This window comes from Carettochelys insculpta, chromosome 17 (assembly GCF_033958435.1).
Source record: "Carettochelys insculpta isolate YL-2023 chromosome 17, ASM3395843v1, whole genome shotgun sequence".
Classification (NCBI taxonomy): domain Eukaryota; kingdom Metazoa; phylum Chordata; order Testudines; family Carettochelyidae; genus Carettochelys; species Carettochelys insculpta.
In genome coordinates, this window is record NC_134153.1 from 27,820,968 (window position 1) to 27,884,446 (window position 63,479).

Consider the following 63,479-nt stretch of genomic DNA (forward strand, 5'->3'; position numbering starts at 1 on the left):
TTGGCTGGTGCTCAAGCTTGGGCAGGAGTTTTGGGAAGCTGCAGTGTACACAGTGGTACCTCTTGGGCATCATGTCTTCCTGTGACCCATCAACTGCCCTGTCAATTGTTTTCAAATTGGAGCCCCTAGGTCTGAGTTTAGCATGTAACCATGAACATCCATCCATCCATCCACGCACCCACCCACAAATAATTTACAATGATTTCCACAGACTGTGGCCCATGCAACAGACACACATGGGAGGGGAGCATGGATTGCTCAGTGGGTTGGGGTGGGGGGCGGGTTAATAGAGATAATCCAAGTCAATTTCTTTCTACCACTGAGGGTAGGAAAGTTCTGGGGGATTTTTATGTGGCTCAATGGTAAAAATAGTTTAGGGAACAAAAAGTTGAGTTTGTTCCCCTCCCCTCCTCCCCTGGCTTAGAAATCCTCTAGTAAAGCATCTCCCTGGCACTTCCCTATTGCATGCACATTTTTATATTAGTCTGGCATGAGGTGTTACATATTAGATCTGTCTCAGCACTTCAGGCCTGATTCTACTATTATTAACATAAGACCAGAATGGAAGTCAGAGTCACCCCAACATAAGGACAATGAGGCTCTTCCGTACTGTTTCATTTATGTTGTGGTAGTGTCCATGGGCTCCAAGCACAATCACTGCACTAGGTGCTGTATGAACACTAAAGATGTGCCCACTGCTATGAAGAGCTCACATGTAGTAAAGGATGTGCCACACCCTTCATCAGACACTGTGCTGGGCAAGTTGTGGCCACAAGAGCAATAGCTATAATTTCTGCATTCTGATATTTTTCAATTCCAAGATCTAAATCATACCCTCCTAGCCCTCTGTGTGTCAGACCAAGGGAGGGACATTCCACTAAAGTATTTAAAAGGAAAGGGTCATAGGACATGTGTTTTAGCACACATTCCAGTCCATCCCAGCTCAATGTCTATGTCTACACAAACACCAGACACTCAGTCACTCCTGTCCCTGGCTTCCCAACCTGCCTTGGAGCAGAAGGGTCTAAGGACAAATCAAAAAAGTGAAATACAAAATTTCAACATGCTGTTTTTGCAGCATTTCCTCCCTTCCCCGATCTCCTTTCAGGCTACAACTTAAGGTCTGGAAACATTCTCAAACCAAACTGCTAGGGATTCTGTTCAGCATAATTAGCATCACATTCTAAGCCAAAAACAAGAGAAGTTGTTGTTGCTACAGCAGATCAGAATGATTTTGGGACTGCCACATTATACATTGCACAATGTTACTGTACCATTCAAAGCTGGGAGAACTCCATTACATCGAATAGGGTGGGTCACACTCAGCAGATATTTTAATACCATCCTTGACCTTCTTCTATGCTGAGGGTTGGGTAGGCTCCTGATACACGTAAGGTTCTTAAGCTGTATCTGGCTCCAGACTAGGGACTGTTATGGAAACCAGAAGCCCAGCCACCCACAGTCTCCAAACATACTCCCAGAGCTTGGGCTAGCATACAACAAACTCTGTAGTGACTGTGGTACTTCCCTGTGCCAGAATCATCCGATCACTTTATAGCTCCTTTACTTTGGCAAAAAGGAGATGGAACACAAAGGAATTTGAGCCCCAAGACTCATTAATTAAAGGAATCAACAGTCACCTCTCTCTCCTGCTAGTTGCCTCTGGAAAAACAGAGCCGTAACCATTCCGTCCTTGTTTTTAAACACTCTTGTGAAGAAACTGGAAAGAGTCCAGAGATTATTGAGTTTCAGCCAAGCAGCTGCGTTTCAGATCAGCTGCAGGGATGTATACACAATAATCTCAAACTTACCTTCCGCCACCAGGCAGGCAAGGATTTCCTTCCACTTGTGCTAGCTGTTTTCAAACCTTAACATGGTCCAAGCTTTACCTTGGCAGAGAAAAACAAACTTCACTAGTGTATTTGTTTACCTGTTTCCCAAAAAGGATATCCTTCCAATTCCATTATACATGGGCCACCTATTACCAAGCTAGTAGCACTTGGAATAAACTGATCCTTATTCACTAGGCAGCACTACAAATAAGCTTCTCCCCATTCTAGACAAGATCCCGATTAGCTAATAAGGGCAGACACCTTCTTCACAGCTTTATGTATAGTGATCTATCCTCCTCATCTCATAAAATTAACATGTACTAGTGGCACAATGCCATTTGTAGACTTTTTCAACGCAGAAATTATATCCCAGGTTTGCTGAGACACTAGCACCTTGATTTTTTTTTAAGACAGTATTTTTACTAAAATTAGGTTACCATGTGCAGTTGCATGCATAACTAATGTTCCACGGGCACATGTACCACATTTGTTCCTAAAAATGTCTCTGGTAGCTAAATTCCATTAATTCAATACAGATATTACTCAACCATCTACCCCAATCTCATGGCTAGAATCAGTGCACACTACACCAGGCATTTGAACTAGGAACCTTATGGCCAGCACATAACAGTTTTTCCAACAGAGGTGGAAGACATTGTCCGCCGAATTCTGCGTCCAGTTGTCCTGTTGGTCTCTCCTTCGACAATCTCAGGGATTATGACTGAACACTGAATATGTGATGAGGCAGGTTGGAAGTAAGTAGAATTCTCGTCTCTCTCTCTGCCACTAACTTCTCCATGACTTAACGCCTGTCTCTTAGGATCTACCTTCACTGCAAAAGATCCAGAATATGGCTGCAGCTGGGCTTGGACAATTTACTCACAATTCATGGGGCTGATGCTACAAGACTAAAAATTGCAGTACAGACATTTGGGCTAGAGCTGGTACCTAGTCTACAAAACCCCACAAAGTGGGAGTTTTTCAGAGCCCAGGCCCAAGTCCTAGCCTAAATGTCTGTACTGATTTTTTTTTTTTTTTTTTTTTTTTTTTTTAAGAACCAAAGCCCAAGTCCTGCAAGACAAGCCAACTGACCTAGGCCCCGATACTTGGGGTTTTCTGAAGCAGGGTAGACACATCCTTCAGGCCTGGTTTTCAGAGACTGGGGTGGGGATAGAGAGCTGGAAGATGCTCTAGATGAGTGGTTAATCACATGCACAGGGTTATCACATTCCACTGGTTAGGTCCACACGGGATTTTTTTTCCCTACCAGTATTATTGACATGATGCTACTGTTACAGCCCTATGCAGATATAAAAATTTTAGCCACACCTGCAAAAACGATCTGCAGATACTGCGTCCACATCACTGCATTTGCTACTTAGATGTGCTAGCTATAGTTCAGTTAGCACACTGCAAATCTAGGTAATCAAGTGCAGTTAGCAAAACTATGCTATCCTGGGAGACCATGTTGGTTAGGACAGTGTTGAAGCCCACTGTGATGCAAAGCCATTCATGCAGCTCCTTCTCTAGCCTAAGTTGACCATTGTTGCTTCAGATTTTCACAGACAACAGGCCCTGCGAGAGACTACTGCAGCCCCCAGAAGAGAAGGTCAGCCAGGCAATGCCATCTTTGGGGGGGGGGGGGGGGCCTGGGACAACCTCCCCACCTGCCCCAGACCTCACCCCTCCCCTGCTCTACACCCCCCACCTACTACACTCCTTCCCCCAAAACTCCCTCTCTGCCCACCTCCATCCCATACTCATTGTACTCCCTCCCCCAAACTCCCACCCTGGAGGGACAGTGGCAGCAGGGGATCAGGACCCCTGCACCCCACAGTCACCAGTGGTAGAAAGCGGAGCAACCCAGCACACTGAGCTCTGAGCCCAGCTCTGCATTGCTGGGTGGGGGGCAGGAAGAGCAAGCTGAGGCCAGGGCACTCTGCTTCCCACATCTGCAGTGAAGTTGAGTGACCCAGCTGGGAGATGATGGAGCCGAGCATGCTGGCAGTGGGTTGCTCCACCTCCTGTGGTTCCCCCCACCACTGGTAAATGCAGGTCTGACTGCTGCTGACTCCAGGCCCTGCCCCCACCAGTAATCCCCAAGGTGGCTGCCCTGAACTATCTCGTGGAGTGGACAGCTTGTGTCCTGGATGCACAGCTAAGACAAAAAACCTCCCGGTTACCTTACACAATAAGGACCTGATCCGACAGCCATTTGAGGCAGTTCATTACTTCAGGGACCACCACAACAGGGAACAAACACTGGACTCTTCAGTCAAGTGTAGAAAGGAGTAATACAATACCCAAGCTAGAAGTTGAAACTAGACATATTTACTCTGGAAATAAGAGTAAGCCTTTCAACTGGGGGCGGGGGGGGCGTGTTTCACCATTGGAGCTCTGTAAAAAGAATTCTATCCCTGACAATTTTTACATCAAGATTGACTGTTCTAAAAAGATGCCATTAGGAATTATTTTGGGAGAACTGTCTGGCCTGGATTTTGCAGGGAGTCAGACTATAGGATTGCAGCAGTCCCTTCTGGTTTAGGAATGCATTAATTTAGATCACGAGTCTTGGGTCTAACTCAGTTTTAGTATGCCAGCAACGGAAGGACATGTTTGGTAAGTCATGCAGCACCTGAAACAAACGTTACTATTTCAGACAGCTCACATCCCCATTCTTAGAAGATTTACATTTATTTCATAAAGATGAAGAGATGCCAAAAATAAGTTCTGTGTCAGAAAGAATTTGTTCCCCATACCAAGGCCTCTCAGTGGGATGGTTCCGATTTCACTATCAGGCTGAGCCAAACTGGTATCTGGAATGTTATGTCAGCCTACGGAAACCGCAGACAACCAGAACACCACACATCAGATAGGACCCATCTCACATGGATTCATTTATTTGAACACCTCCCCCCTTCATTCTCACTCCTCCAGCCCACTGCCCTCAGCTGTTTTGTGGCACTTGGGGGGAGGAAGGAGAACAGCATGCTTGGGGGATGTGGTGAAATGGGGGTAGGAAATGGGAAAGTAGTGAGGCAGGGTGGAGCAGGGCCAGGAAGAGCCAGGGAAGGGGACAGGACTAGGCAGAGCCAGGTATGGAGTTCCCCCGCCCCCTCACATGAAAGTCAGCATCTATGCCCATAGACTCGTTCAGATCACAAACTTCACATCCAGGCATGGGTGGTTATGTTGCAGCTTTCCTTTGCAAGTGTCTGACAGCTTGTTTCACTTCCAATGAAATAAGCACTTATAAAAGCAGAGAGCAGCAGTTCGACAGAAACCTGTAGAAACCTCCGAATGAAACAATGCAGCTTAGATCAGAATGGGAAACCTTTTTTCTATCAGAGACCACTGACTCCTGGGGAAAAAAAAAAAAAAAACACACAAAAACAAACAGTCATGTGCCACAGGCAGCCTGGGGGTGTGGGGCATGGAAGCGTGGGGCTTTAACTAGGCTCCAGATTGGGGCCAAGAAGAGGAGGTTCAGAGTGGGGGAAGAGGGCTCCCCACTGGACCAAGTTGCAGGGGGTGAGGGCTCCAACTGAGGGTTAAAGCTCTGGGGTGGAACTCAGGATAAGGGGTTTGGTATGTAAGAAGGAGCTCTGGACTGGGGCCAAGGCATCTGGAGCAGGCTCAGGACAGGGAAGTGATGTGCAAAGTTTGGGTGGGAGTTTAGGAGCAGAAAGAGGTTCCAGCTTGGGCTGGGATTTGTGGTGTGGGCTCTGGGATGCAGGAGGCGACACATGGCTGAGCAAGGGGCTGGGGTGCAGATTGCTTACCTCAGGTGGCTCTTGGTCGGTGGTGCAATGGGGCTAAGGTGGGCTCCCTACCTGCCCTGGCCCCTTCACAGCTCCTAACGGCAAACAGCATGTCCCTCAGGCACCTAGGAGGGAGCAGGTGGCTCCACATGCTGGCCTCACCTGCAGGTACCGCCTCCACAGCTCCCATTGGCCATGGTTTCTGGGCAATAGGAACTGCAGGGTGGCATCCACAGGTGAAGCTTCCCTGATCACCACAAGCTGATGCTTACAGCATGGAGATTTGCCACAGGCCAGAAAGAAAGAATTAACTAGCAGGCCTGATCCAGCAAAGGGTCCAAAGGCTCCCCATTCCTGATTTAAATCCACTGGCACCGACTTGTCCTTCTGACTCTGAGGGTCCTCAATGCAGCTGGTTCAAATAGTTCCATCAAAACACGGGTTTTCAGCTAAATTAAGTGGTTTGCAAAGAGCTTCTGCTTTTCACAGAAGATTGTTTTTCATGAAAAAATGGAAATGTTCAAAAATTGAAATATTTCAATTAGGAAATACCACTGCAATGTCTTGTGGGAGTTGTAGTTTCAGTGCCTCATGCACCTTTTCCTCCTCTATAGGCTGGGCTCCCTGATTGGGCTACACCTTCATGAGGCACTGTGATCATCCAAAATATCTGTTAGTCTATAAAGTGCCACAGGACTTTTTGTTGTTCTCTGTGATCATCCAGTAGCCATCATACACCACCTCCTGTGACAGACACTGGTGCATCTTGGGACACATAGTCCAACCAGGAAGCCCAGATTATAGAGGTGAAATGGAGTACAAGCCACCAAAACTACAACTTCTGAGTGGCATTTACATATGCCTAATTGGGATTATTTTTCCAGTACACACTTCTTTGCTTTCACAAATGTTGAATTTCAGTTGCCATTTTATTGCCCACTGACCCTCTAACTCTACACAGTTGGCTTAGGACTTAACTCTTTTGACTGATTTTCTAACATCTGAACTCTTTGCCACTTCTTCCCGATCGTTTATGAACATGTTGAAAAATAAGTCCTCATATAGATCACCAAAATGCCCTGCTGTTTACTTCACTCCATTGTTAAAACTGACTGTTTATTCCTGCCCTTTGTTTCCTGTCTTAACTGACCCATAAGAGGACCTTCCCTTGACTGCTGTATAATTCTATATATGCCCTCCATTTACAGAAAGATAACACCATTAAATTTCAGGGTTTTATAGAAATTACTCCATCATTAGTTTCTGTAGGACTTCCGCATCTGAATACGCAGACAGCAAGTGAAGGATAAACTGAGGAATCGAGAGCAAGAGGGGAAGTGAAAATAACCATTGCTAGCTCATTAAATAATACCTCAAATTTTATTTCCTCTGTCTCGGTGCTAAGTTCACACAGATCAGGAACAGTTCCCACCTCTGAAGAAGAAAAATATCCATCGTGTTAGCCATTCACAGAACAGCATGGGGAAAAAGTAGAAAAATTCTTCTGACATAGGGCAAGAAGAGTTGTTTTCATTGCAACTAAAATTCCTTTGATTAGGGGCATTTGGCATAGATTTTTGTCAAGAGGGAGCAGTAAGAGATTGTTGAATACTGTGGTTGACAACCATCTTGTTGCACAAATGTTTCTGATGGAACTATGATGTTCCAGCAACAATCAAAAACACTGGCCTTTTCAGCTAGAGCTGAAACAGTAAGGCACTAACTAGCACCTGCAGGGCTAGTACACATTCTCTCTGAACCAGCCAGAAACAGTGAGGTATAACATGCTTCCCAGGTGTGATACACCTACTTCTCCCACGAATGTGCTGTTGGCAGTATTCTCCACTACCATGTTCCTTGATTACTAAGTTTCAAGTACTAGATAATGGATAAAGATGCTATTCAAATGCAACCAATTACCTCCAAGGGAAACGAACTCCAACACCGAGAAAAACCAAGTTGAAAACCACTCCATAATCATAATCTATGCAGGGGAACAAACTTTATCACAAATTATGCTAGATTTTTCATTGCCTTTGAATTTCTTTTGTCACCACAGGCATCTATCATAATAAACCTGTCAGTCTGAAAGTCAATGTAATGAAAGAAAGATTTTCTATAGACAATAACAACTATGCGGAAGAAGTATTATTAGATTTGCCAACAGATCCCAGGTTCAGATGTTAAGCACATGTTGCCTGGAATAGCATTACTACAGATCAGCTCATGCCCAAGGGAATACGGCAGTAGTTCACAGCTGCAGTCAGTCATGTATACAGTAATTTGTGTTTAGCCACGTAGAGTTCAATTCAAAAGCCAAGCACGCAGATGATTTCAGGAATAAACTGTAAGGGAAGTATATGACCAATACATATTAATCATTTCCAGACTTCATATTGCTCAGGTTTAATTAGCTCTGTGCTACATAATGGTTCTGCAAAGTTTAAAAAAAACACACACGCTTGAGATCAAAATGTACTCTTTTCTGTGAGCTATACTGGTGACACAAGAGGACTGTCAGGAACACAGACAAAAAAGAAGCATGCATCATGTATCAATAACTGCCTCTGTAAAATCCCCCAGATCCACTGGCCATATACCATCAACAACTAAGACCCATGGCAACTGACTCACCAACTGCCTGCAGAAGAAGAAATCAGGAAGAGAAGATGGTGATGGATTGGACATACCCTCAGAAAAATCAACCACCAATATCACAAAACAAGCCTTAAGTTGGAACCCACAAAGAAAAACTAAAAGAGGATGCCCAAGAAACAGCCGGCATAGAGACCTGAAGGCAGACACTAAAAAGACAGGCTATGCCTGATCAGAAGTGGAATAGATTACCCAGGCCAGGGGGATGCTGACAAATGGTCACCAACGGCGTATGCTCCATGATATAGGAGTGGAAGAGGCTTACTACTACTACATTGGTGACACAAAAGGAGAACTAAATTAACGTAACAAGGGCTATTACAGAAAATAAACCTTTTATGTTCCTGCCAGATTAGAACAACTCAAGATGTTGTTAATTTGGATATAAAATCCCTACCAAAAAGAGTAAACAAGAAAGATCTATTTTATGTAGTACAATGTGAAAAATTATCTTAGGCAGATGTCACTTTAAAAATATCCACTTAAAATCTCAGCTCTTTTCTGAAAGATATCCATTTAGAAGTATTCTATAACTTCTTCAAGTAACATTCAAAACCAAACAACACAGTGAGTAAGACAGCTAAAAAGCAATGTCATATTGATTTATTAGGGGGGTTTCTGGTAACATGGCTGACACATGATATCATTACTAAAAACACATTTTGGACTTCAACGCTAACCATAAGCATATGTTTGAACTAAAAAACACATGGATAACCTCATCCCTATTAAATATATGCTCTGGTGAGTAAGAGACTTGAGTTTCATTTAGAATCGTAATACACTGAATTTATGATCATGCACTGGGCTCTTCCAATCTCAAAAATTAAAAAGAATGTCTCTAGGTAACTGGTTTTGTATGCTTGCATTCTTTTGTTCCGAGTTATATCTGCACTATCCAGAAAAGCCACAGTACTCTTTACAGTAAAAATCTAACAATCATTTATGATTTTAGGTTAGCCAAAATAAGGACTGCTCCCCACTTGACTTCATTTCTAATGTTTCAAGCTGCTGCAATTTTCTCCAGAGAGTCCTAGCTTTGAAAATAATCTGGACAATAAGACAAAGTGTAGTAGCGCCAAAAATCTTCCTGAACTAAGTGTAAATTGCTGTTGCTGTCACTACACCTCCTGGGGGCAAAGTGAGTAATTCCCAAGTCTTGAAAATATTAAACACGTGGTTTGAACCAGGATAGGAATGTAGGTCATTATAGGGACTTTTTTGCCTACTTGGTTTAACCTAATTCTGGACTCCCCCCCGCTCTACTCTCTAATTTGCTCACCTTGATGATCGTTTTTCTGATTTGTTAACCTTGATTACTATTTTTGTTCTCTGTACCTTAAATATTGAGTCTGTTCTGGTATGGCTATGATCTGAAGAAGTGAGTCTGTCCCACAAAAGCTCATCACCTAATAAATTATCCTGTTAGTCTTTAAAGTGCTATTGGACCGCTTTTTTGTTTTGATAGTATGTAGACTAGCACAGCTTTCTCTGTTACTTCCCAAGTCTTGAGTGTAATTTTTCTACTTACAGCTGAAAAACAGACTGATCCAAAGAGCCTTAAGATAAAATATATATTTTTTTTTATTAAGCACAGGTGTTATCATGAGCATTCACAATTCCTTCAGCATAATTATCCAAACAAATGTGTTAAGTCACCACCCTGCCACTAGCATCAGGAATAGAGATGGTTGACAAGTTACACAGAAGAGAGACCCTCAGTCACAGTATTTAGCCATATACTGAGTAGGCTACACCTACCTCCAACAGATATCAGATAGCTGAGAGGTTGGAGAATTTATTTTTTCCCTAAATGACACACTTTTAGAAACACTTGTCATTTGCACAGCTTGTCATACCAATGAAGTCTTGTAGATGTGAAAAGTGAACTTATGAACAAGAGATGAAAACTCATCTTGCATTTCATAATACTGCTGAGCAAAGAAATATTTTTTCTATTGGACTCTACCTCAGCCCCACATTTTAGGAAAGGTGTGGAAAAACTGGAAAGGGCACTGAGAAGAGCAACTACTAAAGATCTAGAAAATATGACCTATGAGAGTAAATTAAAAGAACTGGATTTGTTTAGTTTGGAAAAGAGAAGGCTGAGAGAGGACATGACAGCAGCTTTCAAGTACCTGAAAGTGTGTTGTTACAAGTAGGAGGGAGAAAAAGTACTCTCTCTAGCTTATGAAAACAGGACAAGAAGCAATGGGCTCAAATTGCTGCAAGGAACAGACTGGACATTAGAAAAGTTTCCCAACTGTCAGGGTGATCAATGACTGGAATAAATTGCTCAGTGTGGTCACAGAATCTCCATAATTGGAGATATTAAAAGTTAAGTAAGTATCTAACAGAATGATACAGGTGGTGGTTGTTCCTGCCATGAGGGCAGGAGACTGGACTTGAGTTCTTGAGGTCCCTTCCAGTTCTAGTGTTCTATGATTCTGTGACTTACTGGCTAAACTACCACAGCTCTCAAATGGTGCAAGACTGAGCTTGAACATGTAAAAAGCTGAGCTGCACCCTCCTTCCACAATGGTGACTTTGGATAGTGCAACAATCCTCAGTAGACCATTCATACTTGATGGTGACAACGATGCACCCCATTACAGTCTGAGCTGAGGGCACTAAGTGTCTCAGCATGTAAATAAGTTAAAGATTTCATTCCAAGCCTAAAATAAGTTAGGACAAAGTTGCCCTCCATGGATACTAAATTTGCGTTCTCTCTGCATAATATGCATACTTTATATATCATACACATACTGACACATGCACAGCACGCTGTCAATTAGGACATAATGCAAACAGATTATCTCATTCCATTAAAAAACAGAATTTGTCAGCACCTGGGGTGTTCTTGAGGACTATACCATGTGAAAAAGCCAATTAAATGAATAGTGATGTTCTCCACTTGTACAAATGAAGGAAGATAGAATTGGCAATGGAATATGCATCTAACAGCAACTTGTGCTGCAGATACAAGAGCATCAGAGAGTTTTTCGAAAGTCAGCCACAAAAATAACTGCATGCTCTTGTTGTAGAAGGCTGAGAAACATGTAAAGATACCACTGAAGATTTTCCAAGTGGCCAGTGATTTGGTTGTCAGACAACTTAGAAGGAGCTGGTTCTCACAAAGCAGATGTTCTAAGTCTGAGAGCCAAGTTCCTTACAAGTATTAAGTGAGCTAAATTACAAATTACTTTTGAAAAATCATAATAAATCAGATTTACCAGTGTTCTGCTCTGTCACACATATATAAAAGCATCTGATGTGCTAAGGCAATAAAATTTTCAGATCACAATATTCCCATACAAAATACTGTTTTAGCTTTTGTAAGAACAAACAGAAAATACTTGTTTACAATCTATACACATTCCTCCTCCCCATCCACGCCCTGTATATTAAGGCATTTAATTTATTCCTTAATAGACAGAAGTAGGGTGGCCCCAGAGATCATTTTCACATTAACCTGAGCTCCAAAGACAGCTTTAAAGATCTGTTTGTCTCAAAACAATAGCACTTTCTAGAAGAGAATTCCCAAAACACTTTCATACACAAGCTAAGACTCATAATATGCCTGCGAAGTGGCAGTTTTGCAGATAAGAAAACTAAGGCACAGAGATCTTAAGTCACTTGTCCACCATCACACTGAGATAATCCAGGTCTCCCAATTTCTAGTCCTGTGCTTGAGCCTGAAGAGCATCCTTCATCTCATACGCCACCATTTACTTTACTCCCACAGCGTCCAGTATCAAAACAAAAAGCAGTCAAGTAGCACTTTAAAGACTAGCAAAATGGTTTATTAGGTGAGCTTTCGTGGGACAGACCCACTTCTTCAGACCAGCGCCAGACCAGAACAGACTCAATATTTAAGACACAGAGAACCAAAAACAGTAAGCAAGGAGGACAACTCAGAACAACATAATCAAGGTGAGCAAATCAGAGAGTGGAGGGGTGGCAGGGGAGGTCAAGAATTAGATTGAGCCAAGTATGCAGACAAGCCCCTATAGTGACTCAAAGTTCCCATCACGATTTAAACCATGTGTTAATGTGCCAAATTTGAATATAAAAGCCAGCTCGGCTGCTTCCCCTTCCAGACCGGTGAGATAATTCCTCTTTAGTAACACACATACCTTTAGGTCATTGACAGAATGCCCCATTCCATTAAAATGTTGACTAACTGGTTTGTGGATCTGGAGTGTTTTGATGTCTGTTTTGTGCCCGTTGACCCTTTGTCTAAGGGAGTTAGAAGTCTGTCCAATATACAAAGCATCTGGGCATTGTTGGCACATGATGGCATATATGATGTTAGTAGAGGAGCATGAGAAAGTGCCCGTGATCCTGTGAGTAACCTGGTTAGGTCCAGTGATGGTATTTCCAGGGAAGATATGTGGACAAAGTTTGCCACATGTGGTGAATAGGACAGCAGTGTGGTGAATGTAACTTTCAAGCCACACGTGGCTCTTGGAGACTTTAAATGCAGCTCCTCCCAAGAGCTGCACACAGGGAGTGCTGTATGCCCGCCCTGCACAAGCGCCCCTCTGCTTGGTGGAAGAAATGCATGGCGGTAGTGGTGGCAGCCCCAGCAACAGCTTCACCAGCAGATCCAGCAGCAGCTATGGTGAGTCGCTGGCTTTAAATTAGAACAGTGGGGAGCTGGGGAGTCTGGCTCTAGGGGAGAGTGAGAGCATTTATGGGGCAGGGGGGAGTGCTGAGTGTCTGGCTCTGGAGGAGAGTGCTGCGGCAAATATGGAAAGATGATGAGCCCAAGTGTGGTGATCTTTGAATTCCCACTGGACACTGCTGCTTTACTCCAAACTGGTCTCCAAAAGGTAGACTGAACAGAAATTCAAACTCTCTAGTTTGGAAAACATTCCTAAATATAGTATACAAGGGCTTGAAAAACAACCGCCTACTTTGACAGAGGTAAACAGAATGTCCTGCTGAATAATAAAGCATAAGCCAAAAATGTCTGCAACTTCCATTTTTTAAAATGTTTCTATTCCCCACAAATGCAGAGGTAATCTTCCAAATTAGAGGTTCTGCATCTGTTCCTGAGTCTGCACACAGACAGCTGCAGTGTCTCTGCTTGTAAGCTAGATCTGGCATGCAGCAGCAGAAGGAAATGATGACAGCACTGGTCAGATTCGCAATTATTAAAAACACCCTTAAACACTGAAACGGGAAAGATTCATGACACTTGAATTTATGAAGTGTAACTGCTTGGCAAAGCTATAGGTAGTAGCCGAGAGGCCTGGAAGGAAAAAAATGGAAAAATTAGGGGAAAAAAAATTAGGGGAAAAAAAAAAAAACAATTGATAAGATGAGTCACAATACTTGACTTCCATTAGAAACTACAGCTGAGTCAACACCAGAGTATCAAAACACCTGACATCTGAGACAGGAGCTCAGATTTGAACACAGCCCAAAATATTGCAAAAACAAGCTTCAAATCCTAGCCTGAGCCTAAATAGCCTATTTTCATTCCTTTCTAATAAAGCCAAGTGGTGGCAGAGCATTGCATTCAGGTACTTCTGCACATCAGTGATCTGCTACCAGAAAAATAAAAGACATTTGCCAACCAACCTTGAAAAACCGAATATAGGTGCCCATTATAGCAGATACTAATACCCAACCATAACATAATATTTTGTAAGCCCATAAAGCCAGCAGTAGCTAATCCATCCCATTCATTATAAAAAAGTTTTTGCCAAAATGACTTCACTGAGACAGTCACCAAGAGGTCCCTGCGTCAGCCTGTATCTTCGCAAAACAAAGAAGCACTCCTGTGGCACTTGAAAGACGAAACAAAATGGTTGTATTAGGGGATGAGCTTCCCTGGGACAGAACAACCACCACTGGAAGTTAGGGTCCATCTCACCATCAGCCAAACCCAGACTTACTCGCCGTGGCTCAGAGGCTGCAGTTAGATCCACGCCACCCCTGGCCTCAACTCAAGCGCTCTCCACGTGGCGGCTTTCGGCAAGAACCCCGCTGCAGGACGCGTGCGAGGGCAGGAAAGGCGATCCCGGCCGGCCGAGAGCCCTCTCCGAGTGGGGGCTCCGGCGCAAACCGCTACCGCGCCACACGCGAGAAGCTTCATCTCCAGGGATCGCAACAACTCAACGCGCCTGCCGCAGCGCCCAACACCATTAAAGCGCCCGATCGGAGAGACCCGCCAGCCAGGAGCGCCGAGGGCGAGGGGGCCTGGGGCGGCTGGTCTAACACATGGCCCACGCGGGCTCTCTCCCCGACGACACACACGTGCTCTAAACACTCGCCCCGCGGCCGTGTCCCCAGCCGGCGCAGGACAGGGCGGCACCGGGGGGCCGCGCTCACACTGGGGGCTTGCGGCTCTTGCGAAGCCCGGGCGCCCCCAGCCATTCCCAGGGTCTGTCAAGCAGAGGGTCCCCTGCGCAGCGAGTGCAGCACCCAGAGCCTGCGGGCTCGCCGGCGCAAGGGACACAGCTTCCCGGCCGGGCCGGGCCGCGCCGCTGCCCTGCCCTGCCCTGCCCTGCTGGGGCGCCGCGCACACCCTGCGGGAGCGCAACGGCCCCACTCCTACCTGTGCGGAGCCCGGCCCGTCGGGATGGCGCAGACCCCGCGACTCCGCGGCCGGCTTCTAATTGCGGGCGCTGGGCAGGGGAGGCGGGGGAGGCGGGGCTTGGGCGGGCGGGACACGAGCCGGCCGGTAGGGGTGGAGCCGGCCGGGCCAAGCGAGCCCCGGGCGCGACTTGTGCACAGGAGGGGGCGGAGGAAGCTGGCGCATGTCGCTCTCCACCGCCTGGTTGCGATAGGGCCGGGCTACCTGCGTGGTGGGGGCTCGCTTCGGGTTTAAAAAAACCCAGCCCATGAACCTCGAGGGAGACCGGCTCTTGCAGAATCACAGACCACGAGAACTGGGGAGGACCCGGAGAGTCATCCAGTCCAGTCCCCTGCCCTCTCGGCGGGACGAGCACCGTCCAGACCGTGCGTGACGGGTATTTGTCTTACCTGCTCTTAAGTATCTCCTAGGCAATTAGTAGTCTTACTGTGGAAGTAATTGTTCTGATGAAGCACAAGAGCAGTCACGTAGCACTTTAAACACTAACAAAATGACCAACATGGCTGTTGGTAGTTCTCGGTTACTCTTCTGACTTGTCCTTTCCTCTTTGGACACATACTACTGATAATGGGCCATTTCCACCTTGCTGAATAGACCTTGTCAGTGATGACCTTCGCTTTTACTGGGACCCCACTGTTTAAATACCCCTCTGGAACCCACACCCACTCATGCATCCGATGAAGCAGGTCTTTGCCCACAAAAGCTTATGCTCCAAAATAGCTGTTAGGCCAGGCCTGCACTAGTCCAAATCTCAATGGCCATGCAAATGGCCATTTTGAAAATTACTAATGAGGCACTGAAATACATATTCAGTGCCTCATTGGCATGCTGCTGCCCACGGCACTTCAAAATTGCTGCTTTTTGCTGCTGTGCATCTCGTCCAGACAGGGCTCCTTTTTGAAAGGACCCCAGGAACTTTGAAATCCCCTTATTCCTATCAATAAGGGGATTTCGAAGTTGGCAGGGTCCTTTCAAAAAGAGCCCCTATCTGGACAAGCCCGTGGCAGCAAAAAGCAGCAATTTCAAAGCGCTACTGCTGGCGACATGCTAATGAGGCGCTGAATATGTATTTCAGTGCCTCATTAGTAATCTTGAAAACAGCCATTTGCATGGCCATTTCAAAGATTTGGGCTAGTGTAGACATAGCCTTAGTCTATAAGGTGCCATAGGACTTTTTGTTGTTCCATTCTGATGAAGTGGGTCCAACCCCCACAAAACCTCATCACCTAATAAATAAATGCGTTAGGCTTTAGGGTGCTACAGGACTCCTTGTTTTTGTAAAGCTACAGAGTAACACTGCTAGATTCCTTCTGCATGGAAAATGACCAATTCCCTCTGATATCTCAGATACACCAAGCTGGCTGCTGCGAACTTCCTTTAGACCCAGGAGAGGTTGCTGTTGGCTGCTTCTTGGGGATGGAGAGGGACACCTAGTAGCTTCTCAGGCACTGAACATGGGATTGCTACTGTAGAAATATTCAGCATGCATTGCCTGTTACTCAAGCCAAGTTTGCAGCAGGAAGGCCTTCAACATGCAAAGACAGCCTTTCTGCATGGTTACATGAGAATGGACACATCAGATCAGACCAAAGGTCCATCCACCATCCTGTCTTCTGATAGAGGCCAACGTCTGATGCCCCCAAGGAAGTGAAGAGAACAGATAAACACGGAAGCAATCCCTCTCCTGGCATCCATTTCCAGCCTCTGACAGAGGCTAGAAGTTAAAAGGAAAAACCCATCTTCACCAACCATCCTGTCTGGCTATGCCAGTTTGAGCAGAGATGATTAGCACATGGGATAAGTACTCTGTATCTTGTGCATTCTTGGTTCATGTTGCAAATGTGGTTGGTGGGAGGAGGAGCTCAGCAGAGCCTGGGATATGGGAATAGAATCAGATGTTGGATGGTGAAATACTGAAGGTAAGGACTCTGCTCACTAGAAAGTCACAGCAGTGATGTGTCTGCACAAATTGCTTTTGAAAAATGCAGTACATGAAAGTAATTGCACTAGGGTCAGTTTTATGATAAAAATGTGTGTAAATCCACTGTTCTAAAACTATGTTTCTTCAAGTATCAGAAGGGTAGCTGTGTTAGTTTGTATCTGCAGAAACAACAAATCCTGTGGCACCTTATAGACTGATTTTTGGAGCATAAGCTTTCATGAGCAAAAACCCACCTGATGAAGTGGGTCTTTGCCCACCAAAGGCTTATGCTCCAAAAAAAATCAGTCTATAAGGTGGCACAGGACTTCTCATTGTTTTTACATTCTTAAACAACTAGAAAGCAAGAGAGGTAGCTTTCTAACGAAAGAAAACAGCAGTCATGTAGCACTTTAAAGACTGGAAAGCATTGTCAGTAAGGTTTAAAACCAGTGGAACATTGCAAATCTTAAGGACTCCTCTTCATCTGATTATTTCAAAGCTAGTCAGGTGTGAAGGGAAGTGGTTCTATGAGCTATTCCTATTTCTGTGGTCAGATAAAGCTACTCTTTAAATAACTAGGGGAATACAGGACTCAGGCATGTACTTGAAATAGGGAAGAGCAGATAAAGAGTAAGTATTGGTTCTGAATTCTAAGGGTGAAATGCCATAGCAAATGACAAACGTTCCTTTAGTCTGAACCGTTACGGAACTTGTACACTTGAGTTGCTATTCAGTTTTAAGTTTCACTTACTGTTTCAAGAGTTGGGAAATGCAACCATCATGGAAAGCTTATACAACACCCCTCTTGTACCTAAAAGTTACAACTCACATTAAAAATAGTAGCAGGCAGTAGCTATGGTTCAAATCCACACACAGACATCCAAAATATTTAAGCTGGCCCATTTTCCTGAGACTGTGGTGTCAGACACCTGCCAAGCCACTGACTAGTACATACACATCACTGTGAACTGAGGAGAGAGAACAGACCACCTCCCGGTCACTTGTCCCACTGTGACTGCACTGATTATGGCTTGTAGTTTAACCATGCTTAATCGTTTACTCATCCTCATGGGAGCATTGTAAAAGGAGAACCGTCACAGTCAGTCCACATGTGGATACCAGGGCAGTTTTACTTTGCCCCAGTCAGCTGCAGAATAAACCACATATTCTTCTTAAATAAACCATTTATTCATTCTTATGCAATTTGCCACATGCTTTATTTAGATTTTAGCAACCAGAGAAGTCCCACGAAATGCTTGGGAGAAGAAAGAATACCGAAAAGACATAATGCATAAATGGCTTAAGCTAATACAATCATTCTGCAGACCTTTAGTGCTCTTCGGTGCAGGGCAACTTATTTACAGAACTTTTCTAAGACAAAGTTTGTTTTATGCTATATGAATGCTTTGATTGCAAAATAATGATACTGCCTGAGTGTGGTTGTGATCTGATCTGCTGCCCTTTTAGAGAGTTGTTCAGCAATTACTGACCTCAGTGCAATCTGCAGTGACCCTTGTGCTCATAAGACTTTCTGGTACTTCCATAGAGCACAAACCAGTGGGTCATCCCATTTCCAGCCCAGCATCATATGTACAAGACGCTAAGCTCTTAAAAAGGATGCACCAGAAACAACGGACAGGAATGGAGACATTGTGCTCAATGTCTCGGTATATTGTGCAACAATGAAATCACTGGTAATTTAAGATAAATTTCTTAAATGATTTCTCAGTAACTGAGAACTGAAAAATCTGCTAATCTCCAATATTTGGGATCTTACAAGTTAGAGAGAAGCAAAACAACAGGCAGAGTGTAATATAAGCCATTGTTTCTATTTGGTTGGAGCATAACGTTGCTTGAACAATCAATGGACATTCATTGCCTAAAGTGTTTGAAATGAGGGGTTGGTCCTGGCAAGAGACATACTTGGTCTATTGATATTATCCAGATGGACTCCAGTTGTGGTGTGTGCGTGGACGGTAAACTACCAAAATCCAGATGTAAAAAGTAAAGAGAAGAACACACAGTCAAGACTAAAGAATTCCTAAGCCCCTGCTCCACAGTAACAGCTTTCAGACACTGAACCATTTACTGCTGGGGGGCAACATCCCCACTTATTTTATTTGCACACTACTATAGTTCTCCGGTTTGAATTACCATGCATTCCTCTGCATCATTTTGCTTCAGTTTTCTCATATCTCCTTCCAGTGAATGAAGCAGACAGGCCTTTGATATCTAGTTTCAGGGAATCCAAGATTTTTACAACCTTTTCTCTCAGCAGGGTGAAAAGTTGAGCCGTGTAGATAACCAGAAATGATGGCAGTCGCTGAATCGTCAGGACATTAGAGATGTCAAGCAACTGGCAGCCAAAGTTCCATGTGAGAGAGAGAAGCAGGGTGCACAGTAGCTAGCAGGAAAAAAGGGGGAAGAGATTTTTCCTGGTGAAGGCATTCTTTAAACTGATGGCATTTCCAATTGGACATAAAGATGTAAGGCCACATAAGTGTCTGGTTCTCCACATGCCCACCAGATTCCCCCAGCACACTGGGATACCAGGGCACTGCTCTAAATCACATAAACAACTGATCTCAATCCCCAGTCCCTGAAAGCTACCCTGCTTGGACAGACTCTTGAAGTGGTCACTGAAATCTCTGGATATCCAACTGCAGGATCAATACACAAGAGTCAAGATCAATAGATTTCTAATCAGCATGGTCATAACACTGATTTTGCAGTGTTTCTTAAAGAGTGTTCTGTGGAACACTGGCATTCTGAGAACAACTCAGAGGTGTGCTGTGAGCATGTGACACTTTTTTGTATCATACACAGATTGTACATACTGTGTTATTAAAACTAGGTACAATGTTACTTCATTGCTATGATAGCTGATTAAATTATTTCATTTTTGCTATATATGTTTTTTGGGGGGGGGTTGTCAACAATTTTTTTGAAGAAAATTTTCATAGGTCTTCCCCATAAAAAGTGTTATTTGGTGTTCCATGGTCTCAAAGAATTTAAGACACACTGGTTTAGAGCATGTGAAGATATTTCCTACTTTACTGACATGTCAAGAGTTAAGACCTCTAGGGAATGGATGATGTCATAAATACCTCTGTGCTCTGAGTTGGATGGTTGGGACTTCAAAAGCAGCAAGGAAACTGGCAATTCCTGAATTCAGGTCTTGTCAAGTAAGTGAAGAGGGCAAAATAATTTTTGAAGGAAAAGCCTGAGACTTAGACATATTCTATTATTTTGGGTCTAGAACAGCTTTTAAAATTAGACTAGCTATACATTCCAAAGTCCCATGCTGACATGCTATAGGAAACGGAGTGTGTGTACACAGTAGAGTGTAGCCTTTTAGCTGAACCAGACCATTAAGAAATCTGAAATAATGAAAGCTAGTGTAGAGGTGCTCTTTCTGCCCTTTGGACTACAGTAGCTGTGCAATGCTCAGGACATTTTCAAATATATAAAGGCACTTGCAAGTGTCCTTACAGAGCACCTTTAACTACTACCTAGAATAGGAGCCATTATAAAAGAAGAGGAGTTTGGTACAGAACAGACACAAATAAATTGCTATTTTCTGCCCCACTGATTAACAATCAGAATCTGAGTTTGGCTGAGGAGATGAGGAGGAATAGACAGGCGAGACAAACTCTCACATAAAGAAGCAGCATGGCTGCTCCACTCACCGTTATGGTATGAAAGATGGCATTCTTCTCAAAGCAATATGGCTTTGTCCCCTGGGCCCATGACAGAATCTCCAAGATTGCAGTGAAGAAGCCTTTCCGTTGAACTCTTTGTTTTGAACTCACATACGCTGGCTTGGGCTCCAGAGGGGCCTTCATCCACACCTCCTTTTGAAACTCCATCACAGGCATCTCACTCCGTCTTCTATTCCCTCGGGACTCGTTCTCGGATTCAGGATCTCCATTGTCATCAGACTGATCAGGAGACTGCTTCTTTCTTTCTTTGGCACAGGGCAATTGGGCTGAAAACAATTTTTTTAAGTTACTCTATGGTGTTGAGGTGGGAAAAAAGAACAGAAGCAAGAGCTATTACATTACAGACGATGCATTTTAAAGCATGGCTCTGCTGTAAAAATTGCTTTGTGCGATTACACTTGTATTGTGTCACAGTGATTTCTATTTCAGATATGGTCAAGTTTGAAGCTGTAGTGGGGGAGCAAATCTCTACTTGCTATTCCTGTAAGTTCTACTTGGGGTTTGAGTCAAGCTGGGTTCCAAATCTCTAGCACGTCACTACATAGTAGGCCTATGGAACTTCTTGCCAGAGGATGGTGTGTGAAGAACAGGACTTTAACAGGGTTCAGAAAAGAACTAGATAAATTCTTGGAGGTTTGTTAGCCAGGATGGGCAGGAATGGTGTGCCTATCCTGTTTGTCAGAGGTTGGAAATGGATGACAGGAGACAGATTGCTTTGATGATTACCAGTTCTGTTCACTCCCTTGGGGGCATCTGGTATTGGCCTCTGTCAGGAAACAGGATACTGAGCTAGATGGACCTTTGGGCTGACCCAGTATGGTCATTGTTATACATACAACTCATAGTAGGGGTTTTGGAAGCCAAATTAGTTCTCCTAGGCTCATACATTACTGGGAGACTGACCAAATGTAACCCACTAGAGTTTAGGGAGCAATTCTCTTGTGGAATGAGTAGGGATAGAATCCGTCTAATTTTCCACAGCTGTGCTGACTCCAGAGTTAACTGCTGTAAAATATTACTGAACATTCCACTCCATGCAGTTTAAACAGACGTGACTGAATAGACCAGACGGTCATTTTATACAGCCACTTTTCAAAAGGGAACTACAACTTTAAGGTCTTAGTGTTGCAAACCCTGAGACCTTGTCTACACTATGGTTATTTCATTCTAACTTATGTTCTTCAGTAATGCAAACAGTTTACAACCCTAAAGGAGGTATGTTATACTCATCTAAGCACTAGTATAGAGAATGTTATGTCAATGAAAGAGCTTCACTTGGCTGAATCAGTAGGAGATAGGAGAAAACTGAAGCCATCACCTCTTGTGCAAGCTGAAATCAGTACACTGACAGGAGAGCTCTCTTCTAGCAGCTTATTGCATCTCCACTACAAGCGTTAGAGCAGTGCAGCTGCACCACTGTAAGTGCCTTAATATTGAAGTATCCTGAACCACATGCTTCAATTTAGCTCAGAGTAGCCCCACTGACTTCAGCTGAGCTATTCCTGTGTTTAAAGCATCTTAAGTGCTTGCATATTGGAGCTAATGATGGGTCTTCCAGTACCAGAAATTTTGAGAGTAAATGGTATTCAGATAGAAGAGAAGGACTGAGCAGTGATTAGGAATCACCGACTTCCCATGTGACGTTGGACAAATCACTTAATCTCTTTCTGCTTTGCCCACCAGCCTCAATAGGTGTAAGATGAGGACAATAGCTCTTCACTGCCTCCCATACTATAACTTACAGTTACTTTATGTGTCAAACAAAGGTATGTCATACGATACCTGTGACAGAATTACTATATACAGACTCTGGAGACTCTGGGGCCTTGTTCCCCTCTTCATAAGTAGGAACAGGTAAACCATTCCCTCAGCAGCTTTTCCATTCCACCCACATAAGCTTTGAACTTTTGAATCATGCTCACTGGTCATTTACATTATCCACCTACCTGAGTTCAAGGCACAACTAGCAGGTACTTTACTTACATGGTAATCTGACAAAACAAAGCAGCAGAAATATACCACTTTAAAGACTAACAAAATGATTTATTCGGTGATAAGCTTTCCTGGGACAGACCCACTTCATCACCCAATAAATCATTTTGTTAGTCTTTAAAGTGCCACATTTCTGCTGCTTTGTTTTGTTGGAGTACAGACCAGCACAGCTACCTCTCTGTTACCATGGTAATCTGAGACCACTGACATATGGGTTTCACCTCCTCTGGTTTGACCAAGATGATACCAGATTTGTAGTTTTTGTCTCAGAGCAATCTAGCCCTGGGATCCAAAAATCCCCAGGTTCCTCCCTCAGCAAATCTGTATCTACAGGATAATAAACTGCTGAGTCTTTGTTCCTGCAAAGGGGGACTCCAAAATGTAATATCTAAGTGTGTGTGCACACACGAGGGGATAAAGGAAGGTTGGGGATTATTATCCACCTTACCTACTAGTACTTCTCATTCTGCTGCTGTCAGACAGTTCAGTAAAGCCCATTCCAAGTATGCTGGAAGCATTTTTATAGGGGACTGACAGCCATTGAACCAAACTGTAAACTTTGCATATCATGGGAACTACTTTAAGCCAAAGGGTGCAGAAGCACCCTCCAACACTCCTAGTTTTAGCACCTATGGTCTGCTTTCACTACTCACAAGATACCCACTTCAGGACTGGGCCACACATAACTGAAGGAAAAGCAAATTGCATCAATTTGAGCTGAAGGTGTATTTTACATTAGATTTTACGCTCATGAAAGTCAGTGCCCTTCAAGGGAGAAATAGTTTCTGGGCCTAGAATTGATTCCTGAGCTCTAATCCAGTCAATTACAATCCAAGATTAGAACTAATAACGCTAAGCTTATCCCTTCAGAGACATCAAGAACCCTGTTAATAGCTGCTGATCCATGAGAAGTGGGGGGCCAGGCAGAGTGGGTCACAAAGAAGAGGAAAGCATGTCAATGAACGAAAACAAACACTTTTCTCCCTTGCAAAATTTCAGTCCCTGTACTAATTGACAAGGCATCAGTACTGATGCTCATCAGCAATACCACAAGTGACTGAGAAGGAAAAGAATAAATATCCAACAGTTATGAGACCTCCATTCGTAATGTTTGATGGTTGTCACACCCAACCTACCCTCCCCCCAAAAAAAAATAAAGCAGGGGAGCTTAAGTCCCAAAAACATTTTCCATAATTTTGCTAAATTAAACCATTTTTTAAAAAGAAAGATTAACAAAGAGTTAATTCACCAGTAATAACAGGATTCTTCTAGCTAAACATTCTTAACTGATAAAACATCTCATATTGAGCTTGATTTTCCACAGACGACCTGCTGCACTTGGAAAGACTTTGGTTTCTTTAGGAGACAAGCTGTATTAGCCTAAAAATAGCTAGCAGAGTGCTCTAAAAGGAAAGCTAATACTTAAAGCCTTTATACAAAAGGCATTGCTCTCTCTGATAGCAAAACTTACCTTCATTGAGTAAAACATGAAGCCAGATAATCAGCAGGATCAACAACAACCCAAAGGGCAAACAAAACCAAAAAAAGAGAAGGGGAAAGGTCAAATCATTCACCAAAGAAACCAGAGGATACCTCATAGCTAGTTACCCTGGTCAAGATAAGCCTAAACTGTTTGCTTACTCTGCTTCAGTAGCTACCTTTTGATAGCATCACAGTGTGTGTCACAAGATGTCTGTGCTGTCATTCTCAGTTTAGCTAGCCTGAGGGACAACCCCTAGCCTACGAGAGAAGGAAACAAAAAAGATGAAGGGCAAGATGAGAAAAATAAACTGGAAAGAATCTGTCTTAAGTGCCCCTGTTTATATTGGGCAATTAGAAGATAGCCATACATTAGGAGCCCTCCCAAGTCAAGAAAAATATAATAGAACAGTACTTCCATGAGTACTATAAAAAGATGACAAAGCTCTTTAATATTTGTCAAAAACAAGGGGATTAGCTCACTTACTGAGGAAAGAACCATTGCAATCAGAATCAAACCTAGAGAGATGGCTAAAGAAGAGAATGCATATTTATTGAAAAGTTCTTACATCAGGCTCCCTCAGATAAGTAACACACAATTTTCAGAGGAATGATAAATAGAATAACCTTATCAATATATTTGAATCCCTTGGTGATTCTTTCTTTCTTTGACAAGCATAGTGGGTATTAAGGAACACTGACCTTACCTTTTTACCTATTTTTTTTTCTTAAGACAAAATATTTCTTTTTATAGGAATGGTTTTTAACTTAATGCTAATCAAAAGGGAGTTTGGTAATGGTTAGAGCAGAGATACTACAAAACAAGCCCTAACTCTCACTGACCTATGGTGCAGGCGTGGAAAAATCACTTAACTGATTGATCTCTGTGGGTTTCTCCATCAGTCAGATAAAACCTTTACTAGCCACTCAACTCACAGGGGGTTTGTGTTGCTTAATTAATTGTTTGTATAACACTTGGAAAAATGTTAGCTAAAAAGGGGTATATAAGTGCATGTTACTAAGGTTTGCAAGCTTTCAATTTTCTTGTTTAAGTATATGTTTGTTTTCTATAGTATTTGCAACCTTTTGAAATTTTTATCATGGGTCCTCCAGGTGCTTTGTAATTTCTAATTAATTAAGCCTGACAGCATCCCTGCGAACATGGGAAATTTTATCATTCCTACTTTGGACACTGGATAAACAAAGAAATCAATGACCCAAGTTTCAAAGATGCTGGGTATCTGCAGCTCCCATTCACTTTCACGGGAACTGTAGGTACTCAGCGTTTTTGAAAATCAGGCTAATAGTGATTTGCCTAAGGTTAGACAGTCAGTCAGTGGCAGAGGGCAACAAAATCCAACATTTCTGACTCAGGTCTCTTGCTCAAACTAGAAAATGATTCTGTTAGGCACAGGCATACTAAACATTTAGCTATTTCTAAGATAAACTGTAAAATTAATGCTTTGAGAGGTTTGAGCTCCATAATCTTTCATCTCAGAGGGGTAGCTGTATTAGTCTGTGACATCAAAACAAGCAGTCCCATAGCACTTTAGAACAGGAATACCAAACTTTTTTCAGGTCGAGGGCCACTGACTCATACACTAATCAGTTGAGGGTGGGGCACAGAAGTGAGAAGCAAAACAAAAAACCAACAAAAGTAAAAAACCCACACTGATGAGGTCCTAACTGTATGGAGGTCAGGGCTATGGGATCGGGGTGGGTGCAGGAGTAGGCTGGGGCTGGGGGATCTGGTGGGGGGTGCATGCAAAAGGCTGGGGGTGTGGGTCTAGGTGAGAGGAAGGGTGCAGTAATGTTTGGGGTGAGGAGTCTGGGAAGGAGGGATCACTGTGGGGTGAGGGGTCTGGTAGGTGACGAGGGGGATGTGGAGTCTTGGCGGGGGGATGGAGGGTTTGGGGTGCTGGGTCTAGGAGGGAGGCTGCAGGAAGGGAGATACAGAAGTGGGCTAGGCAATGGAGGTACACTTAGGCCCCAGATGCATATGGCCCTGCATCTGCTGATCCCAGGCACTGTCCACCACTGTTCTGATTGGCTGGAATTCTGTCCAGTTAGAGCAGTAGTAGGATGCCAACAGGCAGGCTGCCCAGGCTACAGCTGCTCTCCTGGTGGGGAGGCGAGTGGCCAAGCTGGAGCCACTTCCTGCCACTTACAGAGTTCCACACCCTCTATGCTGCTGTGGGCAAGACTCTATGGAGGGAAGCCCTGAGCCTCAGGATCCAGATCCATATGACAGACTGGGGGTTCTCTACTCCTCTTGTAGAGACTAACAAATTAATTCGGTCATAAGCTTTTGTGGGTAAAACCCACTTCATCCAATAAGTTGGAGTGGAAAAAGAAATCCAGGGTATATAAAGCAGGACAAAAAAAGGTAGGAAAAAGAAGGTACCTGTCCTCTAGAAGGTCCCGTTAATGTAGCTAATTAAGAAATAACCATTTTTCTACAAATAAGCTTATCACTCAATTATAGAGACATTGAACTGGAATGCATTTACAAATTTGACACCAGTAACTTATACTTGAATGAAGACCTTACCTGGCTATAGCATTACAAGAGTGATTTCCCCATCTTTGATAGTCACACGTCTACTTCATATCAAAAGAAAAAAGCAGTCGTGTAGCACTTTAAAGACTAACAAAATATTAGGTGATGAGCTTTTGTGGGACAGACCCACTTCTTCAGATCATAGCCTTACCAGAACAGACTTAATGTAAGGCTGGTTAGGCTATGAGCTGAAGAAGTAGGTCTGTCCCACGAAAGCTCATCACCTAATAATTTTGTTAATCTTTAAAGTGCTACATGACTGCTTTTTTGTTTTGATAGAATACAAACTAACACGGCTATCTCTCTGTCACTAGTCTATGATATTTGCTATGAATGAGACTCATCCAGCTTAATTTGCCCCATTAACTGGTCCTATTAATGACAGGTATCTTCCTTTTCTTTCCTTCTTTATATACCCTGGATTTACTTTTTTCACTCCAACCCATCTCATGAACTGAGTTGTAGGCAAACTCATGACCTTTTAAATTTGCTAGCCACTAGGGTGCCACAGGACTGCCTATAATTTTTAGTTGGAAGGTCTTAAGGGGAAAACATAGTCAGAAGAAAATAAAACAAAACAAAACAAAAAACAAGCCTTCACTCTGATCCTAGTCTAATGAGTTGTGAAACTGAGAAGAGTGGCAAAGCTGGGCTTGTAAACCAGTTTTACCAGGTGTGTCCTTCCAATTCTGCTGCCCAGGGGCTGTTGGTTCTAGAAGCTCCCTTCAAATCAACCTTCTTGGAAAGCTGCCTAGGTTGACTTCTAGTTTGGCCGCTGTATTTTCAGGCACCTTTGCCGCACAAAAAGCTTCGGGCTTGTCAGATTCATCCTCTGCAGGGCTAGACAGGCCCACAGGAGGCCCCCTGTCAGGGACACCTGAGAAGGGAGAAAGAACCGCAAATGAATTCAGAGAGAGAAGCGAAACTGGCGGGTCTATTTCCACCCAAAGCCGAGCCCCAGCTGCGTGATGAAAAGTCCTACGTGATTCTAAATCTCCCCGCGTTGAAGGACCCCAGTTCTAACGGGAGCAGGGAGAGGGCCCAAGCCAGCACGTTTTGTGGGGCCACACACACCCGTGTCAGGTTTATGGGGGGCTGTTAGGAGACGGGGCTCCCGCCTGGCCTGGCCTGGCCCGCTGCAGGGGAGCCCACAGGACAGCAGTTAGACCCTCGGGGCGGCTACCAGCTGCTATACCCGCCTCCTGCCCCCGGTCCCTCCCCGAGGCCGCTGCAGGCCCCGCCCCCGGCCGGAACGCTGGCGCCGGGCTCCGGGTGCCGGCCGGAGGGAGTGCGGCGGTGGCCCGGGATGGCGGCGGGCCGGGTGTTCCAGTTCCGCGACGCCCGCTGGCGGCCGGACCCGGTGCTGGGGCCCAGCCCGGCCGTGCGCACGCCGCAGCCGGTGCCGCTGGTGATCGACAACGGCTCCTTCCAGGCGCGGGCCGGCTGGGCCTGCTCGGACCCCGACGTGCCCGGAGAGCCGCTGCTCTGCTTCCGCTCGCTGGCGGCCCGTAGCCGCGGGGCCCGGGGCGGGGCTGGCGCCGAGACCCAGGTGGGCAACGACCTGGGCAGCCCCGAGCCGCTGCGCTGGCTCCTCCGCTCGCCCTTCGACCGCAACGTGCCGGTGCAGCTGGAGCTGCAGGAACTGCTCTTCGACCACGTCTTCCAGCGGCTGGGCGTCGCCTCGCAGGTGCTGGGGGCCGGGAGAGGGGCGCAGCGGGAGAGCAGGGGCGGGGCGGTGGAAGAGTGGGCCGGGCGGTGGGGGACAAGGACTGGGGGGTGCGGGGGGGGCAGAAGGGAGGCGGGAGCGGTAGGTCGGCGCCGGGGTGGAATTGTTTGTGGGCGAGCGGTGATGGGGAAATGGGGGAGTTCCGAGGAAACGCTGCAGGAGGGGTGAAGGGGCCTGGGGAGGGAACACGGCGTGTCCCACGGTAGGAAATCCCGAGGCACGTCGAGTTGCCCCGTTAGTGGCCTGGGCTCTGCTTATGCCCCGTGTTGTCAGCGGTGGAGTCCCCCCGCCGTGAGAAGCGCGCTGGGAGCCGGACGCTGACTTCCAGGGGGCTCCGCAGAGTTCTCGTCGCGGGGTCTTGGTTGAGAACAGTTATGTAAAAGCAGCCTCTAGCGGAGAGGTTGGAGGAGCTGGCTGACTGGGTGTCCCTAGTTGTCTGTCTTACATACCAGGCAGCATTAGGAGTTCAGGTTTTTACAGCCCTTTACCGTATTGTGTACAAAACTCTGTCCCTTTTAAGCCTTGGGTAAAGCTTTCAAAGGAGCCTGTATCCCACACCCAGTGAGACTTAGGCTCTGAAGTACCTAAATCCATTTTGGACATGGCAGTTGGGCTTCTAAGTCACTTATGCGCTTTACTAATTTTCCTTTTCTTCCTAAAATTAGGATCCAGCTCATGATTCACTACTAGTTGAAGTAGTAGTAGTAGAATTTATAGCGTAGACGGAGCTAAAGCATTTTTACTGCTGTGTCATTTAATTTTTACTTATGTAGTAACAGAAAGGTAGCTGTGTTAGTCTGTATCTTAACAAAACAAAAAAGCAGTCATGTAGCACTTTAAAGACCAACAAAATAATTTATTAGGTGATGAGCTTTTTGCCTCAGACGCACTTCTTCAGATCTGAAGGTAGTGCTGCACATACTGGACAGCACTATCTCCAGAGCTGAAGAAGTGGGTCTGCCCCACAAAAGTTCATCACCTAATGAATTATTTTGTTAGTCTTTAAAGTGCTACATGACTGTTGTTTTGTTTTCTTATTATATAGTAGTCATTGTACTGTCTTGCTCAGAGCTATTGCTGGTATGTATAAATATTTTCATTATGTGCCTTATGTAGGGCTTAGGGTGACTAAAAAAAGATTTATGCAGATAATCAGTAAACGTACATTTCATTTCCCCATATGCTAAATAACTAGAGATGAGAAAAGACTGTTTTGTCAAGTATGTGTTGATCCCATGAACATCATCATTTTCTTATTATCTTTTCTGTCCTGTGGCTCTGCTCCAGGGTTGTGTTGACCATCCAATCGTTTTAACAGAAGCAGTATGCAATCCTCTGTATTCGAGGCAAATGATGTCGGAGCTCCTGTTTGAATGTTACCAGGTCCCAAAGGTTTCATATGGCGTGGACAGTTTGTATAGCTTGTACCACAACAGGAAGCAGCACTGGCCTTGCAGCAGTCTGATAGTTTCTTCTGGTTATCAGTGCACACACATTTTGCCAGTCTTGGAAGGCAGGTGAGTGACACTCTAGAACAGGTGGCTACAGGTTTCTGTAAAGTGATATACAGCAGCTCTTATTTTGTATGCAGAAGCATAGGCAGTATATATAGCAGATTCTCTTGGTGAAACTTGTTCCAGGCAGATGCTGGAACTTGAATGATCTGCGGGCTCAAATGTATATTAAAGACCAGTGAAGATGGGTGTGGTCAACCTTCCATTAACAAGATTTGGAGATCTGGCCTCTCATATACAGTAGACCCTCAACTTAAACAGAGGTTGCGTTCTCACAACCCTTGTGTAAGTCAAATTTCCCCTGCAGCTGGGGGAGAGCCAGGAAACTGACTAAGGCACCACCCCTGGTCAGTTTCCCAGCTCCCCTCCACTTCTTGAACAAGGAAACTGACCAGTGCTGGTCAGTTTCCTGGCTCCCAGCAGGAAGGGAGCTGAAAACCAGGCTGCTGCCTGGTTCCCAGCTTCCTGCCACTCTGTGAGCCAAGCACAGCTTTTTCCCAGCTGGAAGAAGCCACATTACCGTGGCTGTCTGTCCCCCAGCTTCTCCCAGCTGGGAGAAGCCATGCTACCATAGTTGTCTGTCCCCCTGCTTCCCCAAGCTGGGGGCTGGAACAGGGAACTGGCAGAGCAGCTGCACTCCCCAGTTGCTGGGAACGCCACAATTTTGACTTGCATTAACACGAGTTAAGCACAAGTTAAGCATAAGTCAAAATTGAGCATATCGCGGGTTTACTGCACTTGAATTCTGGGGTGAAGTGTAGTTTCTGGAGAATACACATAGTACATGTCTTTATTGTTAAAGTGTGTAAATCCATAAATAAAGGAGCAAGAGAATATTTCTACTGGTAAAATACCAGATACAACATGAAAGGTGCATATGTTGTTTTTAATATAACTGTTTAAACATGTTATTCTTTGAGTTGTAGAGTATCTGGCACTGGGTTGCCTTGCTGTTGGCTGAGCAACAGGGGCGCTAAGGCAGGTTGTCTGTGCTGACACCACACTGCACCCTGGAAGTGGCTAATGAGGTCTGACCCTAGGTGGGGGAACTATGGGTCTCTGTGTACAGCTTCTGCCCCAAGCACCGACTCCACGCTCCCATTGTTCAGGAAGTAGCCAGTGGGAGCTGAGGGAGGCCCGTGCCTGTGGTCAAGAGCAGTGCAGAGAGCTGTTTCAACCTTCTGCATCACAAACATCTCATTCCTGGACCGACTCCAGCATCAACACACCCAGATGGAGCCTACGCCCTCCTTGTAACCCATCCTTGTATCCCAGCCTGAAGTCTCCTTTGGCTCCCTTAACCCCCTTTGCTCTACCTCCCAGCTTGGAACCCCTTTCTGCGCCCCAAGCACTTCACCCCTGGGCCCCACCCCAGAGCCCACATCCCCAGATGAAGCCCTCACTCCCCCACTCCGCACACTCTCTTGTACTCTAAATCTCTCATGCCCAACCCATCCCAGAGCCCGCACTCTAGTCAAACAATATAATTATGTTGGGTCACTGACATCAACAATTTTCTTCAACTAGGTTATCAGAAAAAAACCTTGAAAACCACTGGTTTAGAGAGAGAATCAGAAAGACTGGGTCAGACTTGTGGAGCCCTCACCTAGGCTTTGCCATATTGCTCAGACCATTCATTCATGCATTTCAGTGTCCTTTGTGCAGTTATCAGAGAGGTAGCCATGTTAGTCTGTATCTTTGAGAACAACAGAAAGTCCTGTGGCATCTTATAGACTAACAGATATTTTGGAGCATACGCTGTCGTGGGAAAGACCTGCTTCATCAGATGCACGCATCTGATGAAGCTTTGTGCAGTTAGTGCAGTTTATGCCGTTAATGTTCCTGTGGTCTATACTCAGTGCTTTCAGGAAAGGCAGACTTTCTTTGCACGGTGCATGGGGCCAGTTGTGTGATGCTGTGCAGGGAAAAGGGCTTTCCCTAGCAGTCATTTTACTCCACAATGTAAGGAAAAAATTGCTTTTGCTAGCCAGAATAGCCAGACATATAGTCTTTCACAAAGAAGTCTAGTCCATTGGTTTTCAACCAGGGGTGCACTTACCCCTGGGGATTGCAGAGGGGGATACTCAATTCTTTCAGATCACTGTTTCTCAGTGTGGCGGTTGCAACTCCTAGTGGGATCACAGTTTTCAAAGTTTGCAAGTGCATTAGCCAAATCAGACTCCTTGAAAGGTGTACTGTAATTTGGAAAGGTCAAGAATTACTGGTGACATGAATTCAGCATTGCACACTGATGTTAATGTTGTGTTCCATGCTCAATTGTTAATAACCTACAAATTTTATATTTAAGCATTTCTTAATCAATTTTTCCCCTTGCCAGTATTTCCCTCCCGCTTTTTCTTATGTCGATGAAACTGTGAGGCTGGACCTGTTTTAAGTACTATTGTTTTATAAATGTTTTGCTCTGATGAGATTTCCAGGTTTCAGTGGGTACAGGAAATTTCTGACTATCTCCTTTGATATTTTTCCTCTGTAAGGCCAATTCTTCTGTGCTATCCCTTTCACCCTGATCTCCCAAAAATGTCTGAAACCAAAACAACTTTTATAGCAGAGGCTTTTTGCGAATGAGAGAGAGACTTACAATGCATTTTGGTATCTCCTATAGTTGGTACCAAAGGTTTTGGATCTTCTTTGTGTTTGCCTACTTATTTATAATCAGTATTACTTCCCTTGTGACTTTAAAACAGGTGTTTTATTCAGTGAAGTTCTGCTCTTCTCCCATTTCATGTGTCTGTCTTTTTGTGTTGTGTTAGGTTGGATGCTAAAAACTGTAAACGTATCAATCTCGGTGGATGCCAGGCAGCTGTGTATCTTCAGCGCCTTCTGCAGCTGAAATATCCTGGGCATTTTGCTGCCATCACTCTCAGCCGCATGGAGGAAATACTGCATGAACACAGCTATATTGCAGAAGATTATATCGAGGGTAAGGCTGAGTGTAATCATAACCACACAATTTTAATTCAAGATTAATCTTGTCCTCTACCTCATTTTCAGATAGAGAGAATTATCATTTTACTGAGACTCTGGCAATCTTCATATATATAAAGGAAAATCATAGATACACACTCAAATCATAGATACAAGTACTTAAATCATCCTGGGTTTCTCGCCATTAGTCCAGGTTGTAGAACATGTGGGACAGAAGTTTCATTGTGGTCCATAAAAGAGTGTCCATAAAATAGAGAACATTTAAAATGTTTATCAAGATAAAAATCATGTGGTCTTTTTAGAACATCTTATTATTAATTCAAAATCCTGCTGTTACTACTACTTGGGATTATTTCAGATAGGTAAATTTTAAAAATCAATTTTTATCCTTTTTTTTTTTTTATTGATAGGATTGGGTGAAGATAGATGACTCCAGTTTCATTTCCATGTCTGATTTGGTTCATTCGCTAGTTCCCATGTATCCAAAATACATTTCTATCATCTTAAGCTACTAGCATTTCAGAGAACAAATCTGGAAGATTCTGTGCCTGAAAAAAATCCTAAAATACAGAAGCTAAGATAGAAATCACTCTAGGCATTTTCCAAAGAAGGATAAATTCAAAGGATGTATACTTGAAGAATTTTATTTATATATATTTTATACAATAAAATCCTGTGCAGTAAAAGAGGCTGCATGGGGCTGTGGAAATACAGGGAGACATGCAGCCTGGGCAGAAGAGCTTTAAGGATGAATTAGGGCTCTGTTTTCTACCCATCTAATTCATGCTGTTCGTATTCTGGAGATCAGGGTACAGTGAGACAGACTGGGGGACACTTGAACTGAGTGTGCAGCCTCATGTTCTCATATTTGGTATGCGCTCCTTTGAGGGGGCAGCTAACAGGGAATGCTTACTGGCTAGGTAGTAGGGAAGCATCCCAAATTAGATTGCTACTCTTTACCATGTTCTTTAATATAGGGAATTGCAGACTGGGTTATGGACAAAATAAAATGTCAGCCTGGCAAATGGACTACTTGTTTTCGAAATATTCCCACAGAGCTTCAGAAGTGGAGGTCTCCAGAGTACTATGAGAGCAATGTGCATAAGATGCAGCTGCCTTTCTCCAGTAAACTCCTCAGTAGCACCCTGACAACGGAGGAGAAGCAGGAGAGGCGGCAGCAGCAGCTACGGAGGCTCCAAGAGCTGAACGCACGGCGGCGGGAGGAGAAACTGCAGCTTGACCAAGAGAGGCTGGACAGGTTGCTCTATGTGCAGGTAGTCATGGAAGATGAGTTTGCTGTATGTTTAGGGGTGGAGGGTACTGCTCTCAAATCCCTAGTGACCTATCTCCAGATGCTGAATGGTACTCTTTTGCATACAGTACATTGAAGACTTAGCAGTTTCCCTTTTAAGGCTTTTGCAATAGATGGAATTATGCGTTACCTAAAATAGCCAAGAGGAAATGTTGCATTTCTAACTGTCCTGCAGTTTTGGCAACCCTAGCTACTTAATGGTGGGATCTCTCTGCAGGAACTGCTGGAGGATGGTCAGATGGATCAGTTTCACAAAGCTTTGGTTGAGCTGAACATGGACTCCACTGAGGAGCTGCAGTCATACATCAACAAACTGAGTCTGGCCATTGAACAAACCAAGCAGAAGATCCTGCAGGCAGAAGTCAGCATTGAGGTGGATGTTGTCGATAGCAAGCCAGAGGTATGATACTGAAGCCAGGTTACTTCTGTTCCTGCATGTAAGCGGTTGACAACTGCATATCGTGGAGGTAGCTCCATTCTCTAGATTATCCTTAGAACTGAACAGCTCTTTCCTTTAGCAAACTGGAACCCTCTGTTGATCTGCCTACTGCTCCTCTTCCCCACAGCTGTTCCTCTTCCCATCTCACTATAGAAAGGTCTGGAGCTAGCTGTGCCTGAAATTAAGAACTCTTACAACATTCGGTACCCCCCCACATCTCTTGGGCGCCTGTTTACATTTATACTCCAGCGCAAAAAATAAGATTGGCCATCTGAACACTCAAACTTAGTAGAACATGGGATACATATGTTTTCCAGTCGCTTAAGAGGGTGAGGGAAGGAGCAAGTACCTTAACTGAGATTGAGGCAACGCTAGTCAGAAGGGATAAATGTTCTCCTTCCCTTTTTTCAACACGTTCTAACTAGCACGTAGCATCAGCTTCTCACCTCCTGCAAAACATCCAGCCCAACATATCCATAACAAATTTAGGAATAATTATAATTACGAAATATGAGGAAAAGCTGCCATCCCATGTTCTGGGCATCTTCACATAATTCATTTCCAAACTACCGTCAGCATGGCCTGCTCATCCCACTTTACAAATAAATGTACATCAACAGACATAAGTCAGGCCTCTCCACTCATGCCTAAATTATTGGGTCTTACACCATATCTGACAGGTTAACAAATCTGAGATATTTTGGACCAAGGCATGGCCCGAGTTCCAAAAGTAAAGGGGATGTTACAGAGCATCTTGTACCACCTGCTTATTGGTATTGAGTGTGCTCCATCTCAGGCACCTTTCTTGATCTCTACTCTGGCTTCTGGCCTGGACACAGATCCAAGTAACCAAACCATTTAGGGCTGTACAGGTCAAAACTGGTAACTTATATTCTCCCCAGAAATTCCCCAGCAATCAGATGTTGAGGTGATTGAGACATGGAAAATTTGTGGCCCGGTCCCTGCATCACAGAAAAGAGTCTCACTCTTATCACCGTGTGGGATGTAAAAGTGATTTTTGACTGTCATTCTTATGTGCACACCCAAGATCAATCCAGACTCTACTAACAGAGAGATGGTGCACCTGGTGGCTGCACTCACTTAGGCAGGGGTACTAGTAGTAGCTTCACTGATTCCTCTGGGTGACATTCCATGACCCACTAACTTTCTCAGACCTGTCCATAGTGAATCTCAGCCAGCTAGTCCTCATCAGAGATCTGCATTTGAGGGAGCTGCACAGGCTAGACACAATGGAGATGTAGAGTGGGGTGTCATTAACGTACTGAACTCTTCACAGTCCATGTTTCATCATTAATTCTGCCAAGGGTGGAGCTTATTGGATGATAAAATAGACTGTGGAGGGGAGCAATCACTCCCAACAGGTGCTCAGAAAGATCGACGTGAAGGGATTGTCTAGCCTAAGGGGGAAAAAAATCCAGAATTCAGAAGTGGCTAATGACATTGTATGCCACAAAGTGTGACTGTGGCTAGTGTTGTCTTTTAATTTACTTAACTTTTATAATGCTTCCCCAGGTTCGGCTCTAGCGGCTGCAGTCTCAAGTTCAGCAGAGTTATCTCTGTTCTCGGTCTGGAGTCTGTGGGAATGCAGGATACATTGGCAAGTCACATGTAGGATTACAAGAGCACCTGTCTTTCAATAGCTTTATTAAAGTGGCCAGTAAAATCAGAAAAGTTAGAGCATAGATGAGTGTACCATGCTTTGACTGTGATAGACCTGCTATGTTGGACAAGGTGAACGTTTGTCTGTTGGCCCTTGCATGGAATGATTGTCAGTAAAGGACTGGTTCCTGCTGAAGTTTCCCATAGGAAGCTCTCTAGGTACCTGCCTGTATGCTGTGATTCTGTCCATACCTACATTCTGCACATGTACACGACAGCATTGTGCCTCTCACTCTTATTAGCCTATGTTCCCTGGAAACACAAGGGACCCTGAATTTTATATAGGCTCTGTAGATTGCAGTTACAACACGTTAAAAGCACATATTGTGGTAACCGTATTTTATTATGTATATTTAACTTTCTCAATGATACTGTCTGTATATTACCTGTTGGCACCTCTTTTCCCATAATCTTAGGGCATTGGGTTATTTTCCAGGCACTAATATATGCTGTCATGTCTTGTATCCCAGGCCTAAAATAGCTAAGCTCAGTCTTGCAGACCTCAGCCTACAGGCATCTCGTGTTTCAGCTTGTCTGACTTAATGTTTACTATCTAGTTTCTCTAAATGTTGATCAGTTTTATAAATTTATAATCCTGTACATAAATTCTGATTAACGTAGGAGTATATAGAACATTAGTTAATCATAACCTAACTCAATGAATACTAAACTAAAAGCAGTGGATAAACAGGCCAGCAATCAATCCACATTCTTCTATCTTTTGCTACATTTTGTCTTCTCTTGGGAAGTTTTTCCTTTCTCTTGAAAAAGAACCCAAAATCTTTAACAGACCTTCAGCTAACAGCAGCTATCTAAAAATAACTCCAAAACATGGGGTGACATTTAAAATTTTGAGTGAGACTTTTTTCTGTTTTAAGATTCCTTCCCACTTGAAAAAAGGGTATGAGGGAATTTAACATACTCAGACCATTTCAAACTTAACTTTTCCCCCTTTGTTTGCTCGGTGTTTTAAAATAGCCTGTTTGGTGTACAACAGGCAAAGCCAGGTCCTCCACAGCAAACCCAAAACCCATATTACTGTTTGTTGTAGAAGTAAATAAGGTCATTTTAAAAATTACTCTCAGAATCTTGCCCTGTGCTGTGGGGTCATAGCTAAACATGTCATTGCTCTGCCCAGAGCTTTGGCGGTATGACCAAAATTCCTATCCTTGTGGCAGTTTTGGCACAGCGTGCACACAGGCTGTTGCTTGTGTGAAAATAAGCAAGTCCAAGAGTTGTGGTAGCTATGTAGCCAGTAAGTGTTTATTTTCCAGCCCCACACAAACAAGGTGAGGAATTGTGGTAATTACAGAGCAGGTAGAAGTACTGGAAATGCCTCAGATTTTAACCATCTTAAAAATCTATTTTAGTCAGATTTAATATAGGGTTTAGCTAGTCTCAACATTTGCTTGTAAAGGATTAATTCGGGGGCAGGGGGGGCAGGCAGGCGATCAGTCTGTGTTGAATGGGAGGCTTAACGTGTGAGTTGGCATCTTGACCCAGTAGTTAGTTTTATGGAATTTATCCCGTGTGTGGTGTTTTTCAGTCTTTCTTTTTTTAATTTGTTCCCTGATTTGGGTTTGTATTCAGCACATGAAAATTTTCAATTCTTGTGTAAGCATATTTCAGAGATGACGGGTCAGGCAACAGGGCAGGATCATGCTAACAAGCCATTATTTCATCAGAATCGTGGCTTGTTAGGCACCTAGCTCAAGGGCACTAAAATAATTGATGCTCTTGGTTTCTTTTTCCAGACTCTGGACCTGGACCCTTTGGGCAGTGAACAGTCCCTGGAGGATGTAGAAAGCATTCCTGAGTTTGAGCCTTTGTTTGCTGAGGAACAGCCTGAAATTGAGAAGCCGGTTACCACAGTGGAGGTTTGACTCTTTTGTTCCTTGCTTCATGGGGCTTGCGCTGATAGTAGAGACCAATTGTCCAGCTGGTCTGTTATCCTCTTTCAGCAGCAGCCAATCCTGGATACATCAGAGAAAGTTTCATTGTCCCTTAGAGCCTTGTACTATGGAGGGAATTTCTTCCCAACCCCAGTTGATCAGTTCTATTCTGGTATTTGAGGATTGATGGCTCTGGCAATTTTTGCCTAGCTCATATAGGTGCCTATACTCATTCAAAAAGTATAATCATGCTTTGAAACTTATTGTTTGTCTCTGACACAGTACTTAAGTAATCAAGGAGTACTAGAACTTTGTATGTTTCAACAGACTGATTTGAAACTGGTGTGCAGCCAAGAAATTAAATGAAAACAAGATATTTGGGATTTTTTTGTTCTCTCAAAGATGAAAATTAGTGAGGAAAAACGTTCTACAGCTTGTGAGAGACTTTTCTAAACAAAGGGTTTTAGAAAGGAATATTAAATGTTCGGAAAATAAAGTTGACGGTTGTCCTCTTACTGTCAGCTTGATACATTGCCAGAGGCTTGAATGTGATTTTTCCATGAAGGCATCTTTCGTGCAGGCAAGGCTTGGCTGCTAGCATTTCAGCTGACTGGGCTTCTTGCTACCAGCTTAACTCTGTCCACACTAAAAACACAAATGTGCTAGCTAGGACAGTATGTCAGGGTAGCTTTTGCTAGCAGGGTTCTTAGTTTTTCCGCTAAACAATGTAGGCATGTTTTTTTCCCCTAACATGCTAGTTTGCTATGCTCATCTGGCAACATCTGTAATCTGGCATGATTTTATTTGGCCACACCCATAATAAGTGGCTGTCTGGCTAAGTTTCCTGTGGTCCCATAAAGTTTGTTTAGAGCCACCAGTCCTGGCTCTGTGCTGTTACTTAGCTGTAATTTACTCCTAAGTGTCTAAGAGCCCAGTATGCAGCAGAAGTGTTGGTAATGCTGCTAGACAGTATTGTTCTCCCATGGTCCAGCAAATTCTCTCCTTCGTCATGGGTCAGCTCCTGGGGGTGCCAGATGAGAGACGTTCAACTTGTATAAAACATGGCAAACAGGCTGTTTGCCTACATCAGGTGCTGGTCTATAGCACCGTTCTGCTAACAGCTTCATCAGAAAAAGTATCAATGTTGGTGCGGAGAAAAGCTCTAGAACTGTGCTGGCAACAATCATATTTGCAGGTGATTGGAGCTAACAAATCTCTGTTACTGGGACTTGAGCTGTATCTACAAAGAGCAAACAACCTTGCTTGCCTGACCTGTACAGTATAATCTGGCTTAGTAGCATGGATTGGGGATAAACCCAGTCATAACAAACTGGAATGCAGCCCCATCTTATGTCTCTACAAGGTTCTTGTCTGCATTAGCCTTGTCTACTGCTGCAACAACAAGAGAACAAGTACAGAAAAGGGAGGTTTTAATAAAGTAATGTGACTTTTAACCTTGCATAGGACAGGCCTATGTGACTCAGTTGTTTAAAAGTATGGGCAGCTAATAATGCCTTGGAGCTCAAATTGTATACACCATGAGAAAAAGGTCTAGGAGACATGCAGGCTGAAACCTGGCTGCATAGCATGATTTGGTCCTGCCCCCACTGACTGACCAAATCATGTTACAACCTGGCTTGTTCAAAACTGGATTTTAAGTGTACTGAAAGCATGGTGATTAAACCCACTTGCTACATGTAGTTGGTTAAATAGCAATCTGCTGGAACAGTAGGAAACAGAAAGGGAAACAAAGCATCTAGTTGTCATGGATTACAACATTGATTGTGCCTTGAAGGGTTCCTTCTAGTTTATCTGATGATCCTAAAATCTCATGCTTCAGTCAGTTACCTGCAAGGGTCAGGAAGGGACTCCTCCTCCCCCAGATTCCTCCAGTTCATTCTGGGTTCTTTTTGTCTCCTTCCTCTGAAGCATCAGAGGTGGCCACAGTTGGGATCTTGGGTGGGGATAGCCGGTGCACTGAGATGGTGCAGAGCAGCCTTTTTCTCAGGTGCTTGGCTGGCTCATTCTTGCTCACGTGCTTCAAGTCTAACTGATTGCTATATATGGCCTGTTTGGGGAAGGCAGGTGGCCATCTTCAGCGTGGGATGCAGGTCTCTTACCAGGATAATTAGAACATACCTCACTTAATTCCCTGCCCCGTAGGAGCCTCAAGCTTGGTGTGCCTCTGTCCATCCTATTCTCTGCCTGTGCACATAATAATTTAGTCTTCTGAGGGCTGTAATACCTATGTTTAATTTCAGTCGTTGGGGTTTTGTGCCGGATGCTGTTGGTGGCTTGTGATATCCAGGAGATCAGAATAAATTATCTGGTCATCCCTTCAGTGCTTAAAATCTATGACTCTAACACTGTAGTCCCCCAACGTGACTAAGCACACTTTTACGGCTACCATGTGAAAAAGAGGACATCCCTGAGAGGAAGTGTATCAGTATCTACCAGCTCACATTGTATTAATGTTTGTTATACAGGTTCTACCTCTCTAACAGGAATTCTGTTATCCGGCAGCACCTCTCATCCAGCAGCACACAGGCCCTGGCAGCCTGCGCCTGCTGTCAGCTACTGGCCTGGGCTCCCTGCTGCCTGCAGGTCCTGGAAGCCTGTGCCTGCTGTCAGCTGCTGGCTGCCAAGACACACTGGTGGCGGAGAGGCACAGAGGGCTGGCGAGTGGAGGGAAGCTGCAGGAAGGCAGGACCAGCAGCCAACAGGGGGCCAGTAGGCAGCCATGGGGACCTGAGGCCAGCAGGGGGCAGAGAGCTGCAGGGAGCTGGCCCAGCGGCTGTGAACAGTTGCAGGCTGCCAGGATCTATGGGTGGTGGGAAGCGAGCTGGGGGACTGAGGGAAGAAGTTGGTAGCTACAGATACACTCCCTCTCAGAGGTGTCCCTTTCTTTGAAAGGTCAGATATGGTAACCCTGCCCACTTTGACCTTGCGTAAGTGGAAGCGAGTCATGATTCAACTGTAATGAACATGTTCTAAAGACCTGCAAGGCCCGAGGCCTATTGCCCTGTAGGAACACAGGTAAAAACAGATTAGTTCTATCAATGCTGCCAGTTCCAGCTGTGTGTGTGATCTGCTGGGGGACTGGTGTATTGTAATCAGGTCCCGCAACACACATGCGAAATATGCAGGAGGAGCAAACAAAAGTAATTTTATTTATAGGTAATATTAAATGTTTTCTATTTAAAGCCCGTGTTTAACCTGGCAGAGTACCACCAGCTTTTTCTTGGTACGGAGAGAATCAGGGTTCCAGAAATTCTCTTCCAACCCTCTCTGATTGGAGAAGAGCAGGCTGGGATAGCAGAAACCATGCAGTATGTCCTGGACAGGTGAGTGATCTTCATGTTGTGGAAATGGAATTAACTCAGGACATCTAACTTCCTTAAACCCCTATGAAAATCCTCATCTTAGTTTTGGGTTTCAGCTGTCACAGGGTGGCTCAAACTAGCAGCTTCCTTGACAGCACAGTTATTCAAATCCTCTTCTGCTAGCCTTGGAACACCATGGATTAACTATGTAGCCTTCGTGTTCTGTTGCAAATCTGGATTGAATCAGAAGTGACCTGAGTAACAGTCCTGCGCTAACCTAAGTAGATAGAACTTCCTAATAAGGGTTATTGTTGGCATCTGAACTGTGACACTACAATCTGGTGTAGGTCAGGACTGGATAGGCCCAAGAGCTTGCAAATCAGGGTAGAGCGCCACTAACTGGATGCCCACCTGCCCAGAGCTATAATTTGTTTTTATCAGCATTGAGTCACTCAACAAATGTAGGACTAGAAAAATAATGAGAGAAGCTCCAGGCCTACAGAAAGGACTGTAAATTGAAATCACTATAAACAGAATTCTGGCAATGGGGGATTCTAATTGTAACATGGCAACCAGCACAGGAACTGTTGTTGCGATGTGGCCTACCACCTCAGCAAACTTCTGGCTGTCCACCACAATTGGGGCTGATATTTGGTTTCCTGTATTTAAGGAGCAAGGACTGTCTGCTTATATCCAATGAAATCTCATGTGATGCTGAGGCGGCTGTGTTCTCCATAGCTATTCATTCATGGCAGTATGATGCTCCCAAAGTTGAAGCATTGGTTTTCTTCCTCCAGGTATCCCAAGGAGCAACAAGCTAAGCTTGTCCAGAATGTCTTCCTCTCTGGTGGAAATACAATGTATCCTGGACTGAAAGCCAGAATCCAGAAGGAGCTACTTGAAATGAGGCCATTCCAGTCATCTTTTCAGGTGCAGTATTGGCTGTGGAAATGCACGGACTCACTGTGTAGTCAGTTAATGGGAGGGGAGCAGGGGAAGCGCACACCACTTGTGTAGGAAGAGTGTATGGCGAAATCCAGGCCTCCTGTACATTTTTATAGTGAGACTTAGATTCTTCCTACCCATCTCAAACCAACTTTCACAGCTTTTCCCACAACCTGGAATTACTTCTTAAATAGAAGATTGGCTTATAGACAGTGTAAATGACTGATGTAATCACAGTCCGTTAGTTTCAGATTTGTTGTTTTGCAATCTGGCCTTCATATGACCAGTCAGAAAACAGGCTGCAGCTGTGTTTTTGGCAGTAGTAATAAGAATTACCATTGAATACCACTCGCTATTTTTTGGTATATCACCTACCATTTGGTGGCATTCTTCTAATCATGTAATCCTCTTATTAGCTGTTATGCTCCATGTAGTTTGGTTGTACATAGCTGAAGGTGAATTTGGGGTTGCCAGCGTCCTCACAGCAGCATAGCACCAGCTTTTGGTGTTCGTTTCTTCACTCTGTGATCCCTTGACACAGTCTCTTTTTTTCTACCTGGCAACCTCTCTGGTCCCTGCTTTCCCATCTGACCTGTCCAGCCAGCAGTGAGCTGACATTCAATCCAGCATGGTTACATTGCTATTCCCAAGTGCCATGTGTCCTCATGCAGCTGTATGTTGGCTCTTGGGGCTGATTTTCCGTATGGAAGAAGATCGATTTAAGTTAAGCAACTTTACATGAACAGCGTAGTCGAAGTCAGCATACTTATATCTCCTTACCACTGTGTCTCTGCTGCGATGCATCAACAGGAGATGCTATCCTGTTGACTCCCTTTGCAAATCTCATTGAGGAGGCAAACCGGAGTCGGTGGGAGAGCGATCAGCAGTTGGTTTATCGTGTTTGTACTAGACATGATACATCAGCCCTTGGGGGATTGATCACTACCCCATTGATCTGGCTGGTAATAAAGACAAGTCCTCGAAGAGTGAGAGTTAAGTGCTTGGAACACAACCAGTAGGTTCCCAGCTATTCAGTCATATTAAATACAGGGTCACTGCAGTCAGTACGTCAAGTGGCAGTTCTAGAAAGCTGACTAGTTGCATTTTGCTGTCTGTTCTGGTTTTCTGCTGACAACTCTTCAAAAAAAAAAAAAAAAAAAAAAAAGCTACCAAGTAAAAACTAAGCACCCTATAAGTAGTTTTCCTTACAAAAGCAGTTATTGTTGCTGCTGTGAGAATATTATGTGATCATATATGGGAAAGGAGATACCTACACGATGCTCTTCCCAGTAAGATGTGGTTCACACTGTAGATGCCTCTGCCATAAATTCTTCATTTTAACATTGATGGCTCTTGAATCAGTGGTCGTGCTGGGTATTGACAGTGAAAGGCAATGTCAGTTCAGAGCAGCTTCTCCAGTACAGCACTCCTTACTCTGAATCAGCAGTTCCTCTTTGGTGTTCTAGTCCTGTGCTACCAGATGTTTCTGCTGATGCACTTAATCTGTGCTGCATCACCACCTACTGGTCTAACCTGGGGCTTCTGCATGTTGTGTGTCCTGTGGTGGGATTTTTGATGTACATAATGAAGAGGTCCACCGAAACCACTGGGATTTTGTCTTCAGGGACCAAAGAACAATCCTTTGATTTCCCCCTTACTTTCAGGGCATTAAATGGGATTGTCTGAAAGTCTTAAACATAATATATGTTGTGCCTGACATGTTGAATAGTAACAAATAGTAACCCTATAATTTATGTAATGTTGTGCAGTATGTAGACTTGATGGTGAACTAAGTTCAAGGGCTGCTTTCTCCCAGAGTTCCTTGTTGTCAAGGTTCACCACACTGATGGACCTCTTCATTGTGCCTTCTGCTGCGTAGGTTCAGTTGGCGTCCAATCCCGTACTTGATGCTTGGTATGGAGCTAGGGACTGGGCTCTGGAATATGTGAACCGTGAAGAAGGCTGGATAACCAGAAAAGATTATGAAGAAAAAGGGGGTGAATACCTCAAGGAACACTGTGCTTCAAATGTCTACGTCCCCATTCGCCTTCCAAAACAGGCTCCACGGACAGCTGAAGCTCTAGCACCCGCCAAAGTTCTGGCAGCTAGTGTAGGCAATCCCTGTGACCAGGTATAGCAGAGAGCCTTTGACTGTACGCCCTGGCTAAAGAGACTGCAAGACAAGCAAGGGGACAGTTGCTACCCACACAGTAAGCTGAACATGGACTGCAGGCAGGAGCCTAGCAGGGCGCATTTAGCACCTTGGGTCACAAGCTTGTCTCTGGAACAATGAGGAGCAGGAGCTGTTGTGTGTCTGTGATGCAGCAGCTGGCTTTGTCAGACCACGGTAACGTGCAACCTTTCAGCAGCTCCTTGTGTGAAGTTGCCATCACGGAATACGGGACTATGCATCCATTCTGTAAGGAATGGTGTAAGAGGATAAATACTGAAGTTAAATTTTTATCAGATGGAAAACGTGATCGATCTCTTAGGACCTGAGGGTTGTATTACAGAATTCTTCAAATAAAAGTTTTACTTTTCTGTGGTGCTGTTTTGTTAAATGCCTTCTTCTGTAAGCAGGCGTTATAATGTCATAGTCCAGCAGGGGTCTCACTTGCCCATTCGAGTTAAGTGGTTTGTTAGAAATGGTTTCATTGGTATTAGAGAACAGAGAGCTGGACCCAGGCACTGGGTCTTATCCTTCTTGATTTGATCCTCATTTCTTGCTGCTGCTTCTCACCCCCTGCTGAGACTGCATGAGTAAAGTTGTGAGTGGGCAGTCATAATTAGCTTTTATTTAATTGTTTGTTTTACTCTCTCCCCTCTTTAGGAACAGAGGTAGCCCTGTTAGTCTGTATTGTACAAAACAAACAGCAGTCATGTACCACTTCAAAGACTAACAAAATGATTTATTAGGTGATGAGCTTTCATGGGACAGACCCACTTGTGCTAACTGCAGTTGAAGTATGAAGATATCCCTGGGCCTTAAAGACCTTGCAATCTGATGGGCTTATCTGATCCTTAACTATATTTAGGATATGGATGGGGAGACTTGGTAGCAGGTCAGAGGAGCCCGTTGACCCTCCCGGTAGTTTTGAGACAATTACTCCGAGAGACGTGGCCTGGCTGGTTCTCCTTCCTCTTCTGTCCCAGAGTCTGTGTCAAGCCTGTTGTGCAATGTCACTGTGAGAGCATCTTGCCTTGCCTGTGGGTTTTAGAGCAGTCTGAAAGCAGTGGAAGCCCCTTAATCAAACTGCCTCTCTTTTTGCACTACAAGCTCTGTCCCACCCCTTCCTGTGTCCTAACACTCTTCTGTGCATTTAGATCTGAGTGTGCTTTGCTAAAGGCAGATGCTTCCTGGGGAGGGGAGGTTTCTATCAGAGGCATCATTGACCAAACAACCGCAGCTGGTATCAGGCATTCCACCACAGCCCTAATGTGACACAGCAATATTGTGATGGCATGGTGAAGCCACCACCATCAATTATACCAGGATTTGCACTGTAACAGGGAGAAAAGGGTTTGCCAAAATTGTCTTGAGTTAGTGGATCACTTAAAGTTTATTGTAGCTTTGTTCCTAGCTTCTCCTCACCTCTTTACTCCTCTGCCCCAGCCAACTGGGGGCAGGAGGCGGAGAGGAGGGACTACCAATTGAGGTTTGCTGTGATCATTTCAAAGAGGGAATGAGACTAAAATCTGTCTTGTGTCTGACACTTCTGGCAGCCCCCCTCACCCACTTTCCACCAGAACTACAGCTCTTAAAGGGCTGATGGATGTTACCCCTGTTGGCATAGATAGGATGAATTATTCTAGAAAGTCAAAATTTAGGTTTGAAGCTGGACACATTCAACTCTGCGAACAGAGCTTTCTCTTAGGGGTGCCTTTCTTGATGCTCAAAACTCTTTGGACAATGTTGATCTTGCGAGTCAGGTGCTTGTTCAGGCCTGTTGGTGAGGAGTCTGCAGCTTGGCCACATTACCCTAATGCTCCTGCTCATTAGAGCCATCCTTCTGTTTCCTAATAAACTTGACTGTGCTTCTGAAGTAACCAGCGAGTATGAATGTACATTTTAGAGCCCTTTGGAATAGCAGCTCTTAAATCAGAAGCTTTGCTTTTAGGACAAAATTTGCAGCAGGGGCCCGGGCAGAATGCAGCGGAAATTACCATACATAACCCAGGTTCTAAAGAACTGTCCCAGGCAGGACTGAGACACAGTAGGTGGGCACTGCTCATCAGGTTCAATGATAACAGGGCAACACCTTGAGCCACCCACTTACTGTCAGAATCCCTGTAAACTGCTTCACAACAGAGCCCCTGGCTTGTTGCACAAGCACAAATTACTGTCTCCAGCTTGTTGCATTGGCTTGAACCTCATTTTGCAACCTCCATAAGGTTTTTGATAATACTCGCCCAAAGGAAAGCGGGTGCCAAAGGTTAGCTGAGCTCAATCCCGAGCAGGTGGTAACAGTCAGGGGAAGAATCAGAGCCATAGTTTGAGTTGAAGATAAGAACAAAACAAAACAAAACAAAAAAAAAAGCCCTAATTTTGTAATGCTTATTTATTTTTTTTTTTTTATTTTGGAGCTGTATCTTAGGAACCTCTGGTTCAAAAGATCTCATATTTGGACCACTGCCCCAGGTCCCCACGAAGGCACAGCAGTTTTCAAAACCATCAAAGGCAGCATGTGGATTTCAGAGACTTTAGAAAGATCAGCTGTTAAACAGTAAACAATGTCAGCTTTAACTCTAACAGTGCTGCTGTCCCCATGTAATCTCTTCCCCCGTAGCTGAAATCACACTAATGAAGGAGAAGTTAGCTTGTTCTCTCCTGGACTGACCCCTAACTCTGCGGATAGCTCTGCTCTTTGCTGAAATGTTGTCATAGCAGTGGGAATTCAGTTAGATGGTTCAAGGCAGAAGTAAGAAAAGACTAGCTATGCTGAATGTTGCAGGCATTGTCTGTAGCTTAATTTGGAACAACACCATTAGTATGGTGGAACCAGAGGAGCTTTGGAACAGAGCCAGACCAGAACCACTTGACATTCAAATCAAGAGAAGAAAGTGAGGATGGGAAGGCCACAATCTCAGACAACCATCATCCAGCATAGTCCGTGAAGCTCTCACATGGAACCCGCTAGCAAAATGCAAAAGAGGAAGACCTCTGACAACATGGAGATCTACTGAGACAGAACAGCAACAACTGGAATAATCTTGGAGTCAGCTAGAAGTTTTGTCCTAAGACAGGGTGAAGCAAAGGAGACTTGCAGATGACCTAAGCTCCACTCGGAGCACAAGGGTTTTAATCAAGTACGTCAATAATGGCTGCAATAACCCAACAAGCTAAAAAATCAAGGGACTTTTAAGTCAGTTTGCTTGGGTGGCAGGTAATGAGTGCACAGGTGTGGGGTGAGGGCTGCTGCCACACCCCTGGAGTGTTTTCGGCCACGTAGAGCATGTGCAATTTGGTTCAATGACTGTCAGCACCCCACTATACAAATTGTTCCACAACCCATGTCAGAGTGACTTCTAAGTAGTAAAAGTCCCTGTGCCTTAACTGCAAAAATCTCACCAGCATCGCCTGTAGCCCTGTGTAATGGATTCCAAGGGATGCTCAAGGCAGCCTGCCACAGGGGATTTCTCACATATGCCCATTACTGTATATATCCTTGTTTACCAGAAGGGGAATTGAAGCACAGTTGCCTGTAACTGTGAAGTCATAGCAACATACAGCTGTCCGAACACACCATGCATTTATCACCTGCTGCAGGGAAAAGAACACACAAATACAAATTATAACTTTGTGCTGGGCTGAGAAAACTTGGGCTTTCTCTATGCTGCTGAGTTGAAAGCCTGCAGCAGTGTGGTCATAGCACTAGGAATAGGGGAGAGCTGTTCCGTGCTGCAAATAAACCACCTCCATGAAGGGAGTAGCTAGCAGCACTGGGAGCCTGTTTACACTGGCATTTTACAGTCCTGTATGTTGTTGCGTTTGGGGGGGAATGTTTTTTTCCACACTCCTGAGCAAGAAAGTTACAGCACAGTAAAGTGGCAGGGTAGATAAGTCCTTAGCATCATGTTTAATCTGAAGGAAGTGACTTTCAACCTGTCGTAGAGTCACATAGGTTTGATCTCAATGGAAACACCACAGGATTGGGAAGCCCTGGAGACTGTGAGCATGCACTACATGTGTAAATGGCCCAGGTCTGCATTTGAGCTGCAAGCAGGTTTTATTTTAGTGTCCAAGGCTCCTTACACACCTGTATCAAAGCAACTGCAGTGCTGTGACTCAGTCCGTCTCCACCAAAGCAACCCGAGAGCTGACCTTTGCTCCAATTAGCAGCCTGTGAAATATTTACGGTGCTTTGGAAGTGAGCCAGGCAGAGAAATGGGAGGACATCCCCAAGCTATCACTGCTCTCAAGGTTGAAATGCAGGATTCTTCCCCTGTGCCCCGCCCCCCCCCCCCCCCCCCGGCACCCGGAAGATATTACAATGATCCTGTGACAACCAGTCCAAAGGTAGAGCATTAGAAATGGAGCTGAAGAGGTCCTGGGAATATCAATGGAACAATGGATTTTCCCGTCCCTGAACCCATAGCATGTGTTTTCCCATGAGTTCTATGCATCACAGAGAGACCTCTTGGCATGGGTCTTGTCCTTCATTTCCATGTACTGCCTCTCTGCTCTTTTCCTTTGGGTGTGAAATAGGCCCTGAAAGTTCAGCTTCAAGAGGAAGTTTATTTTCAGAGACACACAATGCCGAAATCCCTCCTTCCCTAGAACCTCTCATCACAATGGGTGTTTTTCAGGTGGGTTCTTGCTCCCGCTTCCAGGTGCTTGGCTACCTGTATTAAGTGGGTACACAGCTCTCCTCATACATCACAGGTGCCCAGTGCCAGCTCTTTCAGGCAGCATTGTGTTGAATTGTTTTTATGATAAAAACTCTTTTTACAGTCTTGTTTTCTTCTTTTTCTTGCACACTCCTGCCAGGGAGCAGTTTCCTCTTTCAGCGGGCTGAGTTCAATGACCACAGCACTGGACTGAAAGCTGGGAGGTCAGAATGCCACCCGTGTGTCTGCCTGGTTATATGTGTGATGATAGTTAGACGCTATTTGCTTTGAAACCTCAGGCAAGTCGCTACATAAGAACAGCCATACTGGGTCAGACCAAAGGTCCATCTACCCCAGTACCCTGTCTGCCACCAGTAGCCAATGCCAGGTGCCCCAGAGGAGGTAAACCAACGACAATGATCAAGCAATTTGTCTCCTGCCATCTATCTCCTGCCTTTGACAAAAGGCTAGTCACCATACCTTACCCCTTGCTAATAGTCATCTATGGATCTAACCTCCAAATATTTATCGAGCTCTTTGTTAAACTCTCAAAACAAAAAACAGTCAAGTATCACTTTAAAGACTAGCAAAATGGTTTATTAGGTGAGCTTTCGTGGGACAGACCCACTTCTTCAGGCCATAGCCAGACCAGAACAGACTCAATATTTAAGGCACAGAGAACCAAAAACAGTAAGCAAGGAGGACAAATCAGAAAAAGATAATCAAGGTGAGCAAATCAGAGGGTGGCAGGGGGAGGTCAAGAATTAGATTGAGCCAAGTATGCGGACAAGCCCCATAGTGACTCAGAAAGTTCCCATCACGATTTAAACCATGTGTTAATGTGCCGAATTTGAATATAAAAGCCAGCTCGGCTGTTTCTCTCTCCAAAACGGTGCGATAATTCCTTTTCAGTAACACACATACCTTTAAGTCATGGACAGAATGCCCCATTCCATTAAAATGTTGACTAACTGGTTTGTTGATCCTGGAGTGTTTTGATGTCTGTTTTGTGCCCATTGACCCTTTGTCTAAGGGAGTCAGAAGTCTGTCCAGTATACAAAGCATCTGGGCATTGTTGGCACATGATGGCATATATGATGTTAGTAGAGGAGCATGAGAGAGTGCCTGTGATTCTGTGAGTAACCTTGTTAGGTCCAGTGATGGTATTTCCAGAGACGATATGTGGACAAAGCTGGCAGCGGGCTGTGTTGCAGGGAAAGGTTCCAGGACTGGTATTCCTGGGGTATAGACTGTGGCTTCATCAGAGGCATTTGATGAAGTGAGTCTGTGCTCACGAAAGTTCATGCTCAAAACTTTTCTGTTAGTCTATAAGGTGCCACAGGACCCTTTGTTGCTGTTATGTGTACAAGTGTGGTATACAGATCTGCCTTTAGAGGTTTTAGTTCCTTGGTATTTGAAGTATCAATGCTACCAGTTCTCCAGTCATTCACGGAATTATCCAAGCTATCCAAAGTAAACAAGACTTAAATTACTCATCTAAAGGACTTTTTTCCCTACTCAAAGGAATCTCAGGCAGTTTTTAATCTGTTAGGTAGAAGCAAGAAAGGGCATAAATTCAGTTTTTTTCCCCCTCTTTCCCCATAAAGCATCTGAGCAGACAGGGCTCCTCAGTGTCACAGGCTACTTTCAAAAGCAGTAATTGAACATGATGATTCCATCTTGCATTTATTTTATAAGGCTATAATGAGCTCTGCAGCAAACACTCCATAAGCAGCATCCCCTAGGAAACAACTGTTGTCTGGGATGCAGTCATGTATTAGTGTGCTTCCACCCTGATTTACCCTGCTTTAGGAAAGTTTTTACAGGGTAGATGCATTCTGTTAACACAGAGGTTCGGGCTGTTAATTAAAAGTGTCTTGCATAAGAGCAGTGGTAACTTGTGCAGTTGCAGAAGAAACAGCTTTGCTTTCTGAACAGGGCAAGTTGTTTTTCAAACTTCCTTTCATCTCCCTTGCACTCGTGGTTTGTATCGGCCCAGCAATCCCAACAGCATCGCTCCTGGGAATCATGCATCGTTCTCTGCTCTTTTGCAAGTTCTGTGCCACAACTGAGCTAAGACGTCCCCCCACCAGACATACACTCCCCTCTCCCCAGATTCTTGCCACATACCTGGCATTCTTTCACTTTTAATGAGATAAAGAAATGGGGGATTTTACTCTTGTGGAATCTCAGAGGAACAATAAGTGGATTTCTTTTCAAAAGCCCCATCTAGGGCACAAAAGCTCCTTGGAAGACAGTCCTGCCATCAGCTGTCAGGCAAGGCTTGTCGTGCAAGGGAGATCTTTTAGCTATTCATTCAAAACTCCTGCTGAATATGAGCTCACAGTGTGACTCTGATGCCAAAAGAGCTCATACATTCCTGGGATGTAAAACAGGGGAATCTTGAGGCGGAGTAGAGAGGTTATTTTACCTCTGTAATTTGGCAATGGTGCGACCGCTGCTGGAATCACACGTCCACTTCTGGTGCCACCATTCAAGAAAGAGGTTGATAAACTGAAGAGGATTCAGAGGAGAGCCACAAAGTGATTAAAAGATTTAGAAAGGCTGCCCTCCAGTGATAGACTTCCAGAGCGCAATCAGTCTAGCTGCACAGAGAGGAAGTGAAGAAGTGACTTGATTGGCCTCTACAAGAGGAACAAGTATCAGAGGGGTAGTTGTGTTAGTCTGTATCTGCAAAAACAAGAAGTCCTGTGGCATCTAATAGACTAACAGATTTTTTGGAGCATAAGCTTTTGTGGGCAAAGACCCACTTTGGCAGAGGCGTGTAGTGGAGATTCCAGAGGCAGGTCTAAATATTATATTTGTTGTTTATAAATTTAGAGCTGCCTCTGGAATCTCCACTACATGCATCTGCTGAAGTGGGTCTTTGCCCACAAAAGTTTATGTTCCAAATAAATCTTTTGGTCTGTAAGATGCCACAGGACTTCTCATTGTTTTTACAAGAGGAACAAATGTTTAATAATGGACCCTTCAAGCTAACAGAGAGAGGTCTAACTCGATCCAAGGGCTGGAAGTTGAAGCTAGACAAATTCAGATAGGAAATAAGAGGTACATTTTTAACAGTAAGAACAATTACCCATTGGAACAATTTACCTGAGGTTGTGATATATACAGTAGAACCCCAGTGTTCAACTTGCATGTATCTCAGGTTAACACGACTGAGTGGTGGGGAAACGGAGCAGCTGCTGCGTTGGTCAGTTTTCTGGCTCTTGTCAGGGGCAGCAGCCTAGAGTCTGGGGGCAGCAGCAGTTTCCCAGTCCCCAAGAGTGGCGACAAGCTGGGAAGCAGGTGGCAGCCTGGCTCTTGGCTCTCCTCCACTCTGGGAGCCGTTTCCCAGCTCACACAAGACGGGGAGCCAGGAGCCACGCTGCCACCTGGCTCCCAGCTCCTCCAACTTGAGCAAAATTTGAGTTATGTGAGGTTGCCTAGGGACACGACCCTTGTGTAACTCAGGAGTCTACTGTATTTCCCATCACTGACAAGTTTTAAATCAAGATTGGATTATTTTCTTTAAAACATACACTTTACAAATGATGGGAGAGGGTGTTTCCCCTGGTCTGTGCCACTCAGGAGGTCAGAAACATAAATGTAATGGTCCCTTTGGGCCTTGAATCTCTGAACTTCTCTCTTCCCCTGTCATCCTGCTAATCTTGGAATCTACAAAATATCCAGTCACATGAATTTGGGTCTTCTGCCTTCCAACCATCCTGTTATTTACTGTCTTTGACTCCAGTGGGAGTAGAGTTACGCTTCTGTTGAACACTGTTGAAATCCCCACATTAAATATCGCATGGTCTCGATCACTGTTTGTGAACTTTTATTTTATAATAAAGTACCCCTTTTAAAAAATCTTAAGTACCCCCCAGAGTTCTCTTGCATATCCCCGAGGGTCTGCGTACCACTGGTTGAGAAATATGGTTCTAACGTAATCTGAGGTCTTGAAACAAGTGACATTCAGCCCTTCTAGATTACTGTACCCTTTTCAGGAGTCAAATTTGTTTTGCAGATGACCAAGTTACATCTCACTTACAAAAACATGCAAAAATATCACATCTACTGAAAACTTTCTGACTTTCTACCATCTTATCAAATAAGTGAATTGGAATAGAAATATTGTACTTACATTTCAGTGTAAGGCATATATATGGAGCAGTAGAAACAAGACATTGTCTGAATGAACTTTTAGATTGTACTGACTTTACTAGTGTTTTTTATGTAGCCTGTTGTAAAACATGGCAAATATCTAGATGAGTTGATGTAACCCTGGAAGACCTCTGTGTTTCCCCCAAGGTACAAGAACCCCTGGTTCAGAAACACTGGTCTAGATCATAGGTTGCTGGTTTGCTTCAGTGTCGTTGGCCCACATTTCCCCTTTTCCTTATCTAATGCAATACTCTGCAGTCTACTTTCCTACCTTCCACTCTGGAAGTGGCTGCACAGGGTGTCCGTATATAGGGTTATTAACTGCTATGAAGGAAATGTGCACTCTACTGTCTTTTGTATTTTACTCCTGTAGATGAAACATTTTAACTGAGAATCAGAAGGCAAGAACTGGGGAAGTTTTCACCCTGGGATATGACCTCTTATTTGTTTAAACATCTGGCGAGGGGGGAGGAGGTGCTACATGATCAAATTCGTTACTGCAAAACAAAAAACGAAAAAAAAGTGGAACCACTGTTTTTTTTCCTTTATGTGTGTGCGCTCTTACTGGCTTAGTAACACTTCAGCATCAATAGTCACTCCCAGAAATCTGCTGACATTATCAGCAATAATAGTCAATTAAGTGTACCAGGAAGTAATAATGAGGAAATAAACAGATATGTTCAATTTGGTGCCAATGGGCCAAAAGAAAATTAATGTTTACTAAATGGAAAAGGTTAAAAGCAATACCGAGGAGAGGAGCAGGGGAAATATTTTCAATTCTTCTCGTTACAAAGGAACAAAGAGCTATAGAATGTTCCTAACCATACATTTTTGAGCTTACCAAAGAGGCAAATTGCAGTACAGCATTAGGACATTTTCACTTGCTGGCTGTCATTATTTTGACTTTAGAAACATGATTACAAAACCTTTTTTCACTGCACAGGTAGTAAAACGTTCCCTGAAGGTAAATGGATCCATGTTCTATTGTACTGTTTGACATTAGAATGCTGTGTGGTACTATTGATAGACATGGAAATTTGCAGTTGCACTTGGGTCTTCAAGATTCCAAGGGATTAGGTCAGTTTTGGCAGTGGATACCTTAAGGCAAATTTTTTCCTCCTGTGAATTTGCTGTGGCAATTTGCATAATAAACTGCTATTAGGCAGGTACAGCACGAACTACTGATCTCCTCCGGTCTGGTCTGCAAAGTACAACTCTAATAGCATTACACTTTTCTATTACACAACAGCAATAGCACTTTGGCTATGTCTACACTAGTCAGAAACTTTGAAATGGCCATGCAAATGGCCAGTTCGAAGTTTACTAATAAAGCGCTGAAATACATATTCAGTGCCTCATTAGCATGTGGGCGGCCGCGGCACTTCGAAATTGACGCGGCTCACCGCCGCGCAGTTCGTCCAGACGGGGCTCCTTTTCAAAAGGACCCCAGCTACTTCGAAATCCCCTTATTCCTATGAGCAGATGGGAATAAGGGGACTTCGAAGTAGGCAGGGTCCTTTCGAAAAGGAGCCCCGTCTGGACGAGCCGCGCCAATTTCTACGTGCCGCGGCCGCCCTCATGCTAATGAGGCGCTGAATATGTATTTCAGCGCTTCATTTGTAAACTTCGAAATGGCCATTTGCATGGCCATTTCGAAGTTTTTGGCTAGTGTAGACATAGCCTTTGTCGGTGGAGGATCTTTAAACCCTCCATAAGGTAATGGAGAGGTGGTAGTGATTCCATGCAGCTGAGATTGTAATTAGCTTTCCTCTACACTTGTCTGCTTGCAACAAATCTTCAGTTTGTGGAAACTCTGCTCTGCTTTTGGTCAATGGGTGATTTCTTGGTGTGCTATTTGAGTAAGAATGGTAGTAGCTGGACAAGGTATTTCAGAAGGGAGAGGGGGATTAGGAGGGAAAAGAATGGGTGTTTCATTTTCTAAGCAGTTTACCTTTTCATGTATGTTGTATCTCAGACTGCTGACTCCTAGAGATTCCACATTTGGTATTTTTATTTGCATTCACTGAAGACTGCTGCCTTCAAGAAGTACACTGGGGAGAGGGGTGATGGCCATTTTAGCTATCCAGCCAGATTCTACTGCTTTGTGTAATCACTCCGGCATAAATCTGAAGTAACACAATAGTGAATCACATCTACTAGCTACAAACATTTCAACTTTTGCTAAGCTCCCTAGTTCTTCCCTGAGCAGCATTTTTGTGTAGCTTAAACTCCACAAGACCGGGATTCTGTCAAGGCTGGGAATTTTATGGAGCTTTCACTGAAGTCCTGTGCCTGCTACTCCTGAGCTACTACTGGAACATCCATGTCTACCCTTCCAGGAAGATAAATGCTGCTGCGGTTGATCTTTTGGAGTTCAATTTAGCGTGCTTGGTAGGGATGCACTAAATTGAACTTACAGGGGACCTGCATTGGTGTCACTACTCCTCCCCTTGTTAGGAGTAAGGGGGTCAGTGGGAATGAATGCTCCCATCGACCTCCCTTTATGAAGATGGCATTGACGCGCAAGTTAAGGTGCATCAACTCCAGCTACATAATTAACATAGCTGGAATTGCATACCTGAATCCAACCTTCTGCTTTAGTGTAGACCTGGTTTAAGTTTACATCAACTAGACAAGGTTGAGTTTCTTGTTACTCTCTGGCTTCACTGCTACTCTATATACTTGCATATAAACCAATTCATTTTTTTACATTGGCAATTAGTGGTTTTATATGCAAGTATTCATAGAAACATTTTTTCCTCATGAACAATTCCTTTTTAAAAAATGAACTTTGAAATAGAAATCAGGAACAATGGGAATACCCCTGGAAAGAGGAAATTTCCATACTGAAAACTCTGAGTGAAAGCTGTAAACAGGGTTGGGACTAAACCAACATTATTGTAGTATTTAAATCAAGCAAAGTTGAATATTTGGAATAATTTTGAATAATTTAAATATTAGGAAATAATAAAATAGAGCTCAACATTTTTCATTAGATCTTAAAATTCCTTACAGTGGAGGTCAGTATCATTATCCCCATTTTACACAGGGAAAGACTGAAACACAGGGGAGGGGAGTTGCCTAACATCACCCAGCAAGTGGACAGCTGACCTGACGGCTGTTGGCAAACTACAACAGCCCAGAACTACTGTTTAATTGCCAGCACCAACGTTAGCTCTTCCCTACCCCACTTCCCTGCTCCTTACCCCCAAACCAATATTCTCTGCAATGTTTTCCATGCAGAATACATTTTATGTGCACCGAGGCATGTGCAGAGGTCCACCATGAGTAGAAACACGTGCTGCTGGCTGGGGGTGTTCCACTAATCAGCAGGGCTGCATTTGAATCTCTCCTGGGTGGTTGCCCAAGTGCTCAGCTGCAGGGAAAACTGCCCCAGATCTTTTTAACTTTCAAGTGCAGTAGAAGTCCTCTGGGTGCCCCAAAGAACATTCTGTCTATTGACGTCCGTGAACCTCTCCCTCATTTAAAAACTTGAGATCAGACTAAACAATAACAGTTTGTATTTTTCCCTCACCATGTCCATGCAGCCTTAGCTGCTATCTACCACCTACTCTTGGTTGGGTGCTACACTGTTTGTCATCCTCTGTGTTTATCAGAAACCCCACTTATCAGACACAGAGAGGACATCAACCTCCCCACATCATTCCATCTGTCAGTGTCCTTGTTGATGAACATACAGGCTATAACTTCTACTAATTTGTCCACCCTCAAAATGGATCTGTGATCCTCATTGGCTGGGAGGATGTAGGAATCTCTAAAGAGCAAAAGACTATGTTATTTCAACTCATGTACATAAAGGTAAGAAACAGGGTCATATTATTAGGGCACTTACTCTCTGTGCATCAGTTCCTGATATCACAGGGGGTTAATGCTGCTTTTCTCCCACACTTTGTCTTTCTTGTCTATTTACATTGTAAATTATTGAGGCCAGAAACTGTCTTAGGAGTTCATCCAGCATCTACACAGTCGGCCTCAATCTCAGCTGGGGCTGTACACGCAATATAAATGAAAGCCGGAGGAAAGAGGTGCTCAGATTAGGCAGTGGAATTTCCCTTCAAAGAAAGGACGGTTGAAGGGCAGAATAAAATATGGGAACTGGAAACCTATTTATAATCTTCGCAGTTGCAGCTTCTACAGTGGAAGGTGTTAATGTTCATGCTCACCACATGTGCTTGCATTCTGAGGAAATGCAATGGCAACAGTGTTTTGAAGAGTTTAGCTATTTACAGACTTGACTGTTGTAAGCAAGCAGTTGTCTGGAAATGACTGAGGCTTAACATGCCTGAGAGGGAGGTATTTCTGTGCCTTGTTAGCCCCTGTGATTCATCTTTCCCACCTATTCAGCAATTTCCCCAAAATGATATACATAGACAGAGGTGAAGTGGGAATAGAATTTGTGGCTTCAAGCCACCCCCTGCCTTCTGGGCTTTTTGAAGTTGCAGGAGGCTGGTTTTTAAATGTCCATGTAAGCTAATCAAGGAAGGACCACCACCACCATCCCATGAGGTGTTAGTGTGATTATGCTTAGGAATTTAGTATGCTCTTTTCTGAAGGTGCTTGAGGAGAGAATGAAATGTGGAGGATCCTTCACAGCCTGCCTGTTGCACGAGATTGTCTCTCTCCTTTTATGCTTGAACCCAAACAGCCAGCTTAAGTCACAGGCTTGGCAGCTCAACACCAACTCCAAGGCCTTGTGTACAGTGGAAAAAATAGTATACAGTGAACGCTTTCATATCTGGCATTCTATCATCTTGAGCTCTCAAATAAACAGCGTTGTAACCATAAGTAAATTTTAATTACATTTTCCACAAGTACAGTGTAGTGAAAGTAAATACAAATAAATACAACAATACAGTATAAGTTTGCAGTGTACAATGCTACTACTGTTAGTAAATAAGGTACTCTGCATACAGTTTTGTTTCTTAATATCTAATCTTGTTTTTCTTTAGTGTTATGCATTGGTAGGTAGACTGCTTATTATCCAGAATGTTTGAATATCCAGGAACCTCCTAGTCCTGGAGCTGCCAGATATGAATGAGTTTACTGTATTTATTACACCAACTCAAAATAGGCATGTTAGCAAATGCAATAGTGTAGACCAGGCACAGACATTTCACCAGCATGTGCTCTAGACACTGCTTGGATATTTGAGACCTTTCTCCCTTAAAGCTGTGAAAAGTTTTTTTCAGTGAAAATTGCAGTTGGGGTTGACCAAAACATGTCATAGATTCATATTGAATTCATTGAATTGTTGGTCTAAAACAACTGAAAGAACTGAAATGTCTGACTTTTTATACAAAATATTTGACCCTTTGATTAAAAAAATTGTTTTGCTATTTTAATCAGTTTAATTTTACAAAGTAAAAGCACAAAGTCTAAATATTTCCAGTCAAACATGTTTTCTAGTAACAGAGAAAGCCGTGCTAATCTATATACTATCAAAACCAAAAAAGCAGTCAATTAGCACTTCAAAGACTAACAAAATAATTCACCTAAAGATCACCTAATAAATTATTTTGTTAGTCTTTACAGTGGTACTTGACTGTTTTTTTTTGTTTTAACATGTTGTCTGTGACCCCAACTTTTTTTTTGTTTAATTTTTTCAGGCTGGCCAACCAAAAATAATTTCAGCTATTTGCACAACTCTTAACAGGACAGCAGTACTTCTTATATATACATATACAAAAAAAAAAAAAAAAAAAGGAGCTGGTATTCAGCCTGGTACCCTGCCTTCCTCCCCAGCCAATCCCGTGGTTGAGGCTGCCGAGGTGCCGGTACTCGGTATCCACAAGTACTGGCACAAAAAAAGCACTGCAGAATAGCATAGATGCAACCGGTTGCTGCCTCAAGGGGACTTTCAGTTTAGTAGAGTACACCCGCCATGGGGGTAACATGGCAAAGGAGACAATTATGAATTATACAAGCAAAGTTTTACCTTGGGAAATGGCACACATTCCAGATTCTAGGTCACTGTCTACAGCGAGACATTTGCTTCTGGGATGGAAATGGATATTGTTGGAAACTCCTGCAGAAACAAGTCTGAAATGTCTTTCCAGCAGGTCCAAGACCTCAAGGCTGCCTTGCCAACTTCAGGAAAGCAATTGGGCATGCATTCTGTCAGAACACTAACAAACAAAAGTACCGGTGAAATAATCTATACAATCTGAATTTTGGGCCCATCTAGGCTTCATGCAGAAGATATCTGTTGGTAGAAGGGAGAGGGCATGAATTTCATAGCAAGGAAGGCTGGAAAGGGGTTTCTGAAGGTGGTGACTGCTGGCTGATTAATTAATTAAGACAGGGGAAAGTTCCCACATTGCACTGACATTAATGAATTTTAGTTCAAAAGCACAGGAACAATTTAACCTTTTGCTAATACCAAGTATTAGAAGCAAAGGAGAACAATCTTTAATAAGATGTATGCATTGTAATCACAGAAACCTGTCATGTTATTGCCTAATCCACAATAATGCTTTGACCTTATCTGCAAATACCTCAGTATTCCTTCCCCCTACTAGAAATGATGTTTGCTTCCAAAGACAACGTCTCTTTCTGTTACTTCATTGTAACAGCTCCTCTCCCAGACTTCTGGGGAACTGTTGATGCTTCCTCACATCTTTGACTCCTGGATTCTTTTCACACATTCTGAAGTTCATGTTTTGCCCTGTCGCCTGCGTCTTTGATTAGTAAAACACATGTTCCTGCTGTTCTGTTTCTGTGACCCTGTCGGAGAGGCATAATTGAAGTAGAAAATATTCTGACTGCTTGAAGTAGAAAATATTCTGACTGTGGAGGATGATCACTTATTTCAAAGCAAGGGGAGTAAACTTGCCTGACATAAGACTAAGACATGGTACACTTACACTTTGAACACATGAAGGCAGATTAATAAAACTGGGACTTTTCATCTTGGAAAAAATATGATGAGGGTGGGGGGAATATGATAGCGGTCTATAAAATCATGCAAAGTGTGGAGAAAGTGAGTAAGGACATGTTATTTACACAGTTGCATAACAGGAGCCAGATGTCACCCCATGAAATTAATAGGCAGCTGGTTTAAAACAGACAAAGGGAAGTGCAGTACCTCTTTACGTAATGCTCGGTCAGTCGGTGGAACTTGCTGCCAGGGGATCTTGTGAAGACCACAAGTATAACTGGATTCTAAAAAGAACTGGGTAAGTTCCTGAAGGATAAATCCACCCATGTATATTTGTCACTATGGTCAGAGATGCTACCCCCACGTCTGTGTCTATGGGCAAAGCTGAGGGTGGATAATGGGATAGATCACTTGGTTACTTGTTCTGTTCATTCCCCCCGAAGCACCTGGCCAAAGCCGTTGTTGGAAGGCTGGATGCTGGGCTGAGTGCACCAGTGGTCTGATCCCATGTGGCCATTTTCAGGATCTGGTGGCATTTGTATCAAAAGAACTCATTGAATAAAGCCCAGTGGCAAATGCTACGGCAGGCCACTTGCATTTATAGGCACTGCCAATAACCTCCCCCTTGGGCTAATGCACAACTTCACCTTCCTCAAATCCTGGTTCTGTCAGCGAACACTCACCTTGAGGCTGACCAGCAATGCCTGCATTTTGCAGGGGGTCTGAACATCTTTGACCCTGTGATTCACAACAATACCTCTGATGTAGAAGGATCCTTGTGGCAGCTCAAATTCTACTGGGCTTCTGTCATTTTACACTAGGTGTTCTAATTAGGGGAGTCTAAGGTGTTCATGTAATAAACTTCCAGCACATTTTATAAGAAGGCTAACCCTAATGCCATTTGTATTTCATATCCTGCCTCTCTTATATACAAACCCATAATACACAGTGCTTCTAGAAGTGCATTCTTGCTGCACAGCACCACACAGACAACAAGATACTGAGTGAAACAAAAGTCACCCCAAACTCTGGTCTCTGAAATATCACGCTAAAGACAAACTTTGCAGCTTGACTCCATCTCTATAATTATCTATCGGTGAGGTACATAAAATGCATTAGTTCAGAGTAGAGGAACGAAGTGCACAGATTAAGTGCCACACAATGGACTTTAAACCCAAAACTAAACATTTGATAAAAATCAATAATGTATTACATAGGTGTTGAGTTTCTTCTCTGCTCCGTAAATAATTTGCATAGGGAGGGCTTTAAACCGTGCCTACCACATATACCTTGTGTGCAAGACAAAGATGTCTGTTTCACAGCAGCACGACATGCTGCAACAGGGGCATATCAAGCATTAGTAAAGATGCAGGAATTAATCCTGAGATTACAGACCCTAGCTTCCAGCAGGCAAGGCTCCAGGGCAGTGCAATAATTTCAGCTAACCATGCTCCATCTCTTTAGACTCATGTCTTTCCAATTATCAGGCACCATTTCTAATCTTCAGTTCTTACATTGCTATAGCTTTTGGCTCTTTTTTCCCTAAATAGACTAAACTGGCTGCTATGCTAGCATCTAGTCTGTCTCTGACCAATCCACTTATAGAATACAAAAGCATGAGTTAGAAACCTTTTCCACAATGCAGAGAGCCTACATTTTAATAGAATGGGATCACAGGTTGTTAATACATAGTTATCTTATTCTCTATCTGCTACTTTTAGGTTTGTTTCTGGATCCAGAACAGCCTCTGCCTGAAGATCAGTAGTAAAGGGAAGGGGTTACTCCAAAGGTATACCTGTTTACACCAATGCTTAGTTTGGCCATTGGTCTCTCTGGGAATAAGGCATTAAAGTTACCCCCAAGTGATGTCCTTCACAGTTCCCTTACTGCCACCAGGGAATGTGGGTCTGTTTCACCAGTATTCCCTGAAGAGAAGGCTTGAAGGGCCTCCATCCTGCTACCATCATTGCTGTCAAAATCCTGGTTTGCCTGCACAAAGTGGAGGGTGGAACAGATGACAGCTCTTTTTTCTTGGCTTCTCCCGAGCTTCCTCACACCGATGTGAACTGTGGAATAGCCTTGCCTCTTGGAAGTCCACATGCCGTGTTACATGTACCCCTTGACCAGCCCCCTGAAGTGCAATCTTTGCTTCACCTGTTGCAACTTAGTCTGGCTCACTGCTACCAAATTCTTTCCTGTCTTGACTGGTAAGATGCACGTACTTCAGATGATATGGAATGACCAAGCTGAAAAAGAGGGAGATTACATCTTGGTAAAGCCCCATTACCCTATAATTTGAGCATCTCACAGTCTTTGGCATTTATCATCCAGCACCCCTAGAAATCAAGAGGTGCTTTTTTTGCCTATTTTACTGATGCAAAACTGACGCCTAGAAGGTCCAGTAGTTTGTCTGAGGTCACACAGGAAGTTTGTAGTAGTGTGGGGAATTTAACTTGGGCCTCTCAAGTCCCAAGACAGAGTGAAGTGGAGGAGACATGCAGATTACCTATGGTCTACAAGTCCTAGGCTAAAACTGTAATCACAGATCATCCTCCCTTTGTGGGACTGGATCATATATGAGAGAGCTGGATGGATCCTACAAATATTATTTCATAGGGTTGTCAAAGACTTGAAATCAGGAGGACCTGGGCTCTGTTCCTAGCTACGTAGCAGACTTGTGAGGAGGCAGGTACAGAAGGATCTCAGGGAGGTGTGGAGCTCAGCAAGGATGAAGCCTGAGAGAATATGGCCGGGGTGTGGGCTAGAAGCCCAGTGTTGTTTGAGGGCCCTACACTCCTGGAGCCTCGTTCTGGGAAGGGAGAGCAAGCCCTCCCCTGTATCAAGGACAGGGTCTGGCAAAAGTACTATTAGATTTAAGGTGGGGTGCTGAGCTGAGTTATTTCCCTACTGCAAGAGAAAGAGTCTTTGATTTGTCCAGAGGTGCTGTCTCTGAGGGTGCCTGAGGCATTGAGCTGCATCTTGATGGCAGACCAGCTAACCCACTACTGCACATTATGCTTCCTTCTATTGAGTAACACTGTCCACTCTTTCTCCTTGGTAACTTTGAGACCAGGGAATAGTTTTCGCTGCTGGGGGCACAAAACTGTTAAGGTCTTATCTCTGTCTGGTATGTTAAATGCACCTTCAGCTTGATACCCAGATGCTGTGAGCCCCTTCATCCCTCTGTGATTTGAATAAAAGCATAGAATTCCTTTATTATCAAGCAGTCTTGATACCTCTAGGCTTGACAGTTCATAGCCCTGGCTCCCCTGGACTTGCTGCT

The 63,479-nt window shown here is 44.1% G+C and overlaps 2 protein-coding genes across 3 annotated transcripts; one reads left to right on the forward strand and one right to left on the reverse strand.

Moving 5' to 3' along the window:
* Positions 1-17,983: 17,983 nt before the first annotated feature.
* Positions 17,984-27,583, reverse strand: ADIG (adipogenin). 2 transcript variants are annotated; one of them, XM_075011941.1, is made up of 4 exons: positions 27,200-27,583; positions 24,149-24,230; positions 20,466-20,764; positions 17,984-19,180 (listed from the first exon to the last, which is right to left on the reverse strand). In XM_075011941.1, exons 2-4 carry the CDS (start codon positions 24,159-24,161, stop codon positions 18,947-18,949), a joined length of 546 nt encoding a protein of 181 aa, XP_074868042.1. In that variant the 5' UTR covers positions 24,162-24,230; positions 27,200-27,583; the 3' UTR covers positions 17,984-18,946. The 2 variants fall into 2 exon arrangements, with proteins under 2 accessions (XP_074868042.1, XP_074868041.1); XM_075011940.1 differs by lacking the exons at positions 24,149-24,230; positions 27,200-27,583 and adding an exon at positions 23,962-24,088.
* A 209-nt stretch (positions 27,584-27,792) lies between these two features.
* ACTR5 (actin related protein 5) lies at positions 27,793-44,851 on the forward strand. Its single transcript, XM_075011591.1, has 9 exons — positions 27,793-28,216; positions 29,543-29,772; positions 32,541-32,710; positions 33,772-33,989; positions 34,245-34,427; positions 37,901-38,023; positions 41,243-41,382; positions 42,159-42,291; positions 44,186-44,851. The coding sequence occupies exons 1-9, from the start codon at positions 27,836-27,838 to the stop codon at positions 44,441-44,443; spliced, it is 1,836 nt and encodes a 611-aa protein (XP_074867692.1). The 5' UTR covers positions 27,793-27,835; the 3' UTR covers positions 44,444-44,851.
* The last annotated feature ends 18,628 nt before the right edge of the window (positions 44,852-63,479 follow it).

Excerpts from the sequence above, each read along its gene's own strand:
- ADIG (XM_075011940.1), bottom strand. The coding sequence starts at position 24,088 with ATGAGGTATCCTCTGGTTTCTTTGGTGAATGATTTGACCTTTCCCCTT. Across the intron at positions 20,765-23,961 it reads TCATGTTTTACTCAATGAAG|CCCAATTGCCCTGTGCCAAA; the intron begins GTAAGTTTTGCT and ends AATTGTTTTCAG. Across the intron at positions 19,181-20,465 it reads CCATCTTTCATACCATAACG|CTACTGTGCACCCTGCTTCT; the intron begins GTGAGTGGAGCA and ends TTTTCCTGCTAG.
- ACTR5 (XM_075011591.1), top strand. The coding sequence starts at position 27,836 with ATGGCGGCGGGCCGGGTGTTCCAGTTCCGCGACGCCCGCTGGCGGCCG. Across the intron at positions 29,773-32,540 it reads TTGCCAGTCTTGGAAGGCAG|GTTGGATGCTAAAAACTGTA; the intron begins GTGAGTGACACT and ends GTGTTGTGTTAG. Across the intron at positions 34,428-37,900 it reads TTGTCGATAGCAAGCCAGAG|ACTCTGGACCTGGACCCTTT; the intron begins GTATGATACTGA and ends TTCTTTTTCCAG.